This window comes from Salvia splendens, chromosome 7 (genome assembly GCF_004379255.2).
Source record: "Salvia splendens isolate huo1 chromosome 7, SspV2, whole genome shotgun sequence".
NCBI classification, from domain to species: Eukaryota; Viridiplantae; Streptophyta; class Magnoliopsida; order Lamiales; family Lamiaceae; genus Salvia; species Salvia splendens.
This window is the reverse complement of record NC_056038.1, coordinates 28935527-29006677: the sequence shown is the minus strand read 5'-3', so window position 1 is coordinate 29006677 and position 71151 is coordinate 28935527. Positions and strand designations below refer to the sequence as shown.

Sequence of the window (71151 nt, the reverse complement as noted above, 5' to 3'; positions counted from 1 at the left end):
AGACGGCGGCGGACGTGGCTTTCGAGGAGGAGGTGGAGGCCGTTTCGGCGGCGGCGGCGGCCGTTTTGGTCCTCGCGACGAAGGCCCTCCTTCTGAAGTCATTGGTCCGTCTCTCACTTGTTTTAAAATGAATGCTTGATTACGGTCGGATTTTTATTGTGATTTTGATGCGCAGAGGTTTCAACATTTGTTAATGCTTGTGAGGGCGATGCGGTGACGAAGCTGTCTCAGGAGAAAATACCCTACTTCAATGCTCCAATTTACCTTGAGAACAAGACGCAGATTGGCAAAGTAGATGAAATCTTTGGTCCCATCAATGAGTCTGTGAGTATGATTACAACTACAGTTACCGTTTCTTTGGATGTTAAATTAAATTGGTATACTGAAGAGCTGCTTTGTTGTTGTAGTTGTTTTCGATTAAGATGATGGAGGGCATTGTTGCAACGTCGTATTCTGCCGGAGATAAATTCTTCATTGATCCAGCTAAGCTTTTGCCACTCGCCAGATTTCTTCCCCAGCCTAAGTATGTTATTTTCCCCCTATTTTACACTGCCTTGCTATTTTTAACCAATACATATAATGGAGTAGTGTTTTTTGCTTGGAATTCGGAATGGTTTTGCCCGCTGTTTGGAATATATCTTCACTGAACTGAAAATGAAGTCTTTCCATTTCATATATACTGCTTAGGCTCATTAGCATGAACATATATTGTTTGCTGCAGGTACATGACACAGTCAGAGTCTTGTTCATTTGTTTGCATCACAGATATCTATTGTCTTAATATCTGAAAATTGTTGCAAGTAGAACTATTCTGATTTCATAATGCTAGCAATGTGTTTGGTAGATTGAGATTTGTGTTGAATTATTCTATTTCAGGGGACAAGGGCAATCTGCTAGAGGTGGACGTGGGGGAGGAAGAGGTGGTGGAAGAGGTGGAAGAGGTGGTGGAGGAGGCTTCCGTGGAAGGGGTGCTCCCAGAGGTGGTAGAGGTGGTGGATTTAGGGGTGGTAGTCGCGGTGGCGGTAGTTTCAGGGGCAGAGGAAGATATTAGATGTCATGGCTCTTCATGTTTCCCCTATCAGTCAACAAGCATGTCATGGATTATTGTTTGGTTATGGAGTGTAGTCTTTGTGGAAAGGAATAGGGTGGTTTCATTAATATCTGGTTTTGTATTCTAAACGAATATCTACTTTATATTAAAACTTGTGCTTTGATTCCCTCTTCCAATTCTGTTTTCTCATATTACAAGTTCACTTCTATGCAAAAGCTTTGGCCTATGAGAAGCTTGATATCCTAAGTTAATCTGAATGTATTTGATCCTTATTTGTTGGTGTGTTTTAAATTAAAAGTCTATTTATGTTTCTTTATTGTTTGAATATCAAGTGTTGTTGTATACTTTGAATTTTACTTGGAATGGACAGCATCTCCTATTCTATTTTCAGCCAGGAATGAATTTATAGAAGATGTTTCACCCTTTGTAAGTATATCAATCACTTGTTGTGGATTTTGTTGTATTATTAGCCCTTTTGTTTTCACAGAAGAGGGGTTTTGATTTCTCGGATTTGTTGTTTTTTAGACATTTGCTGGTGAAGTTAGACCATTAAATGTGCTACCACAGGTAATGGATTAATGAATTTCTTTCCTTTACTTCTTTGATGTGTATTGTTTGTATGGTGATTTTAGATCTTTGTTGTCCGGATCTGCTGTAATTCACTCTCTAACTGCTAGGTGTCGTCTGCTGCGTTGAAAGAACCTCTGGGTGTAGTTTATTCCGAAAACTTAGGCGATTCTAGTTCAGAAAGCTCGAATGCTTCGTCCGGAGAAAATGCTCATATCAATAGACAACTCGCCGAAGGTTGGTATTTAACTCATATTCTGGCTTGCAATTTGCCTGCTGAACTGAATGATGGATTATGGTTTTATTATTCTTATGGTATCAATCATATAATCAGCAGAGGATGCAATTTCAAGTTTATCCAATCTGGGCAGTGGAGGGAATACTATAAGGCAGGTGACTGATCAGGAGCACAAGGTTGCGCTGGAGAAGAAGGAAGAAAACACAAGGGAGACTGAATTGATTGGGAAAGTAAATCAGGTTGAGCAGAATAAAGTGTAGAGAGAAATTGGTTCCCGGCGTTCCAAGGGTAAATTGGAAAGGGCGCCAGAAAGAACTGTAAGATTGTTATCTACTGCTGGGGTTTCTTTGGTTGAAATAGTAGTGGCGTATACTTTTAGTGTTCTTTGGTTTTAACCTTCTGTAATTATCTCATCCTGTTCAAAGGGATTTTCACAATTTATGGCTTTTGGGCAAGCTGGTAGTTCTTTTGTCAAGTGATTAGTCACATTGAAGGAGTTATTGGAATCATCTTGTTGTAGCTCTCAGTCGGTTGAATCTCATGCGTTTGATCTCTCTTATAACCATTAAACATTTGGTAGATTGTTTAGAGATGTAGAAAAGCACATGTATGCATAATTTTTTTTTATTTTGTCATCCGGTAGCGGGTCAAATTGACTTATGAAGTTTTTATATTTCACTTCTTTCTATGCTATTGTTTCACTAAGAAACTAAAACGTCTATAACATATGTCCCAGGCTGTTGTCAAAGATAATCCAAGAGAAGCTGGAAGTGAGAAACAGAATGAACGGGTGATATTTCCAGATGCTCGTGTACGTCAGCTTAAGGACCAACTTATACAAGCAAAGCTTTATCTTTCTCTCTCTGTGACTCGAACCAATCCTCAATTTGTAAGGGACCTGCGCTTGCGTATGAAAGAGGTTCTGAAAGTACTTGGAGATGCCACCAAGGATTCTGAGGTGCCAAAGAAGTAAGTTAAACTGTTGTATGTATATCAGATTTGATAGTTTCGGGAAGCCTCAAATCCCTGTGCCCTGAAGCATGTTAAATTCCATTCTTTCAGTTTTTGCAGCCTCTAATTTTTCCTTCTTTTGGTTTTTGGTTGAGTTTAGTGCTTTAGAGAGGTTGAAAGTGATGGATCAAACGCTTTCAAAAGGCAAACAATTGGAAGAAGATTGTGCTTCCTCAGTAAAGAAACTCCGTGCCATGCTGCATTCTGCTGAGGAGCAGCTTCGAGTCCATAAGAAGCAAAATTTGTTTTTGACGCATTTAACTGCCAAGACAGTGCCCAAAGGGCTTCATTGTCTTCCTCTCCGTCTTTCAACTGAGTATTTTATGTTGAACGCATTCGAACAGAGATTCCCGAACGAAGACAAACTTGAAGATCCCAAGCTATACCACTATGCATTGTTTTCAGATAATGTATTGGCTGCTGCAGTGGTTGTGAACTCATCGATAACTCACACAAAGGTAAAAAGAGTATTTAAACACAAGCCTTACTTTTTGTAATGCTAGTAATAAGAAGAGAGTAGCAATCATGTTCATCTGTAATGTAATCGAAAATGGTTCCCTTCAAAATCTAATGATAAATTTTCTGTCTTGACCAGGATCCATCAAGACATGTCTTCCATATTGTGACTGATAGACTCAATTTTACTGCAATGAAAATGTGGTTCTTGGCTAATCCTCCTGGCCGTGCAACCATTCAGGTTCAGAATATTGAGGAGTTCACATGGTTGAATTCAAGTTACAGTCCAGTCCTTAGACAGCTGGGTTCTCCCACCATGATCGATTATTACTTCAAGAATTGACATGCTGAATCTGATTCCAACATTAAATTTAGAAATCCGAAGTACCTGTCAATGATGAACCATCTTCGCTTTTATCTTCCAGAGATCTTCCCAAAGCTGGACAAGGTTATATTCTTAGATGATGACATTGTGGTGCAGAGGGATCTTACTGGCATATGGTCTCTTAATCTGAGGGGCAAAGTTATTGGTGTCGTTGAGATCTGTGGACAGAGCTTCCACCGGTTTGATCGTTACCTCAATTTTTCAAACCCACTTATTTCAAAAACATTTAGTCCCCGCGCTTGTGGTTGGGCATTTGGGATGAATATCTTCGATCTGAAAGAATGGAGAAAGTAAAATATTACAGAAGTATATCACAAATGGCAAAACCTGGTAAGACTCCTGGTAGTTTGGCTAGTGACACCTTTGCTCGATATCATCTTTGTGCTTGATTAATAAGTTGGCTTGCCCAACATATCAGTCTTCCCCTCCCTCCCTTCTTCCAAATCCCAATTTATATTAATTTTTTGCTTGAGTTTGTTGCCGATATGTTACCATTTTGGTTGGTTGACTCTCTCTTAATTCTAGTGTTTAGATATTACTAGTTTTTCTTGAGTTTTAGTTGAGATAACTCCCTAGATTTGATTTGAATTGTGTTGATATGACTGGTGTTGAATTTATTGGGAGTGTGAGACAAGGAATATATGCTCCTCTAATTTGGTTTGTTAATTTATTTGTAATAAAGTGAATATGATACATTACACACATACAAGGCTTGCATCTGTGGACAGGCTGGTTATGGGATATGAATGATGGTAGTATTTGTTAATTATGTAGTGAGTTGTGACAGCATAAACATCCAGCTTTTGTCACCTGCATCATTAATAATCAAACTATTATCGTCGGTTGTGTTGGTTCAACTCACCTACTATTACACTTTATTTTTTGGTATTATTATTGTTCATGAAACCCCCTATTCCCACACGATTGCAATGTAATTAACCACACTTCAAATCTTATTAACTAAAAGGAATTAGGATAGTTCGATATGCAACACCAAACTGATCCAAAAAAATAATTAATTTAGTCTAAAAGTGATTGTAACGTTGTGGAAATAAATTTTCTAGTCTTCTAGACAATAGCTTTCACGTCATTAAGTGGAGAGGTTGGTTATTGATGATGTCGGCCAGGATTAGATACGATTAGTGTTTGATACATAAAAAAAGGCTAAGAAAGCTTTGTTTAATAAGTTTTTAACCCGTGTTCAATATATTAAAAGGAAATAAATTTATTTTTTAACTTTATTTCACAATTTTATATCATCATTTCTTAGTTTAAGTGAATTGATCAACGTTAAGTGGTAATGACCGAGACCAAAGATCTCGGGTTTGAATCCATCATGACACGACATTTAGATTTATGTTCATTTGCCTATATAAAATAATACATTCGCTCCATAGTAGTAGAGTCATTTCATTTTCTGTATCCGTTTTGCAAAAATAATTATAAATAGTTAAAGTGGAGAAAAAGTAAAAGTAAGAGAGAAAATAAAGTAGATAATAATCTTTTCAAAATTATTTTCTTTTTTACTTTATTATTTCTCTACTTTTACTATTTATTATCATTCTTTCAGAACGAGAGTAGAAAATTAAATGATTTTACGACTGTGGAATGAAGGGATAAGTATTTTGTTTGGCATTCTAATTCCTAATACATTTCTTAATACACTAATACGTATAAAATTGACAAGTGGACACCTATTAAGAAACATAATAAAAAAAATTTACTCATTCTTTCACAATATCTCTCTCATATACTCACTTTTAGCACAATGTATCAAACTATCTCGACAATATTAATTTAGTTTTTCTTACTCCATTTTTACTTTATTTGGACAAAACGGCTGAGCTTGTAAGTTAGTTTCCTATTTTACTTTTATTGTTTTAATTAATTTGGATATCAAATTATAAAATTTTTATATTTAGTAAAGAGAAAATAAATAGTTAAGACTTAGTATAAATTAAACGCTAAACTTTATCTTCTTATATTAGTATCACATTAATAGTAAAAATATAATAATTAAAATACAAAATAAATACACATTTTATATTTGTTCATAATAATGAAAAAGAAATTACAATTTCATCATAAAAGAAAAAATGAAATTTCAAACAAGCTCAATTGTTTCCTTCCAGATAAAGTAAAAAAAAAGTAACTAATGTTGTGAAGAAATATTATTGCAATAATAGAAAATGGCACGGGAGATGTGAGAGAATTGAGTAGAAAGAAAGTCTTATTCTTTTTCTTAACGAGTGTTCACTTGTCACTTTTCTAAGGGTGTGTTTGATACGTGGATTTACCATGAAAAGCACAATTTTCTGGTCAAATTCTCAAGTTTGATACTCCATCCGTCCGTAAAATATTGTCCAGTTTTTCATTTTGGTTCGTCTGTGAAAAATTGTGCACTTTGCTTATTTCTATATTTGGTAAATGCACTACACTTTCCACTAACTCTTTACACTCATATTTTAGTATAAAACTGATATATAAATGTGAGAGTAGGGGTGGATCGGTACGGTATACCGTACCAAGAACGTCATACCGCATACCGTACCGAAAACTGCGGTATGTGACAAACACGGATTTTGCATATTTTTAAGGGCTAGATTTTACTCGTTTTAAATGTCAATCATGCAAATTATGTTCTTAAATTACATATTTTATACATTTAGTATTTTTGATGTGTTTGTTGATAAATGATAGAAAAAGGCAAAAAAATGTGCAAAAAGTCCAAGGTGCTGCAGCCTCGGTTCAACCTGAGTTTCCAGGCAGTGTTGTTGTCCAATCAGTGATAAATGCATACCATTCTCTTCTTCTTCGAAAGAGCTTCACGTGGATACCTCGCACGTCTCAATTGGAGTTCTGTGGAGAAAGTTATGACTATTCTACGAACATTGCGTAGTTGAGTCAAATCTGGCGGAAATTAGGCAGAAAATCAAGGAAGAAAATAAATTCTTGCCCAAATCTTTCCCATTTATTGTAGAGCACGAAAATTATCAAAAATAAACCTTTTTTCCAATCTATAAATACCTCTTATCCTAATTCACAATCTCTATCTCAGAGCCTTCAATCCTTCTCCCTCTCTACACTTTCTTCCATCTCATATCTCAGAGCCTCCAATCATTCTCCCTCTCTATACCTTCTTCCATCCCATGTCTCAGAGCCTCCAATCCTTCTCCCTCTCTACACCTTCTTCCATCTCATATCTCAGAGCCTCCAATCTTTCCCCCTCTACACATTCTTCCATTCCATCTTCCACACATAATTCATCCATCTTTTGAAGCGGAGCTCTACAGATCCAGGCAAGAGAAGACTAAAGATTGAAGATTCAACCTAGGTTTTATCAATTTCTTTCATGTCTAGTAATTTTATTTTTGGTTTTACTACTTGTCTATGAGTAGTTAAACATCATTTGTAGATTTTTTTGTGAAAACTATTATGAATATGCTTTGATTTATTGAATTGAACATTTTCCTAGCTCTTGTGCTTGTTTTGCTTGTTCTTGTGCTTTTATTGTTCTTTTGTCTGGCCAACCTTAGAACTATGTTCATTTAACGAAGATTAATCGAGAGATAACTAGTTTTACGTGGTAAAAGGAACTTGCACTCGAGAGAGGGGATCCTTTGTGAAGTCTTGAGTCTTAAGAACTTAAAGAGTTAGAATATAATCTATTGGAATGAGACTTTGATAGTTAGAGTCTAATCTACTGGATAGGTACACTCGAGAGAGAGCTTATTCTAGAAACGCGACTTTCCTAATAATCTTAGAGACACATAAAGGTAAAGGTTCTGTGAGATTACTCATCACTAGGTTGTAGTACTTGGATCCTAAAATTCTATATTCATTCGCCTGCTTTGTATTTTTTGGTTTTTATACTTTCTTTTATTTGTTTATATTTATGTCTAGTTTATAAAATCAAAACCAAAACTCTGTGTCTCTAGATAGTACATGACGCTTGGTATATGATAGCCAGTTGCAATCTTATTCCCTATGTTCGATATCCTAGTACTGACATTTAGCTATACTAGATCTACCCTGTAAACTTGCAGGTATTTTTATTGCTAATAAATAGTGCATCAGTATGACAAAATATCATACCGATACCATACCGAATTTAACGAATACCGTAATTCGGTATAATGAAAATTCGGTATGGTTAATTTTTAATATCGTTACCTTACCGTTATTGCGGCATACCGAAGTACAGTACGGTATACCGTAATACCATTATGCAAAAAAATCTATTTTATACACAAAACGTCTAAAAGTAGAATTTGGAGATTTTTTTCTTTTTAATTCTATTTTATATATTAAATACTATAATATATGTAATATTTATATAATATTTTAACATATACCGCATATCCGGCATACCACGGTATAGGAAAATTGATACCGTTATCATGTCGTACTGAAAATTACGGTATACCGAAAAATCAGTATTTTCAAAAAAAAATTGGTACGGTAAGTGCGGTATTTCAGTATTTTTTTTCTCACCCCTATGTGGGACCCTCATTTCACTAACTTTTTGAACTCACTTTTCTTCACGTTTCTTAAAACCCTCGTTGAGTCAAACTTGGACAATATTTCATGTTCGGCATGTGAAACTGTGTGGGACCCAACAAAGCCCAAGGTTCTATTCTGGAATATGCTGGTTTTCTTTTCTCCCTCCACCCCCTGCGATTATATTCACGCCTCGTTAACTGTATCAAGAAAAGGCAGAAATTTCCATCTTTGCCCCATCTTTCGATCCTCACTATTTTGGAGGTGTTCAACCAATATCATAATAAACATTCACCCCGATTGCAAGTTATACCCAAAAGAAGCATACAACACCACATAGTGCTTCCCACCAAGCATAAATACCACCAAAGCACACAAGTTCATTCACAAGCACAATGTATACCATGTAATAAGCGATGGGTTATGTTCCTAAGGAGTCAATTTCAAGTTTTACGAAAGAAATTTGGAAGAAATTGGTGAAGAATCGAGTCTGGGAGGGAGGATTCGAGTGGGAGGTGCAAGGGTTCGAGTTGGGAGTGTGAAGAAATCAAGAGGGGAGAGGGGGCTTTTATAAAAATGCGTACCTGACAGACTCGTACCAAGTCGAGTCAGACGTGTCATGTTTTCTTCATTCCACTCATACGAGTGAAATCGAAATGAGGTGTCACTCGACCGAGTCCAACCTTCTGTACTCCAAAAGTTTTTTTCTCATGATTACTCAAATCAAGTGCAATCACCACGGGAGCTCACTCGGTCGAGTTGAACCACCTAACCCTTCTTAATATTGCACTTTTCAGCTCTTCTCTCTTCATTCTTCCTACACACACTTTGCATATCCAACTGCAGAACATGTTTTTTTTTCTTCTGTAGGCAGGATTCATCATGAAGACATGGCTTCTTTACAAGCTTTCCCATTGGGTTAAGTACAAAAGTGATCAGGGTTTAGGTACAATGTTCTATTCATATAAATTTGGATGCTTAGGTGAAATTTTTTACTCCATACTATAATAATACACATCTCCACCGGTAATAAAGGATATCTGTAATCACATATTATTAAGTGAAAACGTGATCATATCTAGCTACATTACCAAAAGGAATACCAGCCGGGTGGACCAGATGCACAAAAGTACCACTCGGACGAGTGTCTAGCGCGAGGCGTGAGAGAAGCACACCCTCTTCATCTCCTATCTCTTGAATCTCTTGGTATGATCGTTTATTCTTTGCACGATCCAACATTAGCCATAAAATCCCATTAAGTAACTATGTAAAAGAATAAACTGAAAAAATACGAACTTGTAATAAGCTTACGGTGGGGTATTATTGTCGGGGGGTCGCGATCCTTTTTTTCCTATGCATGTGTCTCTTTCTCGCTATAGAAGCCCCAAGAAGGATCTTCTTCCATTATGGGACTCTGGCCGAATGGGTTTGCCTTCACGTATTTTTGAACATTTTGTGCTTCGGCCAACCCCTTTAAGTAAACACGGAGAGCACCTCCTGGTCCTACGAAGGAAAATAATAATACATTTGCTTGCCACGTAAGCCCTACACGCATTTGTGAAATAAGTGGGGATTTGGAATGAAAAAATGCACTAATGTGCATCTTCCAATAGAACAACTAAAAGTAAACAAAGCATAATGAAGAAAGTTCCATGTAAAAATGAGTTGTATAGATTATAGAACTCACCTAATGAATTGTCTCCTACATCATTGAACCGGTACGAGTAGGAAAAGACAAAATTGTATCGTTTTTTTTAAAGTAAACTCCTTTATAAAGGAGGAAATTAGAAATGTGTCAAAATGGCTCGAACTCGGCACATCAAACAATAATGTCTATGCTTCTTGCCGTTAGGACAAAGGCTCTGGACAGACAGCATTGTATCGTTGCAAATATATGAATTGTTACTTTCGTATGTAAACATCATGTAAAAGATTAGACCAAAAGTTTTACAATATTTTTTATTGAAAAGAGAGAACAAATAAACTTACATGGTTTGTTAAATCCTTGTAGGGAGTATCATCTAATAAAAGTGTATTTGATTCGTTATACACTCCCCTCTTCCACGGGAGACCAGGCTCACATGTTTCCCATAACTTTCTAAGTTTCTTCAAGAAAATAGGCTTGCTTTTATTCTCCAAGGTATGTTTACCCGTATTAGTGCAGTGCGATTGATCTTGTAAAGAGGCAATTTAAATAATAAAATGACTTACCCAATGAAAAATCATCCTGCTCTTATCATCCCCGAAAAGAAGATCAAGAAGTGGCTCCATATTTTTTCTGGAAAGGTTCCATCAGTTCACGTGGCAGGTTAGAATGGGTGATATATATTGCAAGAAACTCATGGGAAATTCATGAAAAGGCAAATGACAAAAAGTACTCGATTCTTGAAGTCCAAACACACACACTGAACTTTTGAAAGCAGAAGCACAGAAAATGATCATAGTGCAGCCACATAAAAACGGCTACAAAATTAAATGAATGTCAGTCAATAGTCGAGCAGAATTAGAGACGACATATTTCAACTGATTCATGTACCTCTTTTATTTATTATGATAGCTTTTGGATCATGATTGGAAAGCTTATCTACGAATATATCACCAAGCAACCCATTCAAATCAAGAACGAGAAGCTTTTTTTGCATGTGGCCATTAAAATCTTTATCATCTTTGATATTTATGCTTTCACGAGCAACACCTTTTATACCATCGAGGGAGAGATCATCATGTGATGCCACAGATTGTTCCTCATGGAAAAATCTTTGCACACTTACCCCATCAGGATTTGGAGTATCCCAATGACAATTGGAGTATCCTCAATAACAATACCTATATCGTTTGAACGGCGAAGCCTAGCACTGTACATCTCCTGTCTCCATTCTTGCTTGGTTTGCTAGTTCGCGTGGTATGCATCCCAGTGGGAATTCTGTTGAGCCCTCCACGCTCTATCCTCCCCCCGCTGCTCTTGCCTGTAGTGGAGGTTCTCCTGTCGATGTGCATAATAATTTTCCCAATGGGCACTTTGGTCTCTCCGCAACTAGAGGTCTTCGAGCCTGTGAGCTGTGACGGGTTACAAACCATCACAATCTTCGGAATAATAGGCTAGATATTGCTTAGATTTCTTTGGTGTACAACCTGGTGAGGATGAATTGAAGGCCTCATACTAGAAGGCTATGACACTATCCGAACATCTAAGATTGGAACTAGGTGATGATGAGGATTCATCTATGTACCTACAACGAACTCGTGTATATTGCTTGCTTGTTATAGGTGGTTTGCTTGCTCCAAACAGGTCAGGAAATAAAATACCATTTTTCTATATGTCAAATAGCATCGTTGTACCAAGCTACAAGCCATGTGCATCCATGTAAGTTTTGTATGTATTTCTAGAATTATAATATTATTTTAAATTTTATTCAATCTAATTTGTATTTTCGTATCTCTTTCTATTGTTTTTGTTAGGTGGAGTGGATCTGCTTCAATGATAAGGTCCCCTCAGCATTGCACAGAGTATTATAGGGATCAGTTCTCCCGCATGCATGAAAACCACCAATGTTATATAAATAAATTATTTCTTTCTCTCCAACTTTGTACTCAAAATATTTACTTGTTTGTAGTTTATATGGCAACCGTATGTGAACCGACCCTTGCCCCCTATGTGTGTTGAGAGTCAAGCATGTTGGTCATCGACAACATTTATGATATTTTGCTATATGGTAGAGTCGTATTGTGCAAATAGAGTATTGCGTCAATTTGGATATTTGCACCCCCTTTTCTACGACATACAAAATCGGTTCCACGTGGAAGGCTTTAGGAAATATGATCGACGGGGTAAAGCTGGGCTAAATTAGGTGAAACAACACAATGTATACATTGAGGGTTGGAAATCGAGGCATGAATGTAGTTACAGTTTCGATCCCTTGGCTGATCCAAATCAGACGGCGGAATATATGGCTTGGTTCCACAAAATTACAGTGAGTTACCACACGCAACCCGGCTTTACATGCTGAACATGGAATCCATGAAGCTGTATCTTCACAAAACTATGCGGTAAATTACTCTACTTTGTGATATAAATATTTTTGAAGGTCAATACTCAATTTGACTTCTACTTCTATATTTTAGGTGGAAACCATACAATGGGCATGCAAATTCATAAGAGAACGAGATATCGTAATTCAGCCTGATTTGTATAAAGTATTGGAGATTCTTGAGGATGGTCTACAAGTCTGCGGGGTTGGGAACTTAATGGATGAGGAGCCTATTCAACGTACCGAATTAGATGTCAACGTGCCTGTGAAACGTAAACTAAGACGTAAGGGAAAGACCAATCCATGCGGGGTGAGTCGTCTTCAATGAGGGATGATCCGTTAGGAAATGATGGAGTACGTACTAAACAAGCCCAACAGCAGTAAAGCCCATCAGCCTAAAGCCCAAGAAAGAGTATCAGTTCGGCATGACTAAAGAGTATCAGTCCGGCATGACTAAAGAGTTCAGTTCGGCACAACCAAAGAGTTCGGCCCCAGCCTACAGCTCGGTAAAAGCCAACCAATCAAACTCTGCTCAGGTCGGCATCAAGCTCTACTCTCAGATCGGCAAAAGCTGCTCGGCAATAATTCAGCAGTTCGGTCTCAGTATTCGACCGAACTAGGAGATAGTGGACTCATGCAGGATTTCCACCTCCACTACACCCACGATCTATTTAGTGGTGTCAAGCGGTCATTAACTCATGCAGGATAGTGGACCCATGCAAGATCGCCACGATCTCCACGACATCCACTACCTAGTAAATGATGCTGCATGCCACGATCTTGGTCCTTTGTATAAATAGAACCTAGATCAGATAGATAGGGTTAGACTCTCTCGCTTTCTAGAGATCAAATACAAAATAGCAAGTCTGTATTGTAAGCTGTAAGAAAACAGATCAAGCAATACAACTCTGCCCTCATTTTCTTCCCGTGGACGTAGATTTACCTCAGTAAATCGAACCACGTAAAATCTCTGTGTCGTGATCTGCATCTTCCTGCATTCATCACCATCAAAAATTCGCGGATTCATCACTGGCGCCGTCTGTGGGAAACAGAGAACCAAATTTGTGATAAAGCGAATTTTTGACCCTTTTTCCACCCCAAAAAAATGCATACCAGATCACATACCACCCGTAATACCGTTCGTGATCACCGTGAGGAAGCTAGTCCAGCTCGCAGGTCTGAAAAACGGCCTCGGGAGACATCTACCTCCGGTTCTCACGAAGGAGGAACAAGCCACTCCAGGAGTCATCGCACCGAGTCTTCCCAGCAGCCTGATTTAAATGAAGCTGTCAAGATGTTCTTGGCCGAGAAGCAGGAGGAGTTCTTAACCTTCCTGCAGAAGAGCCAACAGCCGGAGAAGACAACGGCGGATTCTCCCTCCTCATCCAGACATGAAAGTCACTACCGCAGTAGTGACGTGTCTTCCAGGAGAAAGAATCCTCAACCCCGACATGTTCCTGTTCCTCCTCGGTACCGGAACCACAGGAGAACTCCATCTCCTCCGTACCGAAGAGATATCGGGTTCGCCATGTACGGAGCATTAAAGACTCCGTTCTCGGACGATATCACCCGAACTCCTTTGCCGCGGAACTACCGGACACCGTCAATGACTTATGACGGGCTAGTGGATCCTCATGACTTCTTGGGACGCTATCAATATAACATGGCGAACCAGGGTCTCAATGAGGTCCATATGTGCAAGCTGTTCCCCGAGCTGCTTATCGGGAACGCCAGAAGGTGGTTCGACAGCCTTCCTCAAGGCAGCATTAGATCTTACCGAGATCTAATGGATGCATTCCATAGGAGGTTCTTTCAGAAAGCGGAAGCCCGGATCACTTCGGCTCAGCTGCTTTCCATTCGTCAAGGTCGCGACGAAAGAATCAGCGACTTTATGACAAGATTCCACAAGGAATGCCTGCAAGTAGACGATCTCAACGATCTGCTTGTCATCTCGGCATTCCAAAATGGAATCCTGCCCGGAGCTCTCTACAGAAAGCTCGTGGAGTGCGGTCCGCAAACAGCTCAAGAAATGTGGGACATTGCGGACCAGTTTTCCCGTGCGGATGAGGCAGACCGTCGAAAACGGTCTTTAGACAGCTCATCCCGAGGAGACGAAAAGAAGCCCGATCATAGCGATCAGAGGCTTCCTCGCCGAACTCCTTTTGAAAGAATTCAAAGGGCACCGGTACAAGGCAGATTGGGACCACGTCTCAATCCTGAGAAGCCGCCCGCTCAGTTCGTACCCTTAAACAAGTCAAGAGCGGAAATTTTCGAACTACATTCCGATATGTTCGAAAAACCAAGGCGGATGACGAAATCGGCCGCGCGGCGACCTCAGGATCAATATTGCTCCTTCCATCAAGCCCACGGACACGATACCGAGGAGTGCCGAGATTTGGCTGCAGGTATTGATGTTCTTGTGAAAACAGGAACGTTAAAAAAATACCAAAGCAAGCAGCCGAAAAAGAACAAAAGGCAGAGAGGTGCGAACTGCAATCCTCAGGATCCGAAAAGGCATGAGGATCCCGAAGACGACGACGAGCCGCAATATGATGGAGTAATCCAGACTATTGATGCTCTCCCTGCCGGGAAGACTAAGTCGTCCCTAAAAGCAGAACGCAGAGGTTCCAATCAAGAGGAGCCAACACATAAAAGGCTGAAGAAAGACGAAGTGATTACATTTTCAGATGCCGATCCCGTCCCAGCCATCTCTCCTCATCAAGACGCTATTGTCATTCAAGCCGGAGTGGCAAACAAACTGATCCACAGAGTATTTGTGGATACAGGAGCGTCAGTCAGCATTCTTTTTAAAGAATGTTTCGATAAAATGGAAGTGGATCCAGCTCGGCTCAGTCCGGCTCCACTTCCTCTGAAAAGTTTCGCCCAGGAGGACACCCGCCCTGAAGGTATTATCAGCCTTCCGATCACGGTGGGAAAAGCACCTACAAGCTCCAATACGATGATCGAGTTCTTTGTGGTGAAAGCTCGGTCCCCGTACAACATCATCCTGGGGAGAGACTGGCTCAACACAGTTCGGGCCGTTTGCTCTACTTATCACCTCACCATCAAGATCCCCACTAAAGGTGGGATAGCGGTCATCCGAGGTGATCAAAAGAGAGCAAAAGAATGTCTGCAGATTGCGCTTAAAAGTGCCGAGCAATCAGTTCGGCACCATCAAGCATAGCAATCACAGCAACCGGAGTCAGAGGCAAGCAAGATAACCGAAGTCACTTCAGAGCCGAACTCAATGACCGTTCAGTTATACGAAGATGATCCATCCAGAACGGTCAAGATCGGCTTCGCAGGAACGCCTCTACTCCGGGAAAAGACCATTCAGCTCCTCAAGGAGTACAAAGATGTCTTTGCATGGTCTCCGTTGGACATGACCGGAGTGCCCCCCGAGGTAATCACTCATCGGTTAAATATTGATCCTTCAATCCGGCCAGTAAAACAGAAGCAAAGACTCTTTGCGGCAGAAAGAAGCCAAGTCATCCATGACGAAGTCCGCCAATTACTAAAAGCGGATGTACTATACGAGGTGAAATATCCTTCTTGGGTGGCCAATCCTGTGATGATCAAGAAAAAAGAAGGAGGATGGCGGATGTGCATAGATTTTACCGATCTAAACAAGCACTGTCCTAAAGATTGCTATCCCCTTCCGAATATAGATAAAAAAGTAGAAGCTTTGATCGGCTTCGAAATTTTCTGTTTTCTTGATTTATACAAAGGATATCACCAAGTGTTGATGGATGAGAGTGACGCTCCGAAAACAGCTTTCATTACCGATTTCGGCATTTTCGCTTATAAAAAGATGCCATTCGGTTTAAAGAATGCCGGAGCCACTTATCAAAGGATGGTAGACAAGCTTTTTCGGCACCTAATCGGAAAACAGGTTGAAGTGTATGTCGACGACATAGTTGTCAAAAGCAAAAGCACTTCGGAGTACGAGCACAACCTCAAGTCCACTCTCAACGTGCTCAAGAAAGCCAACCTCAAACTTAATCCCCAAAAGTGTACCTTTTTGGTAGATTCGGGAAAGTTTCTGGGTTGTTGGGTTTCAAAGGACGGACTCAAGGCAAACCCCTCAAAAGTTCAAGTCGTTCAGAACATGGCAATGCCGAAGTCCATACATGACGTGCAAAGGCTAACCGGATGTCTAGCCGCACTGAATCGATTCCTTTCCCAAGCAGCCGAAAAGCAACTGCCGTTCTTCAAAGTGTTGAAAAAGGCACCAAAATTCGAGTGGGGAGCTGAGCAGAAAAAGGCCTTTGACGAGCTCAAAAGTTATCTAGCCGAGCTTCCTATTCTCTCTGCTCCAACCGAAGCCGAAGTAATATTCTTATACTTAGCGGCATCCGATCAAACCATTAGCGCGGTGCTTGTACGAGAAGAAGGCCTAAAGCAGTTTCCCATCTACTTTACAAGCCGAGCATTAAGAGGTCCAGAAACAAGGTATCAACCTCTGGAGAAAATTGCTCTGGCGTTAGTAAATGCAGCAAGGAGACTGCGGCCATACTTCTATGCTCACAAGGTATGCGTCTTAACCGATCTGCCTCTTCGGCAAGTTTTGACCAAGCCAGAAGCATCAGGCAGAATCGCCAAATGGGCCATAGAGCTGGGAGAACACTCAATCGAGTACCTACCTCGAAAAGCCATCAAGGGACAAGCCTTGGCAGATTTTCTTGCAGAGGCCAAGTTCGATCAAGCAATCCCTGTCATTGCCGAACAGAAAAATTCTGCCAATGCCGAACTAGCACAGCCCTTGGAATCCGAAGAGGAGCCGCCGGACTGCTGGAGCGGATTCGTAGATGGAGCTTCAAACAAGATGGGAAGTGGAGCTGGTATTTTACTTGTCGCTCCCGACGGACACGAGGTAACCTACTCACTTCGGTTCCTATTCCCCACTACTAATAATGAAGCCGAGTACGAAGCCCTCCTGGCCGGACTCCAGTTAGCGCAAAGTCTGCTCGTCAAATCTCTCAAAGTCCATTGTGATTCACAAGTCATAGTAAATCACATGTTGGGTACAAGTGAAGCTCGTGACGAGAGAATGAAGAAGTATTTGGACAAAGCGCAAAGCATCAGCCGAAGTTTCTCCTATTTTCGGATAATTCGCATTCCCAGAGCGGAAAATAGCCGAGCAGATACCTTAAGTAAGTTGGCCTCAGATCCGAGCTCAAAGGCGGAAGAATTAATGCATCAAAGCATTGATGAAGCCGAGGTACATTCAGTATCCAGCTCGCCGAACTGGATGACGCCGATCTTACAGTATCTGGATCAAGGACAATTGCCCGAGGATAAGAGAGAAGCTCGGAAGATCACGTGCCGAGCACTTCGGTACGAGCTTCATGAAGGAGTCCTCTTTAGAAAGTCTTACCTCCAGCCGTTATTGCGGTGCGTAGGACCAGAAGAGACGGACTACATCCTCAGAGAAGTTCATGAAGGATCGTGCGGTAGCCACATCGGAGCCAGAGCTTTAGCTAAAAAAGTTCTGAGATGGGGATATTATTGGCCAACCATGGTACAAGAAGCAGTGCAGCTCGTCAAGACATGCCCGAAGTGCCAAATCCATGCAAATATCCCAAGGATGCCGCAGACCGATCTATCCACTATGCAAAGCCCTTGGCCTTTTATGCAATGGGGCATAGACATAGTGGGACCACTTCCTCAAGCTCCTCGGCAAATGAAATTCCTTATCGTTGCCGTGGACTACTTCACGAAGTGGGTGGAAGCTGAACCATTAGCTGCGATAACGAGCTCAAAGGCATTGGACTTCGTCTGGAAGAACATAGTGTGCCGATTTGGCATACCCCACATCCTCATCTCGGATAACGGGACTCAGTTCACCGACAAGACGTTCAAGAATTGGTGCCAAGAGCTGAATATTCAACAGCGGTTCACTTCGGTCTCTCATCCACAAGCAAACGGACAAACGGAGGTAACAAATCGTATCCTGGTGAAAGGGTTAAAAGCTCGGTTAGAACAAGCCAAAGGACAATGGGTAGAAAATCTCCCTCAAGTCCTATGGTCCTACCGAACTACACCCACAACCTCCAACGGTGAAACTCCGTACAGTCTGGTGTACGGCACTGAAGCCGTAATTCCGGTGGAGATCGGCGTACCCAGTCCCCGAACTCTAAATTTCTCCTCAGAAATGAATGACGACGGACTGAGAGCCGAGCTAGATCTTGCCGAAGAAAGAAGAGAATTGGCATGCATAAAAGCAGCCAAGTACAAGGAGCAAGTAGCCCGGTATTACAACCAAAGGGTGAAGAAGCTGCAATTTCAAGTGGGAGATCTCGTCTTGAGAAACAACGAAGTAAGCCGAGCAGAAAAGCTGGGCAAGCTCGAACCCACATGGGAAGGTCCGTATCGGGTGTCAGAAGTCCTCGGCAAAGGGTCTTACAAATTGGCTCACATGTCAGGAGAACAGGTACCCCGAACATGGCACATTTCCAACCTCAAAAAGTTCCATTTGTAAGAGACAGTCCGGTCAGTCAGTCTTGAGTCCTGTTCGGTCAATGTGCTTTATTTGGTTTACTTGGTCTTTATTTGTCTCTGTGCGTTTTGTCTGTGTGTTTTGTCTGTCTCTGTGCGTGTCGTCTCTTACAAATGTTACTGAGGTATCTTGTTCTTCGAAGGCTGATCCCCTTCTTAGAACATATACAAGCCAACGATTGTGAGTCAAAGCTTCTACAGAAGATACAAGACCACAATTCAGCTTAAACAAGCAGTTCGTCTGAAACGAACTGCAATAAGCCAACGATTGCGAAGTCCAAGCTTCTAAAGAGGATACAAGACCACAATTCGGCTTAAAAATCAAGCACTTCGTCTGAAACGAACTGCAACAAAAGTCCGATTCACGCGATAAAACTTGCCTGAATTAGGACAAGGGAAAGTCCGATCCACGCGATAAAACTCGCCGAATTAGGACAAGGGAAAGTCCGATCCCCAAATTAGGACAACGGAAAGTTCGATCCGAGCGATAAAACTCGCCAAATTAGGACGCAAACCAAGTCCGGTCAAAGAAGAGTTCACTTCATCAGACCGAGGACAAACATCAACTTACCCCGTACCCTTATCCAGAATGACGAAGTGATTCACTTCACTTTTTAGGGGGGGTAGTGATGGAGTACGTACTAAACAAGCCCAACAGCAGTAAAGCCCATCAGCCTAAAGCCCAAGAAAGAGTATCAGTTCGGCATGACTAAAGAGTATCAGTCCGGCATGACTAAAGAGTTCAGTTCGGCACAACCAAAGAGTTCGGCCCCAGCCTACAGCTCGGTAAAAGCCAACCAATCAAACTCTGCTCAGGTCGGCATCAAGCTCTACTCTCAGATCGGCAAAAGCTGCTCGGCAATAATTCAGCAGTTCGGTCTCAGTATTCGACCGAACTAGGAGATAGTGGACTCATGCAGGATTTCCACCTCCACTACACCCACGATCTATTTAGTGGTGTCAAGCGGTCATTAACTCATGCAGGATAGTGGACCCATGCAAGATCGCCACGATCTCCACGACATCCACTACCTAGTAAATGATGCTGCATGCCACGATCTTGGTCCTTTGTATAAATAGAACCTAGATCAGATAGATAGGGTTAGACTCTCTCGCTTTCTAGAGATCAAATACAAAATAGCAAGTCTGTATTGTAAGCTGTAAGAAAACAGATCAAGCAATACAACTCTGCCCTCATTTTCTTCCCGTGGACGTAGATTTACCTCAGTAAATCGAACCACGTAAAATCTCTGTGTCGTGATCTGCATCTTCCTGCATTCATCACCATCAAAAATTCGCGGATTCATCAGGAAACGATAATCAAGAGTTTCAAACGTCATCTAAATCTCATCCTCGTGATTTCACTGATCTTGAATTTCGGACTTCCGTATGTCGTTCTAACGATAGGGTAAGTGTGAATATATTTTTTCATGACATATATCTTACGTGTATTTGGTATTACTAATATATTGGCAATGCTCAATATATATTTATATGGTACAATATCACAACTGGTACAACAAGATAATGACCTTTACAACGATGCATCTTCATTGATGACAAAAAAGTTTATATGGCGGCCAGAAAGAGTCTATTTATCCATAAACAAAACTTCATGATTGTTTCATTGCTGGTTTCTGGAGTATAGAGGTGCAGCTGCATGCACATTTTTTTCCCAGAAATAAGGTTCCATATGACTTAAGAAAGCATGGAAAGAAACAAGAGATTGTCGCCACTTAAATGTAAATCTTGTACGTGAGAGATTGTCGCCTGTTAAATTTAAATCGTGTTACGATCACGAAACTTATAGGCCAGCTGGAGTGTGTTAAGGGCGTGCCCCTCAACCTAACCGATCTCTTCCTCGGCAGCGCGGAATCTGCTTGCGCCCGACGTCTAGGGCGGAGGATGTCCGAGCGGATTGTGTGCGGGAGTTCTTCCCCGTCAGGCAATCGGGCTCGTAACTTGTTTCACAAGAAAAATGACGAAATCTTTGGGCAATCAACAATCTTTTTATTATCATCATAATCTGTGAACAAAAAGCCCTATTTATAGACTACGGACCCTAGGGTTGATTCGACCTAATCCTATATCCATCGGGAAAGAATCAACAAAGAAAACCCGACTCGACTCATGCTTTAACTAAATAATAATAAAAAATACTAAGAGTTCAAAGATAAAACAAATAAAGATAAAGTAAATAACTAACTAAAGCTAGACTATGCGGACACGAAGTCGCCCCATCTCTTCGGCGCCTTCACGTTCCGTTTTGGCTTTGACGTCGCAATAGAGTCCTCCTCCCTCGGCCGTGCCTCTGCTCCCTCGGTCCGGCGTGGTTCAGCCGTCCGCGACGGCTCTACGGCCTGAAGTACCGTATCAGAGTGCCACGTCAGCTAAAACAGAAATAAGAGAGAACGCAAATATGAGGAGTATAAATACAGAGGGCATCTTCTCCAATTGCAGTCATGAAAATTGTGTGTGTGCGCGTGAGCACTTGGGCTCGGATCGGGGATTCGTAGCATTTCTATCTTGTTATTGTTGTTGCTTATTGTTGCTGTTATCATTCTCGCACCTCCTTTTCTTAATATACCTTTAGTTCTTATCTTAGCTTGATAATTGTGTTTAATTGTGCTTGGGTATTATTGTGTGTTGCTATTTGTGGTGTTGTGTTGAGGATCCGGAGACTTGTTTCTGGGAAATAGTTTTCAATTATTGGAAAATTAGCTAGGATGTTGGATTTCTGGAAAATAGTTTCAATTAGAGGATCCAGTATTACCTTGACTAATTAAGATATTAATTACTACAATTTTAATTAGATTTATTAATTATAATTACAATTCATTAACCACTAACGGATAGACCAAGTATCAAATACATGAAAGTGAGATCAAAAGTAACAGTTGCAGTCAATTTTGGATTTAAAAGTAACACTCTGATTCTCCTGATGCGGTTAATCAAATGACGATTGGGGAACATCTTAATCACAAGAATGAAAATGTGCAGTTGAATAAACATTTCAAAATTAATAGAAATTTCTTGAACTACTACTATACATAAATATTCCTAATGAAATATGCATCTAGATGCAGGGACCAATTAGAAGTGCAACTTGATGTTCAAGGGTAAAACCTCTCCCTTAATTGAGATTTGATTCATTTACTTATAAATATAGTGAATAAAGACATTATGATACAATCTACCAACTAATACTATGGAGATGAAAGGGCATCTGATATTCCAGAATGATTGCATTCAATTCACACTTAGTTAAAACCTTAGACATCACAAAAACACTACTACTCAAGCTTCGCGTATACCTGCGAATGAGCACGCAAGTCCCGTTACAAAAGTGTTTCATCATTTTATATTAACTGACAAAATAATTATTTTATTCAGCTCGGTCGAGTTATGGTATGTGCAGTATCTTGCTCGTCTTTATTAGCTAGATTCATGTTCATTGGTATGTTATAATATTATTTCTACCAAACATAATAAAAAAATATTCTATGACTCTTAATACACGAATATTTCTACGATGTTAATACATAAACATTTCTACGAAACATAATACGCGAACATTTATAGAAAGAAAATACACGTTCAATTTGTCGGAAATGGTTACAATAAATGTGTATAATTGTACAGGTAAACATGTGATCACATCTAGCGCCAGCGAAATATGATCATAACAATTATAATTTAAATGGTACCAACAATAAGAAACAAGCCCACTTCGAACAAATGTACCTAAAAAAATGATAAAACCCAAAACATGTACTCTATAGTTTAAAGTTGGCAAGACAGAGTGATGCATTTTTATTAGCACTAAATAAATCTGCAGCTATAGAAAGTATATATAGTATAGCTAAAGGTCATTACCAGATATCGAACACGGGGAATAAAGTCACAGACTGACTACCTTCTACTAAGCTTCGTTCACTATTTGGAAAACTGAAAATTCTGGAGATTTTGAAAACTGAAAGCAATTTGAAAGCAGTAAAACAACTAATTGCAAATAATCAAAGAGGTAAAAGTATGAGAGATAAGAGAATTCCAGGGATGTGCGTCCACAGTTATGGTTATACAAATTCCAACTACAATACCCTAGCACAGTTTATACTTCGATAGAACGAGTCACATAAGTTTTGCCCATGCGGTACAAGCGTAGATTACTAACACTAGGGTTGTCAATCCTAGATCCGTAACTCCTAAAAGCTCCTAAGACCCTTGAAAAGTCCTCACTCTCAATTAACAGTGCCGTTTTAAGGGAAGCTAATTGTAGTGTCTACTAAGTGGATCTAACTCGCCAACTTCTCTCACGATTATGTAGCAAGTTATAGTAAATCATCATCGAATGTGTCACTCAAACGTGAAGTATTATGGAACAACTTAGGGAAGAAACGAAGTAAAAATAAAACGGATATTAAATAGCAAAACGGAATTTTATAACCAAAGTCGTTACTAACACATCCCTAGAATCCTATGAATTTAGTTACACATAATAGAATAAGCTAAAATTATAGAATGAAGGGAAAACAAAGTGAACATAAGAACTAAAGCAATAAAACCCAAATGTTGAATCCTTGTAGCCTTGATCTTCTCTTGATTCCATCTTCAACCTCTTGCACTATAAAGAACTCTCTTAATTTTATGCTCTAGAATTATATGGCAAAAAGAAAATGATAATGAAGAGGTTTTAGGGGGTATTTATAGAGGAAAAATCGAGCTCCATCAAATAAGGCAAAAAGTGGCTAAGTTTGGTAAATCTTGGAGAGAAAGTAGGTCAAATTCGTGCGCCGCATTTTCGCTGCGGGCTGCTGCACCTTGGACAGCAGTTGTTGCACATTGATCCGTAGCCTCTACCTCTTGGATTGCGGTCGCAACACTGTGTTGCAGCGGTCGCTGTGAATATTCCAGTAGCTTCAGAAACTCTTCGAGCGGTCGCTGGGCGTCTCTTCTTTTCAGCACCACTTTTTCCGGAGCGGACCGCTACTGGCGTTGCGGTCGTTGGGCCTCAACGATCGTTGTGCATTTTGCAGCGAACCGCTGGGCATATCGAATGCTCCAGATTTCCAACTTCGACTTTTTCCTGTCTTTTTAGGCTCAAATATGCACAAATCTCACAAAATACGTCAAAATACCAAAATAGAGAAAATATGTAAAATATGGACATGAATTGTGATTTTGACATTAAAAACACACCAAATAAAGACCTTAAAACATTGCAAAATCCGAGCGTATCAATGAGTGAGCAAGATAAGTCGATGCTCCAACTAGGAGTACATTGATGTAGGTGGTGGGTTATGATTGCTCGTAATTGCCACGTTGATCCGGGAACCAATCATTCTGATCCGGCCCTCCAACGACCGCCCCAGTTAGGATACATAAACTGTAATATAATAAAAGTGAAATAATATAATCTAATGCAAACAATATGAGAAGATAAGATAAGATATGATAGAATGTACCTTTAGATCATCGATGACATACTTATAATAAGTTCTATTATCCACCTTTCGCTCCACCATAAATATTGAGGCAATATATATTTCAGTCTTGAACTCCACATTTCTTTCCTAGTGTCGGAATGGCCTGATGCGACCAAATCTGAAAAGCCCAAACTTGGCCGTAAAAATGGTACCTTACAGTTGCCCTCTTCATATACAGTCTATCTATGTAGTGACACCATCCCTTCATTCAGATCCGACCCTACAACGACGGCCTAGTTAGGATACATATACTGTAGTATAATAAAAGTGTAATCATATAATCTAATGCATACAATTTATGAGACAAGATAAGATAGAATGTACCTTTGGATCGTCGATGACATACTTATAATAAGTTCTATTGTCCAGCTTTGGCTCCACCTTAATATCGAGGCAATATATCTTTCGGTCTTGAACTCCACATTTCATTCCTAGTGCTTGAATGGCCTGATACGACCAAATCTGGAAAGCCCAAACAAGGCCGTAAAAATGGTACTTTACAGTTGCCCTCTTCATATACGGTCTATCTATGTAGTGACACCACCCCTTACTTGCACGTGCCCCATGGCATCGGTTCCGAGCCTCAACGTCCTCACCTAGTGTCCAAGCCCAATCATCTACATAAACATCGTCAGAACGACATAGGAGGCAGTCGTAGTAAACTAGCAAGTTGGCCGCCAATGTTGCAGCCCAACTATTTACTAAAGAATTTCTTCTTCAACTGTTCTACTTTCGTACCTTTACCCCCGAATTATGTAGTATATTAAATATTGAAAGCATCACCCGGCATAACTTTGGACCTCTGAATTTGATCCATGTGCGTCTAGTCATCAGATACTAAGGAATTTCAACATGAAATCTCCCCTACACATAAATAACAATTGAAGGAACGATTATCAATTCATGAAATAGGATTATACATATGGAAATGTATTTATTAGTAGGATTATATACATATATAAACATGAGCTTGCATTAATGATCATATGGATACAAACAGACATTCAGAATTAAATTTCCTCTTTTCAGCACACATCTTAAGAAAGTGGCAGCAACACAAGCAATTTTGACGATATTTCTACAATTTAAGAAAAGACAAAAACATTGATTCCTCATTCTCAATCGTAACACCTAAAATCAAAATATTTTTACTCATATAGCTACCTTAGTGGATTAGGAATATTCTTGATCGTCAAAGTCGTTTTTGACAGTGATGCAGATGCCTTCATATCTGCTACTGGCGCCTTCTTTGGAGAATTAAGAGGTTAGCTACAACGGTGCAACAGTCAAGTCATCATTTACCACATATATTCTCGCATTCTTGACGTGAGTGCACCATGCTAAACATTGGACCCTTGATCCACTATGTTCACTATGTTCAATTTCAAAGAGTAAAAACTTTCAATAAATCTCAAGGCTACCAACAATCCAATATCTAAAGCATCTGAAATACAAAAATGGAAATTAAAGTGTAGTAATGAAGCTCGATTAAATAAAAAAAATACACGAAGAAGTGTAGTTTTTTCCAATGCCGCCCATTCCGATGAGTGATTGCTCCGTGATACCTACTTCCTCTGGCATGTCCTCCCTGTCTGACACATCCTCCATGTGATATGTAAAGAATCTGAGGCAGATAAGGGATTCTATAAATCCATCTAATACTTTGCTATCCTGAGAATTGTAAGAGTGAGATCTGCGAATCGGTGGGAATGTGTCGATAGGGGTGTGATCAATTGCTAACTTCTTAAGTTGCTAACTCTGCTAACTCATAAACGCAGTGTATTAAAAATGTCAACAACGATAATATTAAAATGTCAACACATAATTTTGTTGGCATTTCAATATATTGTGTTGGAATTATGTCTTGATATTTTAATGTCATCGTACTCATATTTTTAATACACTGCGTTGATGAGTTTACTAAGTTAGCAACTTAAAAAGTTAGCAATATAACGCAGCTATGTGTCGATATATATAATCCCAAGTGAGATGAATTTAAGTTAATGAGCTTTAAAATTTTATTGAATAGCATATCGCTTCGAGTTCCGGTCATTCCATCTTCCAACAACCACCAATTTAAATTAATGGGCTTTAAACTTATTTAGCCCATTTGTTTAACTTAAATTTATATTAGTGTAATTATTTTTTCCCAATTAAATCCTTCAATTAAAGATTATTGATCGTTTCTCTGGACGTTATCCATCTAGTTGCATGTGCTCTGAAAAAAAGAGAGACTGCGCAATCAAATCCGGACATATTACTTATCTCTATGTAAGTAGTTGAAAATAGAGAGTTGTGTATTATCCACCATGGAAAAAAAAATACTCCCTCCGAACCACTCAAGATGGCCACGTTATTTAGTATCCCTCCCACTAAAATACTTTCCTTTATAGAACTAACCCTATAAATATGTCCGACTACAAAACTATTAACTTCTATAATGATTGGGAACTAACTAGGGGTGGATCGATACGGTATACCGTACCGAAAACTACGGTATGACAAAATATCGTACCAATACCATACCGAATTTTCGGTATACCGCAATCCGGTATACCGAAAATTCGGTAAGGTTAATTTTTGATACCGTTATCTTACCTTTGTTGCGGTATACCGAAGTACGTACGGTATACCTTATTACCGTTATGCAAAAAAATCGATTTTGTACACAAAATAATTAAAAATATGATTTTCGGATATTTTTTCTTTTTAATTCTATTTTATATATAAAAATATTAAATATAATAATCCCTCCGTCTCGCACTACTCGCACTTATTTCCTTTTTGGGCGTCCCAAGTTACTTGCACTCTTTCCATTTTTAGTAAAAAATTTCACCTACAGCCGTCATTTTTTACTTTCCTATACACTCATTCCTTAATCTCCGAGCCGAAAAGGAAATGAGCGAGTAGCCCGGGACGGAGGGAGTATAAAAATTATGTAATATTTCAACATATATCAATTTTTCGATATGCACCAAGGATTCGTATACATACCAAAGAGTGTATAGGGAAATTGGTACTGTTACCGTACCGAAAGATTTCGATACGGTATGATACCATACCGAAAATTGCGGTATACCGAAAAACAGGTATTTTTGGTATTATTTAGATAAGGTAAGTGTGGTATTTCGATATTTTTCCTCGGCCTAGAACTAGAGCAAAAATTTAGTGGTCAAGGCATACCACATGGCAATGTGATGTGGTATGTCCCACTAATAATACTTTGACAAATGGATTTATAGAAGTCCAACTAAATACTTTCATCTTTTTCTAAAAATGGACATTATTATAAAATTCGGAAACTATCCAAAAATTAAGAGTACTTATAAATATGTCCAACTGAATTTTATAATCTTGTTTAAAACCGAAACTTAATGCAGTTTTAGATATTAACTTTTAGGTTTGGAAAATTAAGGATTAGGTGTATTACCAAGACTTAGAAAGTTTGGATAGTAAATTAACCAGCACTCTTGCCGCTATACGAGTCTAGCCGATAATATTTCCCGATAATTCCCAGCTACTTTCCCGATAATTGAGAAATATTTCCCAAAAATACAACATCCCGACTATTTTTCGATAATTGAGAACTATTTCCCAGAAACAGGTTTCGCTTTTCTAGATAAAACAACAACTTACTTTGTAGCTAGGTTACATGAGCTTAATTAAAGATGGTCGTTGCCACTTGATGCAGTAAATCAATCACATATTATAATATAAAATTAAAATATTTCATCATGATAAAACCAAGAATAAATAAATATATTAATATTTATGCTTCGTCCCTAATAATTTGTCACCATTTGATCTTTCACATATTTTAAGAAATGTAATAGAAAGATAACAAATTTTTGGGACGGGCGAAGATAAAAATGAGTGACAAATTTTTATAGATAGAGAAAGTATATTTTACTACAATTTTTAAAATTGTGGGATAAACTAAAAATTGTTTAAATGTATTGATGTATGAACATGGTCAATAACTATGAATGACATTTGGACAAGCCTTGTCGGAACAATTCAAACCCTAAAACTAGAGGTAGAGATTGATTAGTAGTGGGCCACTTCTTGTCTTCATAGACCATTGGGCTTGGGTTTCCACAAATCTCCTTTCCTTTTTTCCGCCTCTTATTTACTAAACTCCACTTCACAAAATTTGATAATGCCCCAGAATGCATATAAGGAGCATTATTTTAATGATAAAAATTCTCTAAAAAATCGAATATTTTATCTGTTCCTGAATATTTAAAAAATTTAGGAAAAATACTTATAGCATGTTTTTAAGTTCTATTTTTAACACATGAATGCTAAGTTAGATTGTTATTTGTATGAAATACTTAATTTGTGCAGAAAGTTTGTCACTTATTTTCTTTTTTGTCTATCCCATAAATTTTGTCTCATTCACTTTTATTATTTTTTATAGTTAGATCTCACATTCCACTAATTCATTCACTCCCGTTTTATTATAAAATTATATCAAAATATGACCCATATTCTACTGACTTTTTCAATATCCTTTTACTATATACTATTTTATAATTCATGAGTTAAAACATGACAAATTTTATAGAATGAAGGAACTATAATAGAATTAGAAAATAAAGGAGGAGAAAGACTACAAGAATGGTATGAAGGCACATATATCCAAGTTTGTTATGAAAAATGACATGTATTACAAGTATAAATGTGTCCCTTTTCGTAAAACAACATTAATATGTCAGTAGTTATAATATCACGATTATCAATTGAAGATTTGTGAGTATAAATTCAATAATCAAATACTCTAATTAAGTTTCAAGATTCGAAAGTTTGAATTTTGTAATTAAGTTCCTTGTGAAATGATGAAACTAAAAATGCCTAGTAAACAATCATTAGACGATTGAACAAGTACATTATTTTAAAACAATTAGTGACCACATTATGACAACCTCTACATTTAATTAGTTTGACAACTTCACAAGCTTTTATATACCTTAATTATTTCATTAGGTTGCTTCTTGCTTTTCGAAAAAAAAAAGTCAGGCTATTGGGAAACATTAATCTTTGGTCGATTTTGCTCTATCGAGGGCCGGACAAAAATTAGAGGACCCCACACATAACCTACAAAAAAAAATACAAAAGCATAGAACTACTTAAATGATCTCTGAATTTTGTGTTTTTACATTAATAGTCCTGAACTTTAAAAATATAATCCATGACCTAAAGTATAATAACATTCATAGTATTTTTTTTACTATTCATCACAATTTTACACCGAAAATGCCCCCAAAGAATATTTAGGTACTGGATATTATATTTTCTCTATATTTCTCTTATAGTTTAAATTAAAAATTAAAATAAAGTATAATATAAAATTCTCAAACATAAAAATTAAAATTATAAAAATAACTTGTAGCTAAATTTAATGTTGATTGTGATTTGATTATTTTTTAATATTAAAGATTAAAATTTAAATTTTAAAAAATTGAATCAGAATCAAAATTAAATAAAAATATAATATAATTTTGAATTAAAATTAAAAATGTAATACAATTTTTATTGTGATTTGATTATTTTTAAATTTTTAATTTTATTACTAAAAGATAATCGATTCACAATCAAAATTAAATTTAGCTATAAATTATTTCTATAATTTTAATTTCATAGTGATTAAATATGTAATATAATTTTGAATTAAAAATAAAAATGTAATACAGTTTTTATTGTGATTTGATTCTTTTTAAATTTTTAATTTTATTATTAAAACATAATCAATTCACAATCAAACTAAATTTAGCTATACGTTATTTCTATAATTTTAATTTTTATATTTAAAAATTTCATAGTATGTTTATTTTTATTTTTTATTTTCTTGAAGTTTAAGAAAACGAGAGAGAAAGACGATTCGATTTAAGTGATTAAAAAAAGTAAAGTGAAAAAATATCTTTATAGACACCCAACTATAAGAAAATATCATACTCAATATCGAAAGAGAAAGAAAAAATATCATATTCAATATTTGGATATTCTATTTTTATCAAAGTTAAAAAATGCTCTACATGCCTTATGGAGCATTTTTAGTGCAAAATTATAATGAATAACATAAAAATTACCACAAATGTGATTACATTTTAGTTCAAGATGTAACTATGATTTTTTTGAAGTTCGGTGATGGTTAGCATACAAAATGCAATATTTAGAGATTATTTGCGTAGTTCCCTTCAAAGAAGAAAAAATGTACTAGTAAAGTATTGAATAAACAAACAAAAAATCAAGAACGGCATCATTCACTTATGTTTTTCCATTTTGAGCAAATATAGATATAGAAGTATAATTAAATAGGATGTTGACCAATTTATTGACATATCGAAATAAAACAGCCTATATGAATTAATTGCGTGTGCTTGTACATTCCGCATCAACTGCATGTACCCTCCCTAATCACATAGTAATATGAATCAGTTCACAAACCGTTTTTCCCAACCAACTACTCCATTTTGATCCATATCCAAAATGGCCGCCGCTCCTCGTATCATTTCCCTCATCATCGCCGCCCTCTGCTGCCTCCTCCCTTCCACCGCCGCTCAGAAACCAGATTTAGCCATCGCAGTCTGCAGAAACACCACAGACTTCGCCTTCTGCCGCGAGGCCGTCTACTCCGATCCCCGCGCTCCCGGCGCCGACCGCTACGAGCTAATCGACATCATATTCCGGCTGGCGTATCGGAACGCGTCTGATACAAGAGGATACATCGCCGGCGAGGTGAAATCGGGCGCCGATGAGCTGAAGAAATGCCTCGGTGACTACGATAAGGCGGTTGCGATCCTGGAGGGGATGCTCAACGATTTGAATTCGGAATCATATTACGATTTGGATTCTCGATCCCTTGATATCCAGCACAGAGTGAGCGACTGCGGGAAGGGATTGCGCATCGGCGTCGGCATCGCTCGAAGGAACCAGAACATGCTTAAACTTGCAAATATGTGTTACGCTGTTTCTAAGCTTTTCTAGTTTCGTCGTTAAGCTTCATTTTCTACTTTTGTTGATTCTAGGTTTATTCTTTGCTGAAAAATAAATGTGATTAGGCAGATGGTAAAGTGATAATGACCGAGACCAAAGATATCGTGTTTGAATTAATCATTATTTTCATTTTCCTTTTATACTAGTACTATTATTTTTCTCTAATCCTTCATCTTTTTTTACTTTATTTTTTATTCTATTTCATTATATTATTTGCAGTTAATTTACTAATCATTATTTTTTCTTCCAGATTGTGAACCTTGTAAAAATGTCATCCCTATTTTAATTTCAAAATAAGGGAGTCAGAACAAAATGAGACATATAATTAAGAATAGAGCAATAATAAATGTGCATAAATTTACCTACATACTTAGATTTTTAGATATGGATAGTGATAAATGTATATATATTTTTTAAATACATAATTAAAATTTTTAAATATTTTACCAAAAAGTAATTAAATTGTAATCCGTTAAATAAAAATAAATTACTTACTAATTATTTTGCAATAATTTAGGAAAACATTAAAAATTTTTAACTATATATCTACATATTTAAGTAAAAAATAATGAAGATTGTATATATATTGTGAATCAAGCTCGAAATCATGTAAAATTTTGTCATAAATTTTTCACATTTTTTTATTACTATAGAACATTATAACAAAAAAAAATAATTTGAAATTTAATTCAATTGAAATTAAAATCTAGAAGCATTATGTACATATATGTACATTTATCTTTATTCATAAGATATTTTACGTTTATAATTAATTCTTGAATATTAATTAATTTAAATTGAATTGGCATATGTATTTACTCATCAACTGTAATTTAGGAAATAAACTAGTATAATTAATGATAAACCTATTTTGAATAAAAATATATTCAATCCAAGTAAGCTTATGAATATTATAGTATGTAATTTATGTTTATATTATTCTTAAAATGACAAATTTTCAGAAAAATCATGAATTTGATAAAATTATATATGGTCCGTCCCGCAACTTTAAAAACAACTGTAAACATCATGAATTTTTACAATTTTCTCAGTTTATTTTACAAGTCTAATTTAGCTGAAATTGTGTAATGTAGCATACGAATTTTATTATTTTTCCCATCAAACTAAAAAATAATCCAAACTCATTATGCACTTGATGTGGTAAACATATTACTACAATAAAGAAAACCAAAATATTTCATCATTATAAAACCATGAAAGATAAAAAAAAGTATTAAAATTTATAGTAGTAGATTTTACTATCAAGTTTTAAAGTTAAGGGATAAAATAAAATATGACTCAAATTTTATTTCAAAATTATGTAAATGTATTTATTTATGAACTTTGGTCAATAAATATGACTGACATTTGACAATCCTTGTTGCGCAATACAATCCTTAATACAAGAGGTAGATATTGGTTAGGTAGTTGGTCACTTCTTGTCTTCATTGACCTTTGGGCTTGGGCTTCCACAAATCTACTCCCCTCTTTTCCACCACTTATTTTCGACTTACCACTCATGACAACTTTTGAGGGCCCAAGAATATTTTCTCTGTTCCTGAATATTTCGAAAGTTTTGGAAATTCTTTAACATTTGCCTTTTTTTTTTTTAGTAATTTTCAGTTGTGGAGTACACGTGAATGCTAAGTTATATGGCTATTTGTGTTAGAAAGTAAAATGCGGAAAATAAAAGACTATTGCAGAAAGTAAAAGACGGGAAAACTGTAAAGACTACATTGTGATTATGCTTGTGTTATTTCTCTCAATGGTTACACAACTATTTATAGGCTCTAATTCTAGCTATACATGGAAAATATATTATAATTCCATAAATATCTTCTTGATTTGATCTTCCATAATCTTCAATTGATTTCCTTCATTATTCTTGCCATAACTTCATCTCTTTCCTTCTTGTTCTCCAATTAATAAATTTCCTCATTCCAACACTCCCCCTCAAGTTAAGTATCGAGTTTTTTCGACACTTAACTTGCACGATCTTTAGTTTGATAAATAATTTATACTCGTATTTAAGAGTTCTTCAATTTTCATTGATCATTGAAAGTTTTTACTCTTTTCAAGGAGTTCTTCAAATTTCTGTTGACATTTTTAACTCATGTCAAGGAACTCTTCAATTTTCTGTTGGCAGTTTTAACTCGTGTCAAGGAGCTTGTCTAATTTATACTCGTATTTAAGAGTTCTTCAATTTTCATTGATAATTGAAAGTTTTTACTCTTTTCAAGGAGTTCTTCAAATTTCTGTTGACATTTTTAACTCATGTCAAGGAACTCTTCAATTTTCTGTTGGCAGTTTTAACTCGTGCCAAGGAGCTTGTCTAAACAGTTTTTACTCATATTTAGGAGCTGTCTTAGATAGTTTTAGCTCGTATCCAGGAGCCATCTTAGATAGTTTTAACTCATATCAAGGAGTCATCTTAGATAGTTTTAGCTCGTATCTAGGAGCCATCTTAGACAGTTTTAACTCATATCAAGGAGCCATCAGACAGTTTTAGCTCGTATCTAGGAGCTAATTCTAACAGTTTTGACTCTTGTCGAGGAGCTAATTCTGACAGTTTTGACTCTTGTCGAGGAGCTAATCTGACAGTTTTGACTCTTGTCGAGGAGCTTATCTGACAGTTTTTGCTCGTATCTAGGAGCCAATTCAAACAATTTAGACTCGTGTCGAGGAGTTCAAATTCATACTATATTTGAACTGAATTAAACTAGCTTCATTTTGGAGGACCATCCTCAGACCATTTCATTCTTTCCTTTTCCTTGGACTACCTCCTTTCTTTTTTCTTTTTTCTTTTGCTTCATTTATTGGCTACAAATCCGATGAGCAATCACCTGCGGATCCTCTGCTCCATAAGACATAGGAGTAGGTCCTTTCTCCTAGCTAACACTTCTGGTTTGCTCCTCCCTCTGCACGGGGAGGCATCTCGACTGCTTTCTCTTCTCGCCCCTTCGACGTTTCTTCTCCTTCTTCTCATTCTTCCGCCATCGGCTTCTTGCACCGACCAACGCTTCTCCAGCAGCCTTTCTGGTTTTTTTCTCTCTTTGGCCATTATCCTGTCATCTCTATGAATCTTCTAGCTAGAGATGATATCTTCCCTTCTCGCCTTCCCCTCTTGGAACTCTTTTCTTCTCTCCCTCGATGGTTTCTCTCTTTGTCTTCTCCGGCTGTGAGTGGAATCACCCGATAGTGGTAGGCGACCAGTGCTCTTGGCCATTCCTTGGCCACATCTTCTCCTTCACAGCCTCATCATTCTGGTAATAGACTCCTTCCTTCTTGGGAAGGCTTTGCTCTAATTAACTCCATCAGCATCACCTTTCGTTCCTCCAACTTCATCAGCAACTTCTCCCTACCGAGGAGAGGTGACGGGCATGCTGACACCTTTCTCCTCAGCCTTATCCAATAGGGCCAGTCTGGCCTCTTCCTCCCATCAATCTCTCATCTTTCCATGTGAACTCAATGTCTATGATCATTGCTCCAGTAGGCTTTACTTCCCAACGGGGCTGTGTGTCCCGCCTCATTTAGCGACTACTCTCTTCTCCTACCTACTGACAATACACCATCGTTGGTTCTCTTTTCAATTACTATTTCCACAGCTCTCCCCCTGTGACGGATTCCACCTTTGAAGCCGACACAAGCTGTCTGCGGCTAGTTTCTCATGGCGGTGATAAATTAGCTTACTTCATTCTCTGTGGCCATCTTCTCGACATCCTTCAAGGCTCCCATCATCAGCCTCTCTCTTCAGCGGGCATTGTTCGGCTGTTTAGTTCCTCTCCTCCTCAGCCGGATAATTCGTGACTCTATTCGTTCACTTTCAATTCTCAAGTTCTATCCGACAGCTAATTTTCAAATCGAATAAAATAGCCAACCTCGTGTCTAAGTTTTACTCCCAATTCTTGAGAAATTAAAATCCCAAAATTGGAGCAGCGTTTATCTCTTCTTACTCCTCTCTTTACATATTTTTTCTCAATTCCGCCAGAACGGCGGCCTCGTGAGGTCACCGCTTCTGATTTTCCCCTCGCCTTTCTCTCCTCGATTTCGCGATGATACAACACCGTCGTTTGCATGGTTCGCTTCGGGCATCTAGCGTCGCTGCTCTTTCACTCAGCGGGCAAACAAATCACCGCCACTGCCCAGCGCTTGCTTCTCGCCGCTGCCATCTCCACCGCGGTTGGTTGTTCATAGACAGCAGCCTCGTTATTGCCGACATTCATCGCTGTCGGGGTTCAACCACAGTTGCCATCGCCTTGCGCTACCACCGCCGCTCGCTGCTGGCACAGGGTTGGCGCCTTTCTGCCTTCGCCCAGCCTCCTCGCTGCCGCGCGGCTGCGACGCCCTCTCGCCGTCTATGTTCCTTCCGCAGGGCTGCTGTCGCTCGATCTCGCTGTTGCCTCGCCATGGTCGGGCTTCGCGTCGATGTCTGTTTGAAATTCAACCGCGGAGAACTCAATGTCGTTGTCTCCGTCCAGCCAAGCGCCACCACCGTTTACAGCGCCACCGCCAGCCATAGAGGTGGTCGCTGCCGCTCTCGTGACGCCATTTCCGTCGATTATTGCTATGCCATCACTTTGTTGGTGAAGAACTTCATGTTGCTAACCGCAAAGCCTCCACGTGCTTTGATATTCTTCTGATATGGTTTTTGATTTTTTTTTGTTAATTTTGCTATAGAGACAGTGATCGATCCATGTGATCGAACCTGCTCTGATACCATGTTAGAAAGTAAAATGCGGAAAATAAAAGACTATTGTAGAAAGTAAAAGACGGGAAAACTGTAAAGACTACATTGTGATTATGCTTGTGTTATTTCTCTCAATGGTTACACAACTATTTATAGGCTCTAATTCTAGCTATACATGGAAAATATATTATAATTCCATAAATATCTTCTTGATTTGATCTTCCATAATCTTCAATTGATTTCCTTCATTATTCTTGCCATAACTTTATCTCTTTCCTTCTTATTCTCCAATTAATAAATTTCCTCGTTCCAACAATTTGTATGAATTATAATAGAAATAGAAAAGAAGTACAAGAAGATAAAAAAAGGCATATAATATCAAGATAGGTAGAATGAAAGACTGATATTTTCGTAAAACCATAAATATGTCCCTCTCATAAAATACTGAATTTATATGTCAGTTAAATTATAATAGGATTCCAAAGTTTGAATTTTATAATTAAGTTCATTGGTGAAATGATGAAATTAAAAATGCAATGCCGGTTAACAATCATTATACGATTACTTAACAAATACACTAATTAAGATTCAGGATTTCAAAGTTTAAAACAATTAGTGACTCATATTTAAACAGCCTCTAAATTAAATTGGTTTGACTAGTCAAACTTCACAAGCTTTTATATACCTCGATTATTTCATTAGATTGCTTCTTGCTTTTTGAATGAAAAATAAGCCAGGAGTTTGCTCTTTCGAGGAGGGACAAGACAAAAATTGGAGGACCCACACATCACCTAACAACGAACAAGATAAAGAAAAAGGAAAATATGAAGAAAGTGAATAAGAATTTGCGCTCCCTCTACTGAAAGACCAAGTTATACCCATTTACTCATTTACCAATTTTCAGTCCATCTTCTTTTGTTTTCTTTGATATAAAATCAAGTTTATTAAAGGTGCATTTGCGTATCCACTGGCATTTAAATTACCATTTAGAATTATTTTCATACGTGAACAAACTTTGTAGGGAATGACATTGTTTTTAAATAATTTCCAAATTCTAATTGGCAATATTTAAGCTATTAGATCACCAAATATAGTGATTAATAATTGAACTTTATTACTACTACTCCTTCTGTCCCAGCTAGCTAAATTGATTGATTTCTTTTTGGCCGTTATTCTGCGGCAGTGATAATAAATAGTTAAAGTAAAGATAAAGTAAAGTAAGAGAGAATAATACAGAAGAAAGTCATATCTACATTATTCTTTTACTTACTTTACTTTGTATCCCACTTTAACTATTTACTCCATCCGTTTCTCCATAGTTGAGTCATTTTTCCATTTTAAGAAGTTTCTTCATAGTTGAGTCATTTCCCTATATAATAACTTTTTTTCTCTTTCTTACTTTACTCTCTCTTACTTTATTCTCTCTACTTTATTCACTTTTTACTTTATTCTCTCTACTTTTTTATCTATTTATTTAACACATTCAACATCCATTTCTTAAACTCCATGCCGAAAAGTTTTGCCTCAACTATGAAGAAACGGAGAGAGTATTATTTTTCCTAAATATGTGCCGAAAAGCCATCAATCACTTGAGATGGGACGGAGAGAGTATTATTTAGATGCTAGTTATTTTTTTTACTATAATCATAGTAAATTGGAAAAAGCGATATTCAATCTGTTTGAAAAAATTAAGATTTTCACAACTTATTATATAAATTATTATTGAGATTATATAATACACTGTAAATAAAAATTCATCAGTAAAAAATAATATTAAAATGAATGATTTAAAAAAGAAAAAATTAAAATAGGAATATGAAAATCAGAACAGACCCCACACCAATAGTCAATACTACTAGTAATAATGGAGTAATTTATAAATTCGATAAATTCGACAATTTATTCACACATGTATGAAAAAATTGGTAAAAGCAATCTAAAGTGGAATGGGAATTTGGTTAGTCGGATTGTATTTATTAGCAGTAGCAGTCCAAGAAAGTGGATGAATTAGAGGGCCCTCTCAACCTCAATCATGATTCATCTCTCTTTCTCTCTCTCTCTCCCTGGGCTGCACCTGCACAGCATTAAACTGATGAAGTGAGAAAATTGGAGATGGCAGAGAATTTTGGTGAACACTCCACCTTCTGCACTCTAATCTCCTGCTGCTCTATTATTCTACAATAATTATCCATACAACATTTTTGAGGCGGTGGAAATGGGCGGAGAAGCCGGTGGCGCTTCCCGGAAATTCAGGAGAGCCGCCAAGAAATTGTTTGTACAGACATGTGTATCTTTCTGCTTCTGCCACCCTCATCTCCACACCTCCTCTGCCACCACTGTAAGTAACTCTCCTCTCTCTACATTATTCACACTAGATTTTGTTTTTTGTTTTAATCTTAATTTCTGCCTACAGATTTCGCCGGAAACGAACATTTCTTGCAATAAATTTACCCCTGATGCTGCCAACCACGCCAATGCCACTTCAATTACCAGCCCCTCTTCTAATAAGGTGCTTCTTTGTATTCAATCTCTTCTTCACGTCCTTTATTATTATTTTTTTTCAAAACCTGTTTGATGGTGAGATCCCTTCCCTGAGCAAGACTGAATCTAAATGTGTGTGTTGTTATGACGCCTACAAGATTAATGAGCTTTAATTTGATGTATCCATCACAAAAGGGCAACAAATTTAGGTGGAATACTCCTACTATATTGCTTTGTAAATACAAAAGCACATGGAATGTGTAATGTCACACACACAATTTATCAGTTGGTTCAAAATAAAATACAAAATCATTTTCAATCAATGTGGTGTTGGTTGTATTCCAAGTTGAATAATCCTCAATCCTTTTGTGTTGATCACTCTTGCAGACTTTGTGCGCAATATGTCTTGACCCCTTAAACTACAGCTCGGGGAGCAGCCCGGGCCAGGCGATCTTCACGGCCCAGTGCTCCCACGCCTTCCACTTCGCCTGCATTTCCTCGAACGTGCACCATGGCAGCGTCACCTGCCCCATCTGCCGTGCTAATTGGACTCAGCTTCCTCGCAACTTGAACGCTCGCTGCTCCCTCCACTCCAACAAGGCCGACCCCATTCTTCAGATCCTCGATGACTCCATCGCCAACTCTCGTGTCCACAGGCAATCCTTCTTGCGCTCTGCTCGCTATGATGATGACGACCCCATCGACCCTGACCACACAACCACCACCCAACCGCGCCTCCATCTCTCTCTCTCGCATTCCGGCTTCAGTGCCATGTCCTCCACCTCGTCCTCAATGGCTGAATCACCACATCTCTCCTCAAATGGAGAGACGCCGCTGCTGTGCTCCTCCCCGAGCAACAGGGCTTATCTCTGTGTCAAACTAGCGCACCAGCCAGCAACGGACCTTGTCCTCGTTGCAAGCCCCAACGGGCCGCACCTGAGGCTGATGAAGCAGGCGATGGCGCTGGTAGTTTTCTCTCTCCGGCCAATTGACCGCCTAGCTATCGTGACCTACTCCTCTGCTGCGGCACGCGTCTTCCCCCTCAAGCGCATGACCTCCTACGGGAAGAGGACCGCTTTGCAGGTCATTGATAGGCTATTCTACATGGGGCAAGCGGATCCGATGGAGGGGCTTAAGAAAGGGGTGAAGATACTCGAGGACCGCCTTCACAAGAACACACAATCTTGCATCTTGCATCTAACAGACAGCCCTTCGAGATCCTACCATCAGTTTGACATGGAGGTTGGTGTCACGGTCCACCGGTTCCACGTAGGGTTCGGTTTTGGGGTGTCAAACGGGTTCATCATGCACCAGTTTGAGGAGTTCCTGGCGAGGACGTTGGGAGGGGCTGTGACGGACGTGCAAATGAGGATTGAACAGGGCACGGGGATTGTTAGGATCGAGGAATTGAGAGGGGGCGAGGAGAGGAACGTGGCGGTGTATCTGCCAGATTATGGACCTGTGCGCATCGAATACAGCTATACGGAGGGAGGAGGCGATGGTGAGTGCGTGAGACGAGGCGAGGCCATCGTGGGCGGGACGGATAAAGGAGATGGGAGTGGTGATGGTGCTGGTGTGGGAATAGGTGGAAGGATGAGCAGTGCTGAGAACTGGGATTTTCATGATCCTTTCATGGCTAGAAGATGGGCTAAACATTTGCATGGTTATAGGCTTTAGTTAGCTTCTTGTTTCTTGTATTCATTGTAATTCTACACACACCTGCTTCACTCATTTGATTTAATCTTATTTTTTAGGTCTTGTCTTTGCATAAGTTGATTTCCTAAATCATGATAATGTAATGCGGTTGAGTTCAAATGTATTATTGTTTGGTTTGAAATCATGCTTACCAATCAATCGGATTCGATCACATAATTAAACTAAATTAGTTGAATATGGTAGGTTGACTCTTCTTTTTTGTAGTATAACATATAGTCCTAGTATTTTGTTCTTTTTCACCTTATTACTCGAATTGAGTTGACAATCTTGTGAAGCTCAAGGATGTTTATAATATTAGGAAAACAAACTTAAGCCAATCATACTACTACAAAACTGAAATATCAAACCATTGAGCTTGATTTCAATGTACTTAAGCCAATCATACTACTAAAAAACTGAAATATCAAATCATTGAGCTTGATTCCACAACATTGAAATTCATAAATGCTTCTCTTTGTCACTAAGGCCATCCACAATAGAAATAGCCCAGCAATAGCCCAGCCATAGCCTAGCCACTGCCACATCATCAAAACAAGCAAATAGCCCAGCAATAGCCCAGCCATAGCCTAGTCACATACTATCCACATCACTATTAACAAATATATACAAAATGCAATAATTAACAATAACGCAATATACGAAATTCAATTTACGAGACATATACGGGAAAATTCACTAATATTAATAAAATTTAAAAAGTACATAATTTAAAAAAATTACATAATTAAAAAAAATTACATTAATTAAATTTACAAATGAAAATTTAAAATAACATTACAACTTAAAGTTAAAAAATAAAAAAAGACATAATTAAAATCTTAAAAAATAAAAAAAAGACATAATTTCAAAAATTCGAATTTAAAAAAAAAATCGCGCTGGGCGATCCGGGCGCTGCAATAGCGCCGAGCGGATCGCCCAGCGCACCGCCCAGCGCCACGAAACCGCCCAGCGCTGCGCGGTTTCTCTCTCCAATCGTCCGCTGGGCGACTGCAATAGACCGCCCAGCGAACCGCCCAGCGCCGGCGCTCGGCTGGGCGGTCGCTGGGCGCCTATTGTGGATGGCCTAACAAGGACACCTCTGTAGTCTCTAGTCTATAAAGCAAAATAGCTTGTACAAGTCACTAGATTCTCATAATATCACACAGTAAAATTAGTAAAGTTCATATCTCATGCTCTAAATATGGCTTTACATTTGTAGCTTTAAGAGAATCCACAACGGCGGATGTACCGTCGGACCGGCGTGCCGGGCGTCCGCGCAGGACGTCCGGCATTATGTCGGGAGAGGTGGACGCGGACGTCCTCGGAGGACGTGAGGTATCCGCAGCCGTCCGCCGACGTCCGCCATTGCGGTGCCAAGACAGACGTCCCGATTTTTGATTTTTTTTTAAAAACTCTATATATACGTCTCGTTGAACTTCATTTCATTCGCACCACTTGTATTAACGAGTTTCTCTTCTCTCTCTCTACGTTTCTATCGGTATAATTGCCGACATGCGCTAACAAGAAGCTCATATTCGACTCCAGAATGATATAATTGAAGAGTTATGGATGCGGAGGGGTGCACGTTGATATTTTTTTATTGAATTGTACTTTTTTTATTTAATGAAATTATTATTGCACTTTCTCCGTTCGTATTCGTGTCGAAATTTTAATTCCGTAAATTGTTTAATTTGATGAATTTTTATTATTGTGGATGTTTGTGGAGATGTCCGCTATTGTACAGTGGGATGTCCTTATGATGTGGCAGGAGATGTTTTTCGGTGTCCGCCGGGACATCCGTCTCCATTGTGGATGCTGTAAGAGATGGGAGTAGATCAGTAGATTCATTTGCTGTAAGACCTATTTCAATTTGCATCTTCTTTTACTAGTAAAACATAACACATCAATCATGTTTCCCTAGCCTCTACTTAAATTAACCTATTTCACTTTGCATCTTCTTTTCTTTTGATTTTGGTTGACGAATATTTTAAAATCTTCTTCTTTCCCTTGTAAGTTTTTTTCTACATCATTTTCAACAATCAGATTGTACTTCTTGTTTCACTCATCTTCTTCTTCCCCTCATCATCTTCAAAAAAATGTATATGCACATTGAGAGGAGGCCCGGCCATACTTTTTTATAGCGGATTATATGGAAAGTTAGGTCCTCCTGGTGGTCCAAGGAAGGCCACCCCTCCAGCCCCCCTCGGTCCGCCCTTGGCAACACCACATTCTACGATTAGTTAATCCACGAAAATGGTTCAAATAACCTAACTTTAGTTTCATTTCCAAACATTTATACTAAAACCGAACATGATTTTCATTTTCAAACCACTACTATATGCTTGAATGAAACCATGCATGTCCAATTAATTTATCTTGCTTTATAACAAAATTAATTATGAATAGTTTCGGGCCAATTCAATATCTTGTACTCGAACATGTCCAGAGTAATATCACTTTGAATTGTGTAAGCAAATAGAATAGACTAACTTCTCTAAACAGTTTTCGCTCAATGATGCAAATATGTCATGATTAATTTGGATGTGATGGGAATTTCATAATTCAAAAGATAAAAAAGGCAAAGGCAAAGGGGAGCAAATTAAAATTAGGTGACAGGGAAAGAGAGATAATCAATTATAAAGTTGAATATTTTGTTACAGTTGCTAGTACATTTGCCTGCAAAATCCAGACACTAGATACTGTTGAAGATGAGAGAAACAAGTAAAGATATACATACTGATGAGGGGAACGCCCAATATTGACTTTAATAAATATATATATATATGGACGTGATCATATGATAACTCATATTTATAGTAATAAATTAATAATCTATCATTATATGGACGAAATATATCTTTTTATAAAATAAAATATCATTTTATGGATTAAAAGTATCATTCTATGCATGCTGAAAAAATATCATTTTACAGTGTATAAATATCATTTTTAATAAAAATGATATTTTTGACCCATAATTGATAAGTTATTAAGTTATCACCATAAATATAGTTATCATTTTAACGTACCTATATATATATATATATATATATACACACGCACATTGATTTCCCCTTTCAAAATATTAGTACGATATTCCTACATACTGATCTCAGTAAAGGCATACTTTTACTTTTATTGATTTTTTGAACTAGACTTGAATGCTCCATTTTTTATAATTGTAAAAATAAGTTATATACATGTAAATCATTTAGAAAACTTTAGATTTAATTAAAATAAACTGAAATCAGCTACTTGAAATTTGGACAAACTTAGAACATAGATGAAATCATGCTAAAATGAAAGTAAAATTTCGAATAAACTTCATAGCATAGATTAATATTTCAAAGCAAGAGCTTAAACAACATCCAACACATCGAAGGCAAACTACTTGCTAGATTCAAAATGTCAAATGCTAGATTCAAACTTAAAGTTAAAATGGAAATAACTAGAAAGTGAAATAGAAATATTTTCCACCAAAATTAGACCAATTGTCCAATTCTAAATAAAGAAAGTTTTAAACAACTAATAACATGGACCCCACAATTCACAACACTACTTCTACCATATTTTCATATCTCTCTTACTTTATTAATTACGCATTAAAACTCGTATCATTTATATATTGGTGTATTTTTTTTGGACGGAGGGAATAATAAGAAAAAGAAAATAATATAATTAGAGAATATTTTCATTTAAATCATATACTTTTGGTTGACTTCTGGTCAACCCCATAACTTATAAAGTGGCTAATTAAATTATAACTTTTGTACATTCTCCGTAGATCAGAAGTCAAACAAAAGTAACTGAGTTAATCAACAATTTTCACTACTAATTACAATAATGATGATGTTTACAGTTATTGTTATAATTTGTATTTAATAAAATAAATATATTACATGCAACCTGAAATTAGAAAAAAAAAATGTTAGGAATTATAGAAAAGTTGCATTATTTATCCAGTTTTTGGAAGTCATATTACTTTTATCTTTAGATAAAACCAACAAAATACAAAATTATAAAATTGTGAATGAAGTTACTTTCCTAGGATAATATTCTACCAAACAAATAGAGCTTTAATGTTTCTATACTTCATTAATATTCAATATTCATCACCCACACCGTTTCCCCCCTTCGTAAAATATAAGAGTCTGGTATTAAAAAATTTGCTGATTCCTTTTTGTGGATTCAGATCTTTTTAATTCAGCTCACTACTCCTCAATTCCAGTCCACATTCATTGCACATGTTGCTGTTTTGCCTAATTTTATAACCTATCATTGTTCACTCAATTTCATATTTTTTCCGACTATAGTTGGTCTTCCCCAGCTTCGAATTACCGCTCGTATTCTAGCATGCTTGCGTGTTCCTGAAAGATTTGGAGGATCGCTTCTTTTAATTTCCTAGATCTGGGTACTAATTTTACCTCTGCTTTTGTATTGTGTTTACTTGTTTGGATTCTGCACCTGCTTTTCTGTGATTAATTTTACACGCTATCTCCGGTCAACTCCTTTTCGATTTCTATGGAGAATTTGGATTTTGAGTATGTTGATTTCTGATGGCGTACTGCAAATCATTGCTGCTCTCTGCTAGAACAAAGGAAAGCCGCCTGATTAGGTGTATATAGGCCATAATTGGGTAATTTGGTGTTATTTCGTTTTGTAGCGAGAAACGAACTGCCAAGTTTACTTAACAAAGCAACTGAAATGAAATCTGTTAGTAATTTTTTTCTCAACACTTGTTCAACGACGGCTTTCAAGTAAATTTGGGACCCTTTCGTTGATTTGATCTTATTCTTTTTGTGTGGTTTTATCTCTTCTCCTGGTTTATGGTCTATCACTTTGTGTGGATGGTATGTTTCAGTTTCAGGTCACGAACCAATATCAACTGCTTCATTAAAAGTCATAGAAACTAGGTACCTGATATAAATATCATCTCTGTTTTCTCTGTGACTGTTGTAGATTATCCTTCACTTATTTCCTCTTGTGTACCACTTGTTTATAACTCGTCTAGCATACTTTATATTGCTAGTTCAAATGATGCTTTGGAACCAGTGCTCAACTGTAATTCCACTTAGATTTGGCCATTCTGAAATCCCTATTACTAGTTACTTATTCATGAAAAAAATTAGCTCTATTAACATATTTCAGATTTGTAATTTGAATTTTTTGAAGTTTGTACTACGATGTCTTCTTAATTGTTTTCAGATAAAATTGTGTGTGGATTAAACTGACTGATAAGTGATACTAACATATTTTCATGATTTAATCCTATGAATGGAATTTGGTTTTGGTTGAAATAATTTGCGAGTTTGGCATTATGCTCACATGGAGGGAAAAGGAGAATTGAACGATCACTACTTTCCAACAATTGATAATCTAGAATTCCGTACTATATGTTTTGATTCTTTCTGTAGTGTTTGTTTTTGCCAGATCGTGAATTTTTATTATAAGATGCTATTGTTCAATTACACCATATTGACTTCATCATCTGTTTCCTGCCATAGGTTAATGAAATATGTTTCAGCCCCAGGGTGTTCCTAGTTCAAGCTTCATCCACAGCAATCAAATTGCTCGAAGTCAGCCGTTAGACCGTGTTGATACCACAATGGATCCTATCAGTGGATCTAACAGTGGGAACAACAATCAAAGTTTAGCCTCTAAGCAGCGGCTCCGTTGGAACCATGAGCTTCATGAACGGTTTGTTGATGCTGTCGCACAGCTTGGTGGGCCAGATCGTGAGTTCTGTCACTTGATAACATTAGTTTCACATTGATCCTGACATCAAGGGGTTGGGGTCTAGAAAAAGCAATAAGTACTCAACAACTTGAAAGATGTAGTAAAGGTTAAAGATAGAAAAATTAGAAAAATGTTCCTTACCTTTTACCCATTCATAATAAGGTAGCATTGCTTCTATACAGTTATTTTCCATGGTTTTTATGTAAAGATATACTTGACAATGCTTAGTGTTCCAGTCCTACACTAGCGATAAATATGTTGAATTGGGGATACATGCTGCACTGGGTTGTATGCATGAAGCACCCCGTTCTTGTTTCCTCTTGTCCTGATACAGGAAAGATACTAAATTTTTTACCTGGTGTAATTCTCTGGACAAAAAGAAAAAATTCCTGCAGTTTTATATCAATGTGAATATGGATTCTAGGAATTTGATGGAAAAAGCCTGCAGAGGTCTTCATTTATGCAAGGAAACTTCTCATGTTTTATTAATATTGGTTCATTCAGGAGCTACTCCAAAAGGTGTTCTCAGGGTTATGGGAGTTCAGGGGCTCACAATTTACCATGTTAAAAGCCACTTGCAGGTACCCATGCCATGGAATTCCTTCAGCTTTCACCCTGCTGGTGTCTGATATATTTGACTCCTTCTCAGCTTCACTAACTTTTATTGTCTCAAACAGAAATACCGGCTGGCTAAGTATCTTCCAGATTCTTCTTCTGATGGTAGGTTATACTAATAATGTGGCTGTAAGTGATAGCTGCCTGTTAGCCCATTGTCTAGTTCTCCAAACTTCCTCAGATTTTGAGTGTGTTTGATACTCATTGATGAGTTATACTCTTTATTTGAAATAAAGGGAAAAAAGCTGATAGGAAAGAATCGAGCGATATGCTTTCTGGCTTGGATGGTTCATCGTGAGTAAATTCCACTTTCTTTTCTTTGTCAGTTTCCACTTGAACCGTGTCTTAATTTACAAGGCTATGTTAGTAGTATTAATGGACATCTAGTTATTCATTAATTCTTTTTTTTCTCATATGTTGATTAACTGTACACTCTATTACCCTTATCCCTGTGCTAATTTTGTATTATGATTAAAAATAATCACTTTAACAAGAGGATTGGTTTTGTTAGTAGTGGAATGCAAATAACTGAAGCGCTCAAACTGCAAATGGAAGTCCAAAAGCGACTGCATGAACAATTAGAGGTATATTGTTTGAATTCTCTTTTTACCAATCTGTTTATATGAGAAATGCCTTGATAACTCACATTTCTAAACCCCATAAAGGTTTTCTTATTAACTCCACAGAAGATTCTCTTTATATATATAAGGATTTAGAGACTACAGCACCAAACTGTTAGCAATCATTTAAGAGATGCTGAGATGTAGGCATAGTAGTTGTTCTTCATATGAATTCAAGCTGCACCATTTTATTTTACCACATGAAACCATGAGAAGCTGGGAGCATTACTAAGTGTTTTGGGAACGCATGCTTATTTGGTTATGAAAATTTGTTCTTTGCTGAGACTTGTAATGGTTCTTACAGGTGCAAAGACAGCTACAGTTACGGATAGAAGCCCAAGGAAAGTACTTAAAAAAAATTATTGAAGAACAGCAACGCATAAGTGGAGTTCTTTCAGAAGCGCCTGGCTCAGGGGCTTCCGCTCCTGGGACAGATGACATTTTCCCAGAATCTGATAATAAAACTGACCCTGCAACCCCAGCTCCAACATCTGAATCACCTTTTGTGGACAAGCTTGCGAACGAACATGCTTCTGCAAAGAGTTTTTCTCTTGATGAATCCTTGTCCTCTCATCATGATGAGCCTCTAACCCCTGATTCTGGCTGTCATGCTAGTTCACCAGTTCAGAGCCCTAATGGGAGACCAGTGAAAAGGAAATGCAAGAGCAATGATGCGTTGTTCACTAAACAAGAGATGGCTTCCTCCCATTCAATACTGGAGTCGAGCTTAAACTCTCCTTACCAACAGCCGCATCCTCTTTTATTACCAAGTGAGCAGTTCGATCATTCATCAGAACTACCCACTAGCGATGAATACCAATTGCAAAAGCTCTCTGGTGATATGTAATTTCTCAGCTTCTTAGTTGTCACCATGTATCTCTAGTGTCTAATATATATACATATAATTGCATTAAGAACCAATGCAATATTTAGGTTGTAAGCAGAAAGTTAGGTTTAGTGTCGATTTGACTACACTTGAAACTTTGCATATAAGTGGGTGAGATTGTTTTGTAACTTTTGTTTAATCTTTCTATTAAGTGTATCTTTAGACTCCAAAGGATGAGGTATATAGAGAGGTAAAGAGAAATAATTATCATATTTACCTTTTATTCATAAAATTTATTCTTCAATGGGAAGGGTATTTGAGAAGTATTATAACTTTTCAATTTTAAAGAGATTTTTACTTCTTCTCTACACAAAAGGTAAATGGTAAATGTGGTAGTTATTTTTGTATACTTATTTCTATTTTTTCTTTCTTGGACTTTACTACTACAGTACTTTTTAAGAAGCTAAATTTATCTTTTTAAAGAAGTCAATGAGAAATATGCATTCTCAATTTACCTTAGAGATGCTTTAATATCTGTGAAAACTTGCTCTGCACCTTTCCTTTATTAACCGATTTTGGTAGTTGTATCCATTGTGGGTATGAAAATTACGAAAGCAGAACTCCTAAGAGCATCCACAACCGTGCTCTTGCCAGCGGCACGGTTGTGGGCCCGGCCCCACTTTTTCTGTCTGCTCTCTGGCAAGAGCACAACACCCACAGCTGTGCTCTTCCGTAAGGACGAGCACAATTAATATAAAATTCAATTAAACAATAACATTTCAATAATACTAAAATTCATTAAAAAAACCTAAATAATATTACAAATGACAAATAAAATAGAAACGACATAATTAAAATCCTAAAAATTTAAAATTACATAATTAAAATACTAAAAATTAAAAATTACATAATTAAACTCCTAAAAATTAAAAATTACATAATTAAACTCCTAAAATTTGAGATTGAGAGAGTTGTTTGGTATAGTGTCATTTTTTTGTGTTTGAAATGAGAGTATTTATAGATGAAAGTATGAATTTTGGGGTAAAAATAATGAAAAAAAATAAATTAAAAGTGTGGAAAAAATGGATATATTTTATTAGGAAGTGGGAAAATATTTTTTTTATTAATTTTGAATTTTTCAGATTTTTTCGAATTTTTTAAAAAAATAATAAAAAAATGATAAATCAACGGGCCAATCAGAGCATGCCACGTCGACGCCTCGTGCTCTTGCCGCTGGCACGGACGTGCTCTATGCATAGAGCAGCGCCCTGCCAGCGGCAAGGCAAGGACGGACGGTGAGCTGCTGCTCACCGTTGGGAATGCTCTAAGTAATTATAAATAATAGTAACCGATATTTAGAGTTGTATCCATTTTGAGTGTGAAAATAACGAAAGCAGAACTCCAGTTGCAGAACAAATAGGATGTAAAGTGAATGGTTAAAATGGTGACGAGAGCTGCATGAAATAAATAAGCAAAGTGGGTAGCCTCCCAGCAACATATCAGAGTTGGGTATTTTTCTTGGAAAATGGAGTACAAAGCAAAGTATGGAAGCCTAACAAATCAACATCCTATTCTACAATGAGGGTTAGTCACGTCGAGCAGTTTCTCCTATGATTAACTCTCTTCAAGATGCAAAGACGAATGCGCTGGCTCAGAGCCTCCAGCTTTTCAAATTTCTCCTGTTTTGACTTCCTTGTGCTCGAATTAGCTTTGTTCTTTTTCTTCTTCTTTGTATCGTCCTTTGGAGACTCTAATGTATTTTGTCCTGGATTTCGAAGGGGCGTGGCAAGGACCTTTATAGTTGTCTGTAACTGAAGTAGTCAGCATAAACGAAGAAATGGATCCAAACTCAAGTAAGCTTCAACGGTCAGTAATTATAATGATTTCTTGGTCAATAGGCTTTGCAGACCTCAAGGAGAGACTAACAGAAGATTTTGCAAAACACAGCTTTAAAAACTAGCAGAGGAGAGGTATGAAAAGACACCTGGTCGGAGTTACTGACGCTTGTCTCCATAGAAGGTAGATCATCACTGCCCAGAGACAAGCATCTTCCCCAACTTTCTCTGTTTGAGCTCGTGTAGGAGCAACACTCTTCATTTTGGCCTGCTTGCTTGTCCTAACAAATTGAAATTCAAGAGCTTAGTTCTGAGAAGTAGCTCAGTGCAATGATGCTTCACTTGAAGCAGGTTCAGATGCAAGTACCTCTTGAAGTGATGTGCCACTGCCGTTGAGAATCTTGAGATCAGCTTCCTCAGAAGTCAAAGCATCCTGTAATAATCATCATATAAAATTGAAAATGCAGCCTTTTATATCGTAACAAAAATTCGTGTAGCATCTAAAAGGTCCGGGGACGAGAAATTAACATTTTACAGAACCTGAACAGAAGTGTATGTATGTTGTGTATTTACACTCCTAAAACTCCAAAGGCAGACCAATCGTCTATGTGTGTGTGTGTGAGGGAGAGAGAGAGAGAGAGAGATTTTACATTACATACGGGAGCTATGTCAGAGAGCAGTTCTCCCACAGATTTTGTAGATGAAATGCTACGAGGTGCAGCAGAAGAGCTAGGTGCATAAGCACTTACATTGCGAAGCCCAGCTATTATCTCATATAAAATATTCTGAAAAAGAAACAGTTAGATCACCACATACAGAAGACCAGCATCAGAGTAAAGCACAGTGCATAGTGGCTAAGCAAAGTATACAAGGACGCATTTATAACCAAGTTGTACAGTACAGATGCATTACTTCAGGACATGCAATTCAAAATAACAATCAACTGAGAAGAAATATTTGTTAGAGAGTTAAACTAGTTTACCAAGTATCAGATCATAAAAGCTGTTCCTAATCTGAATTATACTTAAGTACAAGGTAGAATGAATTCTGCAAGAGATTCACCAGTCACAACGAATATGTTCATGCAGCTAAAACATTTTAGGCCCTTATCCAAATTAGTCATCTCATCAGATCCCCGTTAAATATCACAGGATTACAGCAATCACTGGCCTTTCCTGTTCGTATTTGTGGGGTAATTTATAACGATGTCATTAATGAATCTGCAACATCATAATGCAAGGGATAACACAGAATTATGTACATATATCACAGATCTGCAAACACACACCACGTCTTTAAGACAACAATGGATAGCACAGAAGTATGTATATATACACAGATCTGACTACACAAATACACACACACCACGTCTCTAAACCATATCATTTTGAAATTTTGGTACAAAAATAAACCAAAAAGTTAGATGAAAGTTCCACAGTAAGCATGGACGCAAACATTAATTTCACAACTTTTAGCATAAAATCGACATGTACTAAGTAAAGAAATAATCCTAAGAATATGTATACAGCAGGAGCTACCTCTTCCACACCAGCACCAACTTTAACGTCTCCCAGATCATAGTATTTCTCAATCTTTGTTGAATATGAAGATGGAGGATGAGGAGGATGGAGGACATTATAGAAAAAAATTGACACAGAATCATAATAAAATTGAGGCCGCGATGAGTTGTGGTCACCATCAAATTTGATAATATTTTTATCACCCTGTAAAAAAACAAATACTTACTACATAGAATGGTAAAATATAAAAGATAAATATTTAGAGAATGTGTCTGTACCGCATACGAATTATAGATAGCATCAGAATGCTGAGATTGGACAAATTTGTCATCTTTCGCATGCCCAAACATAGCAGGAATAAATGTCTTGGGAGCAACCTGCAAGTTTCGATAATATAATGCATTAGCAGCAAAACTATATCATATATCCACATGTCTCACAAAAAATACTGCTGGAGTACAGATCTCAAAGACCAAGATTTCTCGGAGAGTATAGAACAAGGGTAAGACAAAAAAATGACAATCTCACTACTCTTAAAGAAAAGTAAAGACCTGTATGCAATCGAGTCGTGTGATATCAAATTTGGCTTTCTTCTGTATAACTCGTCGCATGTACTGAAGAGCCATCTTGACCTGTATTTGAAATGGGGAGACAAGTAATACTAATCAGGTGGTATCAACATTAAAAATCTTACACATAATTTACAAAATTCCAGAACTTTAGACGGCTAAAACTGTCTCTGACACAGGCGATCAGTTACACATCCTGACTGTCCAAAAATAACAAAATATAATCAAGTATGGTTGCTAACTCCTATACCAAGGAATTACAGGAGTCGATTGTTGTTACAACACAAACATCACATGTTAATATACACAATTGAGAAGTTTGAACTGGAAACATCCAAATTCCCAAGGTAATAAAAAAGGGAATTTTTTTAAAGCAAAAGGCCATACTTCCTGACATAAATACAAATTACAGACATAGGCAGTGAGGAAACTAATTGCAAACAATTTTAATCAGAAATACATACTGTGAATTTGGGAAGCCGGATTTTGTACACATCTGCAAGTTCCAGCATCAGATTGAACAAATTAGAGAAGGCACTGTCCAGCACCATTCCAGCTATAGAAGGGTCTTCTGCTCCATAAAGAAGGCTACAGTACATTTGATAAAAGGTTATATAAATAAGACTTAGTTATCTGGTAAGTGGTAAGAATTAAATATCTGAACCGTAAACAAAATCATAACAAAGTTATCTGACAAAAGCAAATTCGTACCAAAATTATCTAGTTCAAAACAACATCAACCTGAGACGATAATCAGAAGTCAAGAACAAGAATTAAAAGCAAAAATGAGCTACACAGAGATCTACTACTTTATTCTAGTAAAATACCCCAATTGATCTATCCTGAACACTTACATCATTATGAAAAACAATTGTCTAAATAACTACTTAATCGAGAAAAAACTTGAGATTGTCACAAAAAAAATGTTGTGCAAACAAGTACAAACATGTACAGGTCAGGCGAGTGATGGATTTGTTTGCCCAATAAATCTGACTTCTAGGCAGTGATATAATCAATCACCAACCTTGTAACTGCACCCATTGATCTCCCCCAAAGGCCAATGCGAGAAACTTTCTCATTGCTCCGCAAATACGATATCACAACCTTGAGGTCATTTTTCTGAAATTGAGGCAGCGACTTTTACTTCAGTCATGGAGTAGAGAAGAAAAAAGATGATAAAGTAAAGGTACCTCATGCCAACCAAGACTAACGTAATCCCCATCAGACAATCCAGAACCTGAAAAATCAAGGGTGAACACCGTGATATTTGAAGGCAAAAGAACTACAGCTGCTTCATTTGCATCTGCCCGACATCCGCTGCACAACAAGAAAAAAACTAAGTTTTCACCACATCATATTTGAAAGCTCTCCCTCTCCATCCTCCTAATCCACATAAATTTGGGAATAACGTACTTTTTGGTTAGGTCAGTCTACTAAATAGTTGGGAATAACTATTTGAAATGTGTGTCCGTGCATGTGCACGCATCTTCCACGACATTTGGCATTAGCAGCTGATTTTCCAGTGCAAGAATTGGCCAAAATTGCACTTAATTGTCTGAATTATCAATCATGGCTACATTTATAATATTAAAAGAATTGGAAAATTGTGCAATTCCTTGGGATATTTTGGCAATTTTAGAGGTGAAAATAATTCGGAAGTTATTCTATTGATGTTTTGGTTTGTAGTTAGTCATTCTTAATAAGTAAAGTGGTTATGTTTTTGAACATTTTGATTCCTTAAAAGAAGCTAGATATTGATAAGTGAAGATTTGATTCCGCAGACAATCAGGGCTGTGTAGTAAAATCAAACATCCAAATGGAGTTCATATTATACCCTACCAATGAATGATTTTCTCATACTTTTTATCCTCAAACCAAAACAAATTAATATAGTTATTCGCAGAAGATAAATGAGGAAAGAAACTAGTTCATAAATACGCTAAAGCAACATATAACATATAAGTTTCTAAAAAGAAGACTGTACCTGTTTCCATGGCAATATATAACACAAGGGAGAGGCGAACCATCTGGGACTTGTGAAGGAGCATAATGGCTACATTTTAAGGCATGACCCCTTTCATTACTAAGCTGCAAAGTTAACTAAACTTTCAGACACTAAGTACAATTCAAGTCAAGAAATGCACATCAGACATTCATTAATTCAGTGTAGGAGAGAAGATTTTAGTAACTGATGCCCATACTTGCCTCAACATCTTCTCTATTGTACTTCCTTCCTGCCAGAGTAAAATCCTTTTCCCATAGATATTGATCTGGGTTGTAATGCGCCCTGTTCGCATAGCAATTTGAGATGGTAAATTAAAACAATAATGGTAGCAACTTCCTCATTTAATGGTAAATCAAAATGTATGAAAACAAAATTAAAAAAACAGGGATTCATGCAAGTGACATGATATACTGTCATATAAAGCATAATGACAATCATAAAAAGGAGTGGAAGAAAGATTAAAATTACCATTTATAAAGGCCATTAAAAAGTCCAAACTGTTAAAACATAAAAGAAAGGTATGCATGTGTAGCAAAGAACTTTTAATTTTGGTTATCCTGAATTTGGTGATGCATCCGAAGCATCCCAGGTCAGAAGTGAAAAAATATCAATAGGCCAGAAATACGCTGATCCTGGGATGTACTTAAAGTTTAAAACAAGTGAACATGGAATTAGTAGTCCGCATTGAATAGATAGTATCTAGTCTATGGAATCAATCCCATGGCCTTGCACATTTTCCTTGTTAATTCTTCTGTTTTCTATATTACCTTAAACGGAACAAACACATATCCCTTTTCTAGCTCTTTTACTAATCAATTATGAGGAGACAGTTAAAACGACTATATCATCTTCAACCAAGCAATATAACCCTTTCAGTGGAGCAGACATTTATTTTGCATTCAAGCTCGGCTATACGTAATACGATTACTTTGCTTCAACTATAGAAAGTACATAAGCTTAGAAATTTGGGATTGCAGAGATAATATTACAATATCAATACTTTCATATAATTCAAAAACCCAAAGGTCAAAAGAGATCTTGATTATGCTGTAAAATGGAAGTAGAAGTTCAGAAAAAATAGAGGAGCAAAGTGAATGAGCTTCACATACCTGGGCGGCCTAATGACAAAATTAATAAATTGGTCGATCATCTTGAGCAGAACAACTCACGCAGCCAATTCCAATTGAAGAGATTCATTTTCCACCCATGGCATAAGCAGCTAACCTACTTCTTCTCACGTTACACGTGAAATCTGCGCAGTTGAGGAAAGCTTTTCAGAGAGGTTTTGGGAGCTGATTTTCATAAAAATTAATCTCTCCTCAAATATCCTTGTATCAGAAAACCGAATCCAGATAAGAAAGTTTTAGAAAACGGAGTACAAATCTTGCACTACACACAAACTCAAGGATAATTACAAAAAAGTTGAATGCCTAAACCATTTTCCTACTACTGCGGTGCTGAGCTCCTGTTATATCTGAATCACATGCGTCAGTCAATGGTAGATGGAATCAAAGAAATGCAGCTAATCAATTGAAGCATTACCCATAAAAAAAGTCGAATTCCAACACAAACAGATCTTGGAAGGTAAATTCACAGTATAAAGCTACGAGTTTGGATAAATGCGAAGAATGTGACAACAAAGCGAAAAGGGGGGAACCCTAGTGAGGAGTGAGCACACAAAATTTTGCAGCTTCCGAACTGAAAATTTCAACAAAGGAACCCTGAGGAAAAGGAAAAGAGAAGAAAAGGGCTTTATGAAAACGTTAGTTGGAGTGTAAAGTGTATGACAGAGAAAAGGTGAAAGAGAGAGACAGAGCCACCCAATCTATGTTAGCAAGTGAGATGGTTTTAGCAAGTGAGATTGGTTTGAGGTCAGAGATGGAAACATAGCTGGATTTTTTCTTTTTTTATTCTAGACTACAATTAACATTCCTCAAGTGTACTGGACTTTTTTTTATTCCGCCTTTAGGAGAGACGCATGACCCTCATGCGTCTCCTTTTAATGAAACGCATGATGGAGATGCGTCTTTCATATAGACGCATGAGGGATATGCGTCGTTTAATATTTAAATTTTTTATTTTTTTTAAAGACGCATAAGCGTCATGCGTCACAGACAAAAACGCATAAGCGTCATGTATCGATATTTTTTTTATTAGATGACGCATGGGCATCTTGCGTCTTAGGGAGAGACGTGTCATGCGTCTCTAAGTTGCATAAATCAGACGAGAGAGGCAGTAGCGGGCAGAACGCGAGAGAAAAGGCAGACGCGAGCAGAAACACATAGCAGGCGCAAACTCAGCGATTTCGGCGATTTCTTGGCGATTTCCCGTCATATTCCGGTAAGTTTCCTTCAATCTTTCAACATTCCTCCCTTATTTGTATAGTTTATTTACATATTATTAGGGTTTCTAATAAATTTAATTTAAACTTACTAAATTAGGGTTTATAGGAAAAAAATTATCTCTAATTGTTGTTGGTTTGTATATATATTTTTGCAGAAATCACGCCAGTATTTGTGAGTTTATATTGGGGTGGTAGAATAGTTCAACTTCCTCAAGTGGGTATTGGTTATGATCCACCTCGTGCTAGAGCCTCCATCGTATTGAATTCGTGTGTTTCATTCTCTGAATTAGTTGCAATGATATATGCTAAGATAAGGATAGATTCAAATCAACACTCCATCGATATATCATGGAGGCATTGTTTCTTGGGTACCGCGAGATATATATGCATTGGGGTTGACAGTGTTGACAGTGTGATGTTTATGTTCAATGAGACTCTAAATTCTACTCGTCATATTGAATTATTTGTTGAGTATTCGTCTGTTGGAAATGCCTTAATCCCACCAGTTGTTGATTATGGTGTTGGATCATCTACGAGGGTTGAACCTATGAGCTTTGATTGTGGTATTAATGAGCAAACAGATGTTGCAGATGCTGTTGATGTTGGATTGAATACTGAAGAGAATGTTCAAGAGCATATTGATGTCCATGTTGTACGAGGAGACCTTGATCCACTATTGTCGTCATCATCATCTGATGATATTTGAAGTGATGATTCAGGTGATGTTTCTAGTGATGAGGAGATAGTGTGTAAACCCGACGTGCAAGGTGAACAACCACTTCCAGAATACGTTCACAGTGGGTTGAAATATTTTCGCAGACTGCCGAGTGGTCCTTCTGAGGTACTTGAAGTTAGTAATGAAAGCAATACTATGTACTGGGATGAAGCACACCCGTATTGGATTAATGCGGGAACAAAATTTGATAGCAAGCTGCATGTGAAGACTGCTATTACTATGTGGAGTCTGAGGCAACACTGACAATTTAGGGGGGTTGAGAGCAAATTAAGAACGTGGCATGCCGTATGCAAATATCCAGCAGGGAGGACAGAAGATGGGATAGCTATTATCAACAAGACCGACGCTGAAAAAGCGAATGAATGTTCGTGGGAAGTTTCTGTTACACAAATGGCCCATGATGATATGTGGGAAATTAGGAAGTGGGTGGGACACCATAGTTGTGTAGGCCATCGTAATGATAGAGGACATGCTAACTTTTCATCACCAATGATTGCTTTGTGTATTCGCCATCAGTTGCTAAAAAATGCCGAGTACAAAGCCGAAGCCGTAAGAAATTTGTTCATGACAAATTTCATGTGGTAATCAGTTATAAGAAGGCATGGTATGCACGGAGAGGGCTTTAGAGATTGTATTTGGTGGATGAGAGGAGTAATTTAGGGATTTGCCAAGCTACAGGCTTGAACTGCAGTCTAGGAATCCAGACACAATTGTTGAGTGGAGGCATAACGAGTTGTTGAGCCAGGGCCGTAAGAAAGTCTTCTATTACGTTTTCTGGGCACTTGGGCCTGCTATACATGCTTTCCAAGAGTGCCAACCAGTTTTAACAATAGACGGGACTCACCTTCGAGGAAGATTTAAAGGTAAGTTGCTTGTTGCTTGTGGTGTTGATGCTAACAAGAAATGTCTGCCTATTGCATATGATGTTGTTGATGAAGAAACTGGCGACAGTTGGGAGTGGTTTTTGGATCATGTCAGAATTCATGTGGTGAAATACCAAAGGGAGGTGTGCATCATTTCGGATAGGCATAAAGGAATCCTTAAGGCTATGCGTTCTAATGAATGAAAAAAGCCGTCGATATGTCACCACAAATTTTGTTTGATCCATGTGAGGAAAAATATCTTCACGAAACTTAGGGGTAAGGGAGCTAGAGTGAAAGGCATGGTATGAGCATTGGGTGTCACAACTCAAGTACGTAAATACATGCGAAGGCGACGTGCACTACGGGAGGAAAGTCTTGTTGCGATACACGAGCTCAACAAAGCCAAAAAAGAAAACTGGTCTGTTTGTTATAATGATGAACTGAGATGGGGGTGCCCTCAACAAACATGTCAGAGAGCTACAACATCATGTTGAGAGGTATAAGAGAGTTGCCAATTAGAGCTTTGGTTGATCTGACATTTTGGAGAACAGTGTAATGGTGGGCAGATAGAAAGACAGAAATACAACATACCGAAGGTCGGTTGACCCCTTGGGCGAGGGACAAACTTGCTGCATATGATGCGGAGGGGCAACTACATTACTGTTCAGTACTTGACCGAGGACTAGGCCATTACCAAACTCTAAGTCGTCCACGTGTCGAAAATGGACAGGCAAAGGGCAATAACAGACAAGACGTCGAGTTTATGGATTCAAAGTGCAGTTGTGGGAAGTGGCAGATGTGGAGAGTTTCTTATTCACATGAGTGCGCCGTTGCTAGAGATAGAGGTAACTCTATGTTTGAACTCATTGATAAACACAACCACAAAGCTACATGTGAAGCACAGTACTCTGGTGGCCCATTTCACGCACCAGGACACGAAGACTATTGGGCTAAACCTTGATGGAAATTGCATATCACCCCTGAGCAGTTGCTTCCTCGAAAGTGCGGACGAGGCAGAACAAGGAGGATTCCTAATCAAATGGATGTCCGTGAGAAAGATGAACCGAGAGCTCCTCGCAAGTGCAGGAATTGCGGCGTAGAGGGGCATGACCGAAGAAATTGCTCTGTCGGTCGTGTTGTGTAGGATCCTCCCACTTCTTGCAGTGCAGGTATTTTTTCTTAGCAATCTTTGATTTTCTTAGAAATGTGACAAGTTGGTATCATAGTCAATGGCAAAATGTGTGCATATTCAAATAACATTTGCATAATTTGAGATCTCTGAATACTTATTTTAAGCTGAATCTGCACATGTTTGAATGCAGGATCCTGAAAGCAGGGAGTATGCTCTGAGCATATCATATTGATGTTATAGATCTTTCCGCAGCTCGTTAGAGGGGGTGGTTTGAGTTGCATAGTTAATGTTTTGGCTACTCATCTAGTATTGCTGCTACTGAAAGTTGATTAGGATCTTGTTTAATTGTATATTATGACCATTTTCATATTGGCCAATCTTGATTAATCTCTCAAATCCAAAACAGTATTACAAAACAAATTCCAATTTTTTTAGTAACTCAAAACATCACTAAACAATGCTACTTGTACGACGATGGAGTGTATTTCGACGGTTCAATCCCCTTATTCTTTCTACTTGACAATCTCTTGTACACTTTGCTCATTATCTTCCCAACCCCGCCACGCGATGAACCCTCCGCAATTGGTCGAGGTTGGACATGGATGTTCTGAACAACATCTTCTTCCTCATTTTCCTCTCCTCTGTCGTCATTTTCTTCTTCTCCTTCATCTTCATCTTCTTCTTCAACTTGTACAGGAGGCACAAACTGATAATTCTGGAAGAATGAATCGACCGATGCTCGGGCTCCACTCCATTGCGGCACATCTTGGCTTTGTGAATAGGGGCGACGATTCCAATCGGGCTCAGACTGGCTTGGAGAATACAGGGGACGGTCCCACTGTGACTGAGACTCATGCGCCGGGTATGAAGACCACTGGGGTGGGTCATGCTCTGGATTCATCGGCTATGGTGCTACATAATCGGGATGCGGCTGCGACATCCTAAACTGCTTTGTGAAACCGTGTCCCTCAGTCCGAACACCAGGCACTCCATGACGCCGTGGAACTACATCTGGTTGATAAGGCATGACAACATCTTGATGTTGAGAAGCCGGGTACTCCATGACATCAGCCTTGTTCGTAGACTGGAGGACATTCTTAACAATTTGTCGAATCTGGCGCATTCGTGTGTCCATTTCGTCTTTAGTAGTTAAATGGAAAACCTGCTGAAAACCCTCAACCTAGACAAAAAAATGATATAAATATCAATACGAAACAATGTATAACAAATGAAAGCATATAGTTTAATATAATAAACTTACAAATAGTCTCATCAAATAAGCCGACTCGTTCATCCTAGCAGTTGACCGTGCCCCAGGCTGAGTCAGGTACGTCACTGTAATCTTGTTGTACCACGCTATATACCCCGGGCTCATATGAATATTCATGGACATCAGTGCGGTGTCTTCGGCAGCCTGGGACCTTTCATACCTCAGGTCCCACTCCCCAATGTAGAACTGATGCGCGTTTTCCCAATTGTTAGCCTTCTTACCACGCCGATCATTTTTGCCCAAATGATCGGCATTTTTGAGCATCATGTCTACAAGTCGAGGAATATCCTGGTACCGATTAAACTGTCACCGCACTCGTCCAGCCTCGTGTGCCTCGACATAGGCCCAACACACCAAGTACGTGTTGCACAAGGAGCATCCATTGCATCACTGCAGTAGTCTGGCAGTATGCAATGCGCATAAGGCGTCCACAGAAACTGCAAACCAGCAATGCAAACACCAAATTAACTTCATAATAAATTCATAAATTAAGTCAATATTAAAATAATATTCACCTGGTCAGGCCTAAGCAGGGATATTTGATCACGATAATGCTCAACCGAGTATCTGGGAGCATTTTCTATGTGCGTTGTTCCTTTCCACCTACAAATAAGATTGATGTAAGAAAATAACCCAAATATGCATAAACAAATAAATATTTAAATATATACCTGGTGCCACATGAGGTATATGGCTGGTGCACGACTGCTCCTATAAACGCAGGCCTCAGTGTGGGCATTCTTTCCCACGCTCATAGCTGCAGAAGAATCATAGGCCCAACTCTTTCCTCTTATTCATGGAAGCCTCGCACAGATAATGATAAAGGTAGGACAAAGCCGCACTTCCCCAACTAATATTCTGCACCTCGTCCGGATCCTCAAACACATTCAACCACATAAAAGGAACCTTACACCCCGTGGTGTCTGGTAGAATGAGACCTCCTAACAAAATTAGGGCATGGATACGAGCCATTTGGATGTATACGTATGTAGGCAGGTCATCACCCAAAGGCATCCTCGTCTGGTTGATCAGAGCGGTCATCAGCAACCCGCCTTGCTTTGTCTCTATGGATGCATCCGGTATCCAACCCAACAAATCGCGGTACTTGCTAGGCTAATCTGGATATCCAACATGATGGTCACGCCCTGTGAAAACGCGAATGTCCGCTCTCAAGCCCCAAATGGCTTGCACATCTTCCAAGGTCACCGTCGCCTCTCCGATCGGTAGATGGAAAGTGTGCGTCTCCGGCCTCCAACGCTCAATCAAAGCCATGATCAGCTCATTGTCAACCTTCATCGACTTCCCACAATCCATCACACCTTTAAAACCAAAGGCGTCAAGCCAATCCCTCACATTCTCATGAATGTCGACATCCCAAGTCTTACTTTCCGTCCGGCGAACTTTGAAAACTTGTGTGGTGCCATCTTTCAATAGTTTACTTGATAGCTTTTTCTGCAGATATAGCACGGACGGGTCTTCGGGTCCATATAACAATTGTCCACTTGAACTTGAAGTCTCCATCTAATCTAATAACATATTCACAAAACCCCAATTACAAACTCACATTTACAATACAAATAACATATACATTCAAATTCATCATCAAAATAACAAAACATCATAAACCAAATGATTCACTCCTAATCCATTGAATATCATATATTAGAAACTCCAATTCATCACAATTCATGCTTTGTAAGGCCTAATTTACATATAACTACTAAATTAGAAGGTTAAATTACCAGATACATTTCAACACCTACTCTCTTCTCCAATAACAACCAAAATCGCAACACCAAGCATCTCAAACATATCCAAAACTATACAATTGAATGAATTTCACCAATAAAATCCATTACAACTAACAAAACAACAAAACATCGGTCAAATTAGAACAAATTGATATAAACCCTATTTTACAAAATTGAGAGAAACCTACACAAAAAAATACAAATAAACTACAAATAAGGGAGGAATGTTGAAAGATTGAAGGAAACTTACTGGAATATGATGGGAAATCGCCAAGAAATCGCCGAAATCGCTGATTTTGCGCCTGCTATGTGTTTCTGCTCGCGTCTGCCTTTTCTCTCGCGTTCTGCCCGCTACTGCCTCTCTCGTCTGATTTATGCAACTTATAGTCGCATGACACTCATGCGTCTCTCCCTAAGACGCATGATGCTCATGCGTCGTCTAATAAAATAAAATAAAATATCAACGCATGACGCTTATGCGCATTTGCCTGTGACGTATGACTCTTATGCGTCTTTAAAAAAAATAAAAAAAAATTAAATATTAAACGACGCATGTCCCTCATGCGTCTATATGAAAGACGCATCTCCGTCATGCGTTTCATTAAAAGGAGACGCATGAGGGTCATGCGTCTCTCCCAAAGGCTGAATAAAAAAAAGTCCAGTACACTTGAGGAATGTTAATTGTAGTCTAGAATCAAAAAAGAAAAAACCCAAACACAACGGCGAACATATGATAGGAGGCTTAGGAGATCGGCAAATTCACCTGCAGGCAACGGCGGAGACGATGGAGATGGCGGTAGTGTGAACGCTGGCTGCTTTGTTATTCTGAAAAAGTAACGACGTTACAACTACGGCCCACACTTTCCCAGCTGCTGAAATCTTATGTTTATTTCTTGGAATTGCATTTTTTTACATAAAATCTTAGTATAAACATTGGCCATAGTGTTTGCATAATTATATTGTTAGGGCATTCGTAGTGGTGCGGATGTCCCGACGGACATTCCCGCGCACATCACAAAAACACTCATGCCACGTCATACGGACTTCCCACTGCGGATGCCACGTCATACGGACATCCCACTGCACAGTGGCGGACATCCCCAAGGACATCCCGACGAACTTCCAACATTAATAAAAATTCACAAATTCACAAATTAAAAATTCGAAACGAATACGGAATAAAAATTTTATTAATTAAAAAAAAAGAAAAGTACATTACACCAAAAAAAAAATACATTTTAACAATTAAAAACTCCATCAACGACGACCCCTCCGCTGCCATACTTCTTCAATTATATCGTTCTGGAGTCGAACATGAACTTGTTTTTAGCGCATGTCGGCAAATGCACGGACTCGATCGACATCGTCATGGGGTATCCCCATGCGTACATTGCCAGTGGCCACGCCGTGGCTTGGACCAACAACATCAGCATCATCATTGGCCCAATCAGTCAGCGCTGGACCTTCATCTTCGACAATCATGTTGTGCATGATAATACATGCGTACATGATGTCTGCGATGCTGTCAACATACCACAGCCGTGATGGACCCTTCACTGCTGCCCATCGAGACTGGAGCACACCAAATGCCCGTTCCACATCCTTGTGCGCTGCCTCCTGACGTTGCGCAAAGTATATCTTCTTTTCATCTGTTGGGCATCTGGTTGTCTTCACAAAGACCGGCCACATCGGGTATATCCTATCCGCCAAATAATAGCTCATACTGTGCTGGTTGCCGTTGGCGATGAAATTGACGGCCGGACCGACGCCCATGCACTGGTCGTTGAAAAGGGGCGACGAATGGTGGACGTTGATGTCGTTGTTAGACCCAGCTACTCCAAAATAGGCATGCCAAATCCACAGCCGGTAGATAGCTACCGCTTCAAGGATCTTCGTGGGATTCTTGGCCTTGAAACCAGTAGTGTACATCCCTTTCCAGGCAGCGGGACAGTTCTTCCATTCCCAGTGTATACAATCTATGCTGCCTAACATTCCCGGAAACCCGTGCTGATTCCTGTGCATATCCAGCAGAGCCTGACAATCTTCGGGGGTAGGCTTCCGAAGATACCTATCCCCGAATATCTCCCTAACGCCCTGACAAAAATACTTCAGGCACTCGCGGGCAGTCGTCTCGCCGATGTGGAGGTACTGGTCGAACATGTCGGCCACGCCTCCGTATGCCAACTGCCTGATTGCGGCAGTGCACTTCTGAATCTGCATGTGGTCGGGTTTACCAGCCGCATCCTCCCGCACCCTGAAATACCCGTATCGACGCTCTAAAGCGCCCACGATACGCAGAAAGAGCGGACGATGCATCCTAAAACGTCGCCGGAACATGTTCTCCCCATATCGTGGCCCCGGAGCGAAGTAATCCTCGTACAACCGACGGTGTGCAGCGAGGTGGTCCCAGGGTACTATAGATCGACGAAGGATGGGTCGAGGTACCGCCGGCTCCAAGGCCGCTTGTTCCTCCCTATCTGCTGCCTCCCGCACACGTGCATGAATCAGCCGCATCATGTGTTCATAATGCCCACCACTACCACTACCACTATCAGCCATTATGGATATATAAAAGAAATTTAGAGGGAGAGAAACTTGTTAAAACAAGTGGTGCGAATGAAATGAAGTTCAACGAGCCTATATATAGACTTTTAAACAAAAAAATTAAAAATTAAAAAATCGGGATGTCCGTACGGACGTCCGCGGAACGCCGCGGAACTCCGGTGTCCGCAGCAGACGTCCGTATCCGTCGCGACCTTGCACAATGGCGGACGTCCGCCGGGACGGGCGCCATTGGTTATACTCTTAATTTTCCTTTCCTTTTTCGTCTAATCCAACTTGGCTCGCTTAGCAATAAAATTGGATGCTAGTTCAAATAATATTCCTATGTGATTTTTGCATTTTAAGAGATTCTATTACGACTAGATTGGAATGGATCTATTTTTATTTAAACATTTGCTGCGGAATCCATCGTTTACATTTTCCAAATTAAACTATGGCTGATGCTATCTATCTATGCTATCAGGTGTGTCAAACTTAAAATTGAAATGTTGGTGTCAACGTCGGTCAACATAGCATTTACCTATGGCCAATTCTTTTCCTCACATTAATAAATGATGCGATATATTATTTTAATTTATCTCCAAAATAATGATACTAATTATGAGTAAGTATGTTCCCACTTCCCAGACAGCAAAACAGGATTTTAACGTTACAAACAACTCTTTGCTTAGGTTCGCAATTTATTTTCAATAATTACCGGCGTTTTGCAATGGGTAAATCACAAAATGAATAATGAAAAATCAGAAATGACAAATTCAGATCAATGAAGTTCGAAGGGGTAACTATTTCTACTAAAATTGAAAGTTAATCCAATAAAGCAGCCTCTAATTAAGTTAGTCACGAGCCTAATTGTCTTAAATAATTTGTTCCCAGTGGCCAGAGGAATCGTTTCCATCACCACATGCAGCCACATCCATGTGTGTATTAAGTTAATAGTAGTACTCCAATACTAATGATCCCAATCATTTGATGCTGAGCATGAAAAACAAAAGTAAAGACAAAATGATAAACATAGTTTAATAGCACAATTTTAGTGGTATCTATCTTATTATTTAAAAATTAAATATATATGCTATTAAGTATACTAGGACATAGCAAGATTAGTGAAGAAAAAAAAGGGATTAAAAGGGAATGCAGATAATTCCCTTCAGCTAAAGCAATGCGATGGTCAAATCAAAGTGACCCTTTTCAGCACTGAAGGGGACTGTTGGAAAGAAATCAATTAGTGTTGGAAAGAAATCAATTAGGAATCAATTAGGGAACAAGATTGATATGCACATATTAATGATAATTGATACTAGGGCAAATCCTTACCATATATAGATAGGTCTCTTTGTGTATTTAGGCAGCCTCTATCCCTCATTGTAATGTAAGCAATTGATATGAATAAGATTGAGCCTTTAAACATGGCATCAGAGCATGCTTTTTCGATCCTAATTGGTGAACTCAGACATTGATTCATCACAGTTCAATACCCTTCTCAAACCTTCGACCAAAAATAGGGCAGAACCCATAATCCATACCTGCACAAAATGTCAGATAACGAAGGAGAGAAGCCATATGTAGAAGATCCGAGATTAAGGATGAGTAAACAAGTTTGTCACGACCGCACTTCCTAAGGATAGAAAGTACGGTGAGTCGCGACTAATGGGGGAATTAAGAAGCGGGGAAGAAAAGGGAATCAATCAAGGGGTACGATATGTAGATCAAAAGATGAACTTTATTACCAAACCATAGTCTAAAATCAGGAAGCAACAAAGTTTGTAAAAAAAAATAGTCCAACAGATTATGGAAAACATATGAGTTTTAAAACTTGGCATAGCGGAAGCATTTGAGAGTTTGCTACTACTATGTATGAAGACACAATAGCAACCGGAACATTTTATGAATACTGTCTTTGTCCAAATGCTCAACATCCTCCGTCCCTCGTCCACGCTCAACCTGCACATAGGGAAAACATATGCAGGGGCTGAGTACTTGATGCACTCAGTGAACTCATGCCCAAAATATATTTTATCAATAAAGTTATGTCAAGCCCTCGTTGAGTGAAACTCGGGTTTTACTTTAAAAAAATGCAGAGAAACACTAAAATATTTCCATCGTAAAACATGGCTGCGCAGCCCATCATCATCATCCTCCATCATGTACCATATCTGAACCATCATGTGAAACGAGAATGTGGCCACAAACTCGATCACTGGACCGGTCGACCCAAAGGACGGCTCACGATCCCCATCAGTGCACTAGCCTAAGTAGGGCTTAGACCCTAGTTAGACCCGAATTCGTTAACCGTCAAAGTCTAGTAGAACATTATTCTAGTAGACAATCAGGTAGGCAATTCAAAACATAAAATAATGCATGACATAACATTTAAACCACCCTTATCTCACCATATACATATCATTGCAAATAAAGGAGTTTAAGTAATAAAGCCCACCTCAAAAGCTTAGAGTTTTCCTTAAATAGCTTCTCGTTCCGACTTTAGCGGCCGTGCGAACCACCTTTTCGGAAAATACATAAAGTTCACATCAAATCTTGGTAACGAAGATATTTAGAATGCATGCACTCCAATTAAAATCTTTTAATTCGTTTCCTCGGTTTTCGTGCATTTTTTATTATTCGGCGACCGCCCAAGGTGTCGCGTGCGACGCCGGTCGGCCGCTTATGCTCGTTCTTTCCTCCGTTGGCTCCTCGTATTTCCCTTGACGTCGGAAAAATTTTCGAAAATTAATTAGGTGCATAATCAATTTTTTTTTTCGTAACTATTTATCGTTGAAAATATATTATTTCATACTTAGGATAAAATTATTCATTCTTCAAAAAGAAAAAAAATTATTCCGGCATTAAATACTTTCGTCACGATTAAACATCGGTCCAAAGATTTAATTAACTTGGCCCAAGAAAAAGTTGCCCCCAACCAAAACTCCTTAATATTTAAAAAAAAAGCCCATTCTTATTTTTCTCAAATTTTTTTCTTTAGAGTCCAAACAAATAAAAGTTGAGCCCAAAAGAATGGCCCAACCATACATTCTTCCTCCTTCACCATTCTCTCCCTCTCTATCCTTCTCTCTCTCACTCTCGGCTGCAACAGAGCCGATTCCCACATTCCCGTCGGTTTCCTCCAACTCGCCGGCTGTCCCATCGTCGTCGTCACGATGCCGCTGCTGTCTCGCCAAGGAGTCGCGATGTCGCTGCTGCCTCGCCGCGACGCCGCTGCTGCTGCCACGGCGGAGGGAAGCTACTGCTGTGCGCCACCGGAGGGCTGCTGCTCGCCGACAGCCGTCGCTGGAGTCGCCGGGGAGCGCTGGGGTCGCCGCTGCCGCCGAGCCGTCGGGAACCGCTGCTGTCCGCCGCTGCTGTCTATTCCGCCAGCCACCGCCGGCGACATCCCTTCCCCGACAACACTCCAAAGCACCCCGATTCAACTCGCAAGGTGAAATTTTATAATCAAGTTACGTTCTTTGAGTCTTTCGATTACATACGGCGATCGTTCGGTTTTAGTTGATTGTTAAATTGCTTGGGTTGGTTATGGAAGAATTATGAAATGATGTAGGCAATATATACATACAACAATTCATGCTCTGTGGATGGAAGAGAGATTATACCTCAAGAATTTGAACTTGGTGGTGGTTGAATCAAAGTGGAAGCAACTCCTTCTTCTCCCCTTTTTTCTTGTCTCTCTCTCGTTAGTTCTCCCTCTCTCTCTTTTTTTTTGTGAAGTGTAAATTGTGAGGAGTTAGAGAAGAGGTTAATGAAGAAGTGGTGGGTGACTCTTGGTTTGTAGAAGTAATGATGGAAGATGGAGAGTGGAGAAGATGAAAAGTAGAGAGTCTCCAAAGGAGGGGGTGATCGGCCGAGAGGGAAAGAAAGAAGAAAAAGATTCTTGGGCTTGCTCCCATTTTTTTGGAAGTGAATTGGGCTCCCACACTTTAATTAAATTTGTTTTGGCCTCATTTAGTTGTAAAGCCCACATTTGTATAATTCTTTATTGGTTAGACTTTTTTTATTGTTATGGCCCAAAGCCATTTTTACTTATAAGAATATTGGACTCAAATTTTAATTGAGAAGCCCAAGTATAGCAACATCAACGTCATTACTTCAACAGAACTTTCGAGCACGTCTCCTAGAAAACTTCATTATTTAAATAAAACACGTCATTACTTCACGACATATTTTAATTAGTACTTAAAAAGTACGGGCGTTACAAAGTTACTCTGACAGTCAAACTCAATGGACACAACTATCCTCTCTGGCATAAACTGATGAGGATAGCCATTGGAGGAAGACGAGCAAATCGGTACATCATGGGCGTACCAGAACCACCAGAACCGGGGATAAAGAGCTATACCGAATGGGAAGAAACCGACATGATCGTATTCTCATGGATAGTCGACAATATCGAAACTGATATCGTCGTGGATTTTGCGCACCACCAAACCGCACAAGCTCTATGGGAGAGTTTGTTTGTCACCTTCGCAAGCACCTCCGATCCATACCTATTGTACGATTTGGAGGAAAAGGCGAGTAAGATAGTGCAAGGAGAACAAGGACTCGAGATTTACTGGCGACGTCTCCACGGAATTTGGATCGAGATAGATCGATGCAAAAATCGCCCAATCGATTGCTGCGACAAAGGGGTCGGACAGTTTCGAACATACATCAGAACAAGGCGATTGTTCAAATTCCTCACCGGATTGAATGAGAAGTATGACGGAATCCGGCGAGATATCCTCAAAGAACAGCCGCTGCCCTCAGCCGAAGTTGCGTACGGAAGGGTGAAACGAGAAGCTACCCGGCTCAAAATTATGCCACCGGCAGCAAACTCAGATCTCCCAACCGGCGCGACGAACGACGATTCATCATCGGGCGGAGTAGGGCTCGGCTTTGCTGCCCGGAATCTACCTCAGCAACGACCCAGTCAACCTCCACCGTCACGCGCCGTCGGACCCAACCGCAGGATAGGATTCAAACCGGACAAATCAAAGTTGTTCCCATTGTGGAAAACAAAAGCATACCAGAGAATCGTGCTTCCTCTTGGTCGGATTTCACGACTGGTGGGACGAGAATCAGAAGGTGAAAGCCCGATTAGCAATCGGGGTGGAAGAAGGCGGGGGCGGTGGACTGTTTCCAGTCGGAGGGGGCAACCGCGAGGCCACCAACCCTCGAGGAAGGAACGGAGATGGAGATTCCCGGACAGGTGGAGGCGGCAAGCGTGGAGAGGCGGACGTGATCGGAGAAGCTGCATTCGCCGAGAGGAAAGGAGGCGCCGTCGGGATAGGAGGTAACGGATTGGGGTTTAACAACCCTAATCCACCTATGTTTTTGCACTCAAGTCCCTATACTCTGCCTAATATAGAGAAACACCCCATCATGTATAGAATTTACAATCTGCCCCCTATGTGAAATATGATGCTCAATTTAGCCCCCAGCATGTTAAAACCCGAAAATCAGCCCCAAATTTGTCTGAAATTTCATATGTGACCCCAAATCCCTTTGCACCCTTAGAAAAAATTTCCGCTGCATATATGGCCCGAAGTATAACTGATTCTAAGGAGAGTGGGTGGATATTTAATTGCTGGGCCACGGATACGATGACATATGATAAAAATGATTTTTTTGTGATTAATGAGGCTATGAAGAGTTCGATTCAAACTGCCGATGGGGAACTAACAGCCGTGGGTGGAAGTGGAACCATAGAAATTTCACCAACCTTAAAACTTTCCAACTGCCTTTAAGTGCCCAAATTATCCCATAAACTCATGTCCATTAGTCACGTGACTAAAGAGCTCAATTGTACTTTACTGATGCATCTCAATTTTTGTGTATACAGGATATCAGGATGAGAAGGATAATTGGGCGTGGCATTGAGCGTCAAGGCCTCTACTATGTGGATGAGATTACTCAACAAGGTGGCACCGCGATGCTTGCTCACCGATCTGCTAATCGAGAAGCTTGGTTGTGGTACCGCAGATTGGGACATCCATCCTCGAGTTATTTTAAAATTGTATTTCCCAAGTTTTCTAAATTTAAAGACATTTCGTGTGAATCTTGTGTTTTGGCAAAAAGCTACAGACAATTGTTCAAATCTCGTGATACACGGGTTAAAGGTATTTTTTCTTTGGTGCATGCTGATGTGTGGGGCCCTGCACCTATTATTGGTGATCATGGTTTTAAATATTTTCTCATTTTTGTGGACGACTGCACAAGGTTGACTTGGATATATTTTTTGAAAAATAAGTCAGAAGTCTTCGAAAAATTTGTCAATTTCTTCACCTTAATTCAGACACAATTCCAAACTTCGATTAAAATCCTTCGGTCTGATAACGGTAGGGAATTTGTTAACAAAGAAATAGCAGAATTTTTTAAGAGTCAATGCCTCGTTCATCAAACCACTTGCCCCTATACCCCAGAACAGAATGGTGTAGCAGAACGAAAGAATAGATTAATCTTGGAAGTCACCCAAGCCCTATTTTTTGACTCAAATGTCCCAAAATGTTTGTGGCCCGAAGCTGTTGCTACCGCTGTGTACTTAATCAATCGTCTCCCTACGAAAATTTTGGGTATGAAAACCCCCCTGCAGGTACTTTCAACCCTTGCACAAATTCCTGAACCCCTTACTCTTCCCCTTCGAGTTTTCGGTTGCTCTGTGTATGTGCGTATTCCCAAACATGAAAGAAGTAAATTTTCT

General features: G+C 38.6%; 6 protein-coding genes, 1 long non-coding RNA gene and 1 pseudogene across 11 annotated transcripts in view; 5 read left to right on the top strand and 3 right to left on the bottom strand.

The window, feature by feature from the left end:
* LOC121811365 (putative H/ACA ribonucleoprotein complex subunit 1-like protein 1) overlaps positions 1 to 1227 on the top strand; it is a 1525-nt gene extending 298 nt beyond the window's left edge. Inside the window, exons 2-5 of the mRNA XM_042212206.1 lie at positions 1 to 104; positions 176 to 324; positions 408 to 523; positions 877 to 1227. The exon at positions 1 to 104 is cut by the window's left edge and continues 54 nt beyond it. Coding sequence (XP_042068140.1) covers positions 1 to 104; positions 176 to 324; positions 408 to 523; positions 877 to 1051 — 544 coding nt within the window. The 3' untranslated portion in view covers positions 1052 to 1227. The remainder of the gene's footprint in view (positions 105 to 175; positions 325 to 407; positions 524 to 876) is intronic.
* A 137-nt stretch (positions 1228 to 1364) lies between these two features.
* On the top strand, positions 1365 to 4374 carry LOC121811364 (annotated as a pseudogene).
* A 19647-nt stretch (positions 4375 to 24021) lies between these two features.
* Positions 24022 to 24797, bottom strand: LOC121741410. Its single transcript, XR_006037856.1, has 3 exons — positions 24545 to 24797; positions 24200 to 24440; positions 24022 to 24120 (listed from the first exon to the last, which is right to left on the bottom strand). It is a non-coding gene; the product is annotated as an uncharacterized LOC121741410 (long non-coding RNA).
* Positions 24798 to 30560: 5763 nt separating this feature from the next.
* Positions 30561 to 31388, top strand: LOC121741012 (cell wall / vacuolar inhibitor of fructosidase 2-like). Its single transcript, XM_042133695.1, has one exon. The coding sequence runs from the start codon at positions 30710 to 30712 to the stop codon at positions 31205 to 31207; it is 498 nt and encodes a 165-aa protein (XP_041989629.1). The 5' UTR covers positions 30561 to 30709; the 3' UTR covers positions 31208 to 31388.
* A 6477-nt stretch (positions 31389 to 37865) lies between these two features.
* Positions 37866 to 40277, top strand: LOC121742706 (probable E3 ubiquitin-protein ligase WAVH2). The gene is made up of 3 exons (XM_042135940.1): positions 37866 to 38241; positions 38317 to 38412; positions 38772 to 40277. Exons 1-3 carry the CDS (start codon positions 38119 to 38121, stop codon positions 40059 to 40061), a joined length of 1509 nt encoding a protein of 502 aa, XP_041991874.1. The 5' UTR covers positions 37866 to 38118; the 3' UTR covers positions 40062 to 40277.
* Positions 40278 to 44181: 3904 nt separating this feature from the next.
* Positions 44182 to 48107, top strand: LOC121741926 (myb family transcription factor PHL7-like). Of its 3 annotated transcripts, XM_042134886.1 has the most exons (8): positions 44182 to 44490; positions 44941 to 44992; positions 45584 to 45814; positions 46320 to 46396; positions 46493 to 46535; positions 46667 to 46724; positions 46942 to 47014; positions 47355 to 48107. In XM_042134886.1, the coding sequence occupies exons 3-8, from the start codon at positions 45595 to 45597 to the stop codon at positions 47895 to 47897; spliced, it is 1014 nt and encodes a 337-aa protein (XP_041990820.1). In that variant the 5' UTR covers positions 44182 to 44490; positions 44941 to 44992; positions 45584 to 45594; the 3' UTR covers positions 47898 to 48107. The 3 variants fall into 3 exon arrangements, with proteins under 3 accessions (XP_041990820.1, XP_041990821.1, XP_041990819.1); XM_042134887.1 differs by lacking the exon at positions 44941 to 44992 and having other exon boundaries at positions 44183 to 44490; positions 46945 to 47014; XM_042134885.1 differs by lacking the exon at positions 44941 to 44992 and having other exon boundaries at positions 44183 to 44490.
* A 1193-nt stretch (positions 48108 to 49300) lies between these two features.
* LOC121811674 lies at positions 49301 to 55657 on the bottom strand. Of its 3 annotated transcripts, none has more exons than XM_042212573.1 (14): positions 55348 to 55657; positions 54915 to 55057; positions 54006 to 54087; positions 53785 to 53888; positions 52991 to 53117; positions 52825 to 52919; positions 52265 to 52388; positions 51783 to 51863; positions 51510 to 51608; positions 51250 to 51435; positions 50371 to 50496; positions 50079 to 50144; positions 49861 to 49992; positions 49301 to 49681 (listed from the first exon to the last, which is right to left on the bottom strand). In XM_042212573.1, the coding sequence occupies exons 2-14, from the start codon at positions 54953 to 54955 to the stop codon at positions 49466 to 49468; spliced, it is 1479 nt and encodes a 492-aa protein (XP_042068507.1). In that variant the 5' UTR covers positions 54956 to 55057; positions 55348 to 55657; the 3' UTR covers positions 49301 to 49465. The 3 variants fall into 3 exon arrangements, with proteins under 3 accessions (XP_042068507.1, XP_042068506.1, XP_042068508.1); XM_042212572.1 differs by having other exon boundaries at positions 50362 to 50496; positions 55348 to 55656; XM_042212574.1 differs by lacking the exon at positions 55348 to 55657 and having other exon boundaries at positions 50362 to 50496; positions 54002 to 54087; positions 54915 to 54981.
* Positions 55658 to 61263: 5606 nt separating this feature from the next.
* LOC121810685 (protein MAIN-LIKE 1-like) lies at positions 61264 to 61671 on the bottom strand. The gene has a single exon (XM_042211434.1). The coding sequence runs from the start codon at positions 61669 to 61671 to the stop codon at positions 61264 to 61266; it is 408 nt and encodes a 135-aa protein (XP_042067368.1).
* Positions 61672 to 71151: the final 9480 nt, after the last annotated feature.

Excerpts from the sequence above, each read along its gene's own strand:
- LOC121741926 (XM_042134886.1), top strand. The coding sequence starts at position 45,595 with ATGTTTCAGCCCCAGGGTGTTCCTAGTTCAAGCTTCATCCACAGCAAT. Across the intron at positions 46,536-46,666 it reads TCCAGATTCTTCTTCTGATG|GGAAAAAAGCTGATAGGAAA; the intron begins GTAGGTTATACT and ends TTTGAAATAAAG. Across the intron at positions 47,015-47,354 it reads GACTGCATGAACAATTAGAG|GTGCAAAGACAGCTACAGTT; the intron begins GTATATTGTTTG and ends TGGTTCTTACAG.
- LOC121742706 (XM_042135940.1), top strand. The coding sequence starts at position 38,119 with ATGGGCGGAGAAGCCGGTGGCGCTTCCCGGAAATTCAGGAGAGCCGCC. Across the intron at positions 38,242-38,316 it reads ACACCTCCTCTGCCACCACT|ATTTCGCCGGAAACGAACAT; the intron begins GTAAGTAACTCT and ends TTCTGCCTACAG. Across the intron at positions 38,413-38,771 it reads CCAGCCCCTCTTCTAATAAG|ACTTTGTGCGCAATATGTCT; the intron begins GTGCTTCTTTGT and ends TCACTCTTGCAG.
- LOC121810685 (XM_042211434.1), bottom strand. The coding sequence starts at position 61,671 with ATGGAGACTTCAAGTTCAAGTGGACAATTGTTATATGGACCCGAAGAC.
- LOC121811674 (XM_042212572.1), bottom strand. The coding sequence starts at position 54,955 with ATGATCGACCAATTTATTAATTTTGTCATTAGGCCGCCCAG. Across the intron at positions 53,118-53,784 it reads ATATATTGCCATGGAAACAG|CGGATGTCGGGCAGATGCAA; the intron begins GTACAGTCTTCT and ends CTTGTTGTGCAG. Across the intron at positions 50,497-51,249 it reads TTGGTGCTGGTGTGGAAGAG|AATATTTTATATGAGATAAT; the intron begins GTAGCTCCTGCT and ends TTTCTTTTTCAG.
- LOC121741012 (XM_042133695.1), top strand. The coding sequence starts at position 30,710 with ATGGCCGCCGCTCCTCGTATCATTTCCCTCATCATCGCCGCCCTCTGC.